The sequence below is a fragment of the Chenopodium album genome, chromosome 20 (genome assembly GCF_948465745.1).
Source record: "Chenopodium album chromosome 20, dcCheAlbu1.1, whole genome shotgun sequence".
In the NCBI taxonomy this organism is placed as follows: domain Eukaryota; kingdom Viridiplantae; phylum Streptophyta; class Magnoliopsida; order Caryophyllales; family Amaranthaceae; genus Chenopodium; species Chenopodium album.
Genome location: NC_137853.1, coordinates 12,387,457 through 12,459,545, shown reverse-complemented (window position 1 = coordinate 12,459,545; position 72,089 = coordinate 12,387,457). Strand labels below are relative to the sequence as shown.

At 34.4% G+C, this 72,089-nt stretch overlaps 6 protein-coding genes across 6 annotated transcripts; 1 reads left to right on the top strand and 5 right to left on the bottom strand.

The window, feature by feature from the left end:
• Window positions 1-17,377: 17,377 nt before the first annotated feature.
• LOC145598520 (arginine-specific demethylase JMJ22-like) lies at window positions 17,378-21,212 on the bottom strand. Its single transcript, XM_081654884.1, has 2 exons — window positions 19,827-21,212; window positions 17,378-17,779 (listed from the first exon to the last, which is right to left on the bottom strand). The coding sequence occupies exons 1-2, from the start codon at window positions 21,125-21,127 to the stop codon at window positions 17,542-17,544; spliced, it is 1,539 nt and encodes a 512-aa protein (XP_081511010.1). The 5' UTR covers window positions 21,128-21,212; the 3' UTR covers window positions 17,378-17,541.
• A 1,909-nt stretch (window positions 21,213-23,121) lies between these two features.
• On the top strand, window positions 23,122-30,628 carry LOC145597467 (calcium-dependent protein kinase 20-like). Its single transcript, XM_081653646.1, has 7 exons — window positions 23,122-23,971; window positions 25,501-25,644; window positions 25,734-25,886; window positions 27,681-27,796; window positions 28,538-28,705; window positions 29,837-30,061; window positions 30,193-30,628. Exons 1-7 carry the CDS (start codon window positions 23,122-23,124, stop codon window positions 30,286-30,288), a joined length of 1,752 nt encoding a protein of 583 aa, XP_081509772.1. The 3' UTR covers window positions 30,289-30,628.
• Window positions 30,629-32,498: 1,870 nt separating this feature from the next.
• Window positions 32,499-33,965, bottom strand: LOC145596814 (F-box/LRR-repeat protein 13-like). The gene has a single exon (XM_081653010.1). The coding sequence runs from the start codon at window positions 33,963-33,965 to the stop codon at window positions 32,499-32,501; it is 1,467 nt and encodes a 488-aa protein (XP_081509136.1).
• An 841-nt stretch (window positions 33,966-34,806) lies between these two features.
• On the bottom strand, window positions 34,807-36,674 carry LOC145596813 (F-box/LRR-repeat protein 13-like). Its single transcript, XM_081653009.1, has 2 exons — window positions 36,184-36,674; window positions 34,807-35,614 (listed from the first exon to the last, which is right to left on the bottom strand). Exons 1-2 carry the CDS (start codon window positions 36,672-36,674, stop codon window positions 34,807-34,809), a joined length of 1,299 nt encoding a protein of 432 aa, XP_081509135.1.
• Window positions 36,675-39,218: 2,544 nt separating this feature from the next.
• Window positions 39,219-41,288, bottom strand: LOC145596812 (F-box/LRR-repeat protein 13-like). Its single transcript, XM_081653008.1, has 4 exons — window positions 39,858-41,288; window positions 39,679-39,774; window positions 39,563-39,616; window positions 39,219-39,398 (listed from the first exon to the last, which is right to left on the bottom strand). The coding sequence occupies exons 1-4, from the start codon at window positions 41,286-41,288 to the stop codon at window positions 39,219-39,221; spliced, it is 1,761 nt and encodes a 586-aa protein (XP_081509134.1).
• A 12,801-nt stretch (window positions 41,289-54,089) lies between these two features.
• Window positions 54,090-55,352, bottom strand: LOC145596811 (F-box/LRR-repeat protein At3g26922-like). The gene has a single exon (XM_081653006.1). It carries the CDS (start codon window positions 55,350-55,352, stop codon window positions 54,090-54,092), a length of 1,263 nt encoding a protein of 420 aa, XP_081509132.1.
• Between the last annotated feature and the right edge of the window lie 16,737 nt (window positions 55,353-72,089).

The following is a 72,089-nucleotide window of genomic DNA, read 5'->3' as shown; positions in this document are numbered from 1 at the left end:
TGGGGGTTTCGGGAGTAGGGCTAGTGGTTTTTTGGGTTTGGCTGGTGGCGTGGGAGTTTCGGGGAGGGGATGGTGGTTTTTCTCGAAGCGACGACTCTAGTGGTGGGGGAGAGACGGCCGGCCAACGAGGGAGGTGGCTGGGCTGGCGGGTTGCTAGATTTTTAGGGTGGTTGGGGTTTTGGTTGGGTTGTTTTTTCTTTTTTAAAATTGTTTTTTTTAATATATTTTTTAACCAATTGATTTTTGACATGTGTCATTTTAACAAAAAAAAAAAAGAAAAAAACCCATTCAACCGATAACCGGTATTTGGGATTGAAGAAAAAGAATATCCCCCAAAGTTCGGAATATTCCAGAATAAATGAAAGTTGGGATCATTCCACCAAAATTGACGAAAGTTGGGATTATTTTTTCTAATTCCTATATTTTATCAATTTAACAATAGATATATACTAGATGAACCCCATGCGATTCATGATTTGTTTGTATTTTTTTAAAACAACTGTATTTGTATGTATGTGATAAAATTTGTTACTCCCTCTGTTTATTTAAATGCATCAGTTTGATCGAGACATTTGACAACACATAACTTTAAACATTAATATCTTTAATTGTCTATCAATAAAAATTGTAACAAAATTATAATATGAAAGTAGACATTGTGAAAAATCTATTGATATATTATAAAACAACATTTATTCATTTGATAATAGCAAAAATTTTAAGTCAAACATGGAATGTGAATTGTGCAAAAGTCAAACTAATGCATTTAAAAAAAACAGAGGGAGTATATTTAAAATGAATTATGAATTTCCTCTTATTTGTTATATAATTAGATTAGATTCCAAATATCAAAAGATATATTTATATTTAATTAATTTAATTTTTAAAATCTCGTTCGCCAATTTTGCTTATGTGGCATTTGAATTATTTAATTTTAATAGAAATTACAAATCTCTTATTTAATTGGTTATAACTAAAAATTATAATCCTACATGAAGCGTTAAGAAATTTTATTCCTACATGGCTCTCTAAAAACTCGGGAAAAAACTCCCCTTTATATATTTACTAGTTTTTGCCCGGTTAATGCCCTGATTTTTGATAAAATTTTAGGATAAACTTTTGGTTTGAATTTTGATTAATACGATCATGTAATCTCTTTTGATAATGCTAGATATTTAGACATATGATATTCTATCGCTTATTTAAAAAATAGTGTATTTTTTGTAGTTTTGTTTGTAAATGGATATCTATGTTATTATTGTCTTAAAATTAATTTTATTGAACTTAAATTATTTTTACCGAACTCAAAGTATTTTTACCAAACCAAAATTAATTTTATTGACTTTCTATTTTTTTAACTTTATATTATACTACGTAGATGGATCTTATTTTAAAGAACTTTTTGAAACGAAATTATGATGTAAATAAAATCGAGTTATACGATATTTATAAAAAATTAAGATTAATTTTGTAAATATGAAATATTAGAGGTATAGTGATAATAAGACTCTATACAACATTTTTATCTAAAAAACTCAATCCAAAAATGGATCATCTGTGTCACAATAAAACATATTTTTCGCTGATGAATAAAAAGTTATACCGCAAGTGCACAGTGTCTATTGTTAGCAGAGTATTAGCAAATACGGGTCAAATCCCACAGAGAGACATGTTCTATTAGTTTTTGCCCAATTATTGTAAACTATTTCAATAAACGAAGAGTAAACTGATGATCAATTAACTAAACTAGGATGAAACTGAAAAAAAGGTTGTTCTCAAACTTGCATACGTTCGGTCCACCATGCTTATACCAATCCAAGAAATGCAAACAAATCATTAATAAATAAACTAGGTCGAATAATTAAATCACTTGTTAATCCTACGGTCGGAAATTAACGCTTACAAATTAACATATGTAGTTCGGCCGCTAACATATTCAAATTCGCCAATTATAATTAAGCCTAAAAAAATATGATCTTTCAATTCTAATTTTTATTAGCTAAATAATCAACTCATGATATTGACCAATTACATGAATCAAACAATAAAGCACAAATCAATTGGAATCATTCAAACCCTTATTCATAAATTTATAATAATTAAGCACAAATAATCAAGGTATAGACATGGCTTCCCTCTCTTAGCCCTAGAAAACGACTACTCACTCATAATTAAAATAAACAAAACAAAAGATATAAATAAACTTGAATTCATAATTAATAAAATAAAGAACAAAAAGGATAAATGAAATACCTCGATGATTGATTGATGGAAAATCATATACTAGGGTTCCACAATGGAGAGAAAACTAAAGAAACGTTTAATCTAGAAACTAAAGCATAACAGGCCAAATAAAATCCTCTCAAGTATTTATATTAAAGCCTAATTCTAAACTAATTAAAATAGAAATAAGTGAATAAATACATAGGCTTAAATATTATTGGACGATAAGTGATGACGTGGAACGTGAGAAATCAAGGCTACTCGTGGCTCATCACCGCTCGACCAAACCCGCGGGCATAGGGCTGGTGGTCGCACCCTAATAGTAATAACATCAGCCTTCGAGTGGCCGCAGGACAGACCCGCACCAGGACCCCGCGGGTGGCTGACCGCATTGCTTGGATTCAAACTCCTATAACTTTTGTTCTAGGAAGCTTCTTGGAGCGTGTGACCTATCATTGGAAAGCTCTTGAAGTCTAGTTTCTAACGCAACTTGAATACCTTTAATTTGATTTATAAAATTCAAGTTATGATCAAAAGAGTGAGCAAAGGTCATTTTTGATACCTTGCAAGCCTTCGTTTTTCTCATTTTCTAACTCAAATTCGTTTCCGAAAGGTCCATAGCGACTCTCGTGGATGCTATTTTCATTTCCCATGCATAAAATCCTATCCAACATCCACAAGCATAAATCCCTTGATCAACGAACTTGTTCCAGTGATTTCCATTCAAATATAATCCGAATCATCTCCAAACACTTCGAAAGCCTCCAAATAACTATGAAATCACCTGAAACATTAAGAAAAATACATACGGAGCATAATGGAGCGACATATGGTAGATTATGCAGACATGGCTCTAAAAACAACTAAGAAGACTAAGAAAAAACTATGAAACTAGCATAAATGTGCCTAAAAAACAAATAAGACAAATTCCCTCAAGCTAAACCGTTGCTTGTCCCTAAGAAATACTAGACTCAAGACGGAGAAACAAGACAAATAAGACTTTCAGGGAATCAAAATAAGACAGACTCGACTCTCGAGCAAACAATCAAACGAAAGTTATCGATCTGAAATCTGGCTCGGATACATATAGAACCACGTAGCATTCATAGTCCTGCAATTAACTCACCAATCTAGAGGCCACAAACAGTCTCTTTCCAACCTAATCTTCAACGATTTCCTGTAAATATGTTGAAGTCGTACACGAGAGGTGAGTTACCAACTTAAGGTTATAACAAACACTCAACCTATACCATGTCGACTCGAAATGCAACAAATACTCTTCAACTTTGACTCAAAACTCAGTCCACTCAATCATAACTTATGCATGAAGATCAAAAAGTCTTTATGAGGGTTGTAATGGGGCTAGGGTGAGAGGTAGGATAAACATTTTGGGAAATGTGGGAGTTGAGCTAGCTGGGAAAGTGGTAATGATAGTCCATAATAAAAACAGACCCAAATGCATGTCGAAGATAACCTCGTTTAGCATTTAGCCTCTCCATACACCATAAAAGCCAAAACAAAAATCATTATACATCAAAGTAATTTGATTTCTTCTCCTCACCTTCTTTCTTCAACTTTTTTTTTTCCCTTTCTTTATATATCTTTTTTTTTCATTCCTTCATTCTATCTCCTTTATATATATATATATATATATATATATATATATATATATATATATATATATATATATATATATATATATATATATATATATATATATATATATATATATATATATATATATATACCCCATTTATTCTACTTTTTCTTTTTTTTTAAAAAAAAAAAATTTTCATCACTTTTTTTTTTTGCATAATAAGTTTGAACTTCCATTCAAAATCTCATTCATTGCACCACAAATTAAATATTTAGCCAAATAAAAATCACAAATCACAAGATAGACCACTCCCCCAAGCTAGGCTATGCTTGGGAATAGTAACCAATTAAGGCTGAAGGCTTGTAATATGGTTAATTTAATGAAGGGTAAAACTCAACATGGGTAGCAATTAGGGAACAAGTGTATAAAAATAACTTATGGAGGCTCAAATTAAGAAAAAGAAAGACCTTTATCATTTCAATCATGCATTCATCACAACTAAATTACGTACTACGAGTCTCAAGGCAAAATCAAGATCAAAATTGCACCAGGAACTATCACACATACAAAAAAATAGACTGTTATAAATGTGGCAGTCAATCAATCAGGTTTCAAAAACTCACATGGCTTGGGGTCTACAAAATCTCAACTAGCTAGACTCTAAAAGAGCAAAACATCTTTCCACAAACCAATTAATCGTAGGCTACATTGCTACGCAATTATCAACGTATAAAGCACATCGATCGAATTTCAAAATCATAACTATGATGAGAACAAGCTCAAGAGATTCTAATCTAATCCGTACACGGTTCGAAGTAAAATATATGTAAGATAGGCACAAGAATGCAAAAATTAGACTAGACCAAACTGAGAAAGCAATACATTTTTTTCGTTGCAAGTAAACTCCCACTCCTAATGAATGGTACAAACCGTACAACAGTCCTAAGAAAGCAATTAAAACTACACTATGAAAGCAATTAAAGATAAGTATCCCCCCCCCAATCTAGAATGAAGCACAGTGTTCTCACTGTGTACAAGCATACAAAGGAGAAAGGAAAGACGTGGCTCACTCAAAGTGACTCGCTACTACCATTAGGTGTGGTTGCAGTGACAACAGTAGAAAGAGTGGCCCTGGGAGCTCCAACATGGCGACACAAATCATGAATATCAGCATATAGATCTTTCACTTGTCCTTCAATGGTAGCGAGTTGTGTGAGAACTGAACCTTGAAAAGAAAGACAAGAATCCATAAAATTTTTCAGTTGCTCATCAGTGGAGCTGTCGTAGTACTAGAGGTTGGGTTGCTAGAAGATGATGGAAGGAAAGAAGGAGAGGTATCGTTAACCACCGGGCTAGATGGTCTAGCGGCCACAATTTGACACTGTGAACAAGTGAAAACACGTTGCACCTCACCGTGTACCTCTATTCGCTCGGCGATATCACGTGGTTTCCAACTTACCTTACTCCACCCATGTGTTCTTGCAAACATTTGATCTATAAAAGGTAAAGGGAAGTGATCTTTCAAGGTGGCAGTATTCAACCTGCGATAATCGATACATATACGCCAGTCTGTGACAACAAGAGTAGAAATTAGTTCATTCTTATCATTTTTAACAACTGTTGTCCCCCCTTCTTAGGAACAACTTGCACCGTGCTCACCCACTTAGAATCTGAGATGGGGTAGATGATGCCCGCCTCAAGAAGGTTCATTACCTCTTTTTTCACCACCTCTTGCATATTAGGATTCAATCAACATTGTAATTGGATGCAAGGGCGATGATTCTCTTCCAAATTAATTCTATTCATACAAAAATTAGGACATATCCTTGTAAGATCATCAATGCTATACCCGATTGCTTTTTTATGCATGTGAAGCACAATCAAAAGCTTAGAAAGTTGGCTATCATCGAGTTTAGCACTTACGATTACAGGGAATTCCTCATTATCATCAAGAAATTTATATTTAAGATGGCCTGGGAAGAAAAAGGTATTAGCTCTACCTTTTTTTACATGTGACTAAGAAGTAGAAAAACATTTTCCTTTACCTCAAACCCCTCAGTGTTAGGGGCATCCAAGTGGTGAATCAAGGAGTCAATCTCTGCATATCCTTCTCCTTTAAAAACCTCTAAGGTGAGAACAAATTCTAATAGCACTAGGTAACTCACGAGGCGTATCATCTCTCACAATCTCATCAAGCACATCAATCTTGCAACAAGTATTCTCAAGCACATGCGAATTCATCGTATTGGTTAGATTAAATGTCATTGTATCATCACCAACAGACAAAGTAAGAGACCCAGACTTGAATTGAGATCAATAACAGCACCTGCAGGTTACGTGAAAGGTCTACCTTATATGATAGGGATAAAACTATCCTCCTCCATATCCAAAACTATAAAGTCAACAAGAATGAAAAATTTCCCTACCTGAACGGGAACTTCCTCCTAAACACCTAAAGGGTATTTTATAGAATGATCCGCCATTTGCAAGGTGATTTGTGTGCATTTTAAACCTCCCATATTCAACCTATTACAAACCGAAAGAGGCATAAAAGACACATTAGCACCTAAGTCCCATAAAGCTTTATCAATGAATAATACACCTACATGACATGGGATGGAAAAAATACCAGGGTTCTTAAGCTTAGATGGGGATTTATTTTACAATATAGCACTACACTTTGCAGCTAGAGCAATTGTTTCTACACCACCAAAGTCTTTCTTCTTGGTAATCATTTCCTTTAAAAACTTTGCATACATTGGAACTTAAGAGACCAAATCGGTAAAAGGGATAGTTACCTCAAGGTTCTTGACCATAGTCAAGAACTTACTAAATTATTGATCTACCTTGGTCCTTTGAATTCGATGTGGGAATGGTAGATTTGGCTCGACGGATGGGGGCTCGAAACCTTTCTTTTACTCTTTCTCAGCATCACTTGCTTTAGCTTTCCCATCTGTCTCTGCAACCTCACTCTTCTCCTTCTCAAGATTTGCATCATCAATAGGCATTTGGGGCCCTTCACAGCTTACACCACTACGAGTAGTGATAGCATTTTTGCGGTCTTCTTAGGGATAGATTATCCCGATAAGTGGCCAGGTTGCCTTTGGATATTAGTATTCGCGACTTGTGCAAGTTGGTTCTCCTAGTGCTTTGCGTGTTTTTTAGCTCCTTGATGCTATCTTCAGTGCTTTGCTTCATGGTTGTCATCATTCTCATAAGGTCAGACATAGTAGGCTCTTGAGTGTTAGCATTGCCATGAGAAGGTTGTTGTTGTTGTTGTTGAGGTGGCCTATTGAAACCTGGAGGAGCATGATGAGAGGCTCCTTGTTAATTGAGTGGAGGCCTTGCAACATATTGCTGAGGTTGAGGGTTCTGAGGTTGTGACCACTGTTGTTGTTGAGGTTGAGGATTTTGAACACTGTTTCTTCTATAAGAAAGGTAAAGATGATTTCTCAAACCTGGATTGTATGTGTTAGAATACGGGTCATTTAGTTGCCTTTGTTGAAGGCATTCACCTGCTCCATCTGATTGGTGTCTTGAGAATTTTAAGCACATTGATATCCAAAGTGATCTTATATACCACACAATTCACAAAAAAGTTAGTTTGTGAAGGTTGAGAAGACATAGCATTAACAGATAAAAGAGAAGATTCTTGAGTGGTCTGTAATTCTTCAATCTTTGCAGTTAATTGAGCCATTTGAGATGTCATGAGTGAATAGGCTTCAACTTCCATCTTCCCTTTCTTTGGTCGCGTTCTTGGAGATGAGAAGTGGTTGGCTACAAGATTTTCAAGAAAATAATACCCTTCCTCGATCGTCTTATCAAGGAACATACCACCTGCAACAGAGTCAACAATACATTTAGTTTCGGATTCTAGTCCATTATAGAAAATACGAACAAGATTGCACTTCTCAAAATTTTGATGCGAGCATGATCGTTGAAGATCTAGGAATATATCCTATGCTTCCCTAAGAGATTCCCCCGACTCTTGAGAAAATGTTGATATTTGGTGTCGGATCTTTACAGTTTTTTCAGGAGGGAAATACTCTTTGAGGTATGCTAGAGAAATCTTGCTCCACTCCGTCTCCTTGACAGTGTTCAACCACTTTTGAGCTCTATCACGAAGGAAAATCCGATCAACATCACCTTCAATTGATCTTTAGTGACTCCTTTGTGATGAACAGTGGAGCATTATTGCTGAAACCGATGCAAGTGATTAATTGGCTCGCTAGTAGGATGGCCGCTAAACTGATTTTGTTGGACCATACTGAGCAATGCAGGTTTGATTTCAAAGTTCTCTGCGTGATTTCTGTCATTTGAAGACCCGTTGGAATGCCATCTTGGGATGGTACCCTGAAAGAATTAAGAGACCTATTATCACCCATCTCTTTTTTTATGCCAGACTTGTTATAGAGCTCTTTTGTGAGTGGGTCTTTTTCTACTTTCCTTTCCCTTTCTTTTTTAGTTTCCTAAGGGTCTTGTCCAAGTCCGGATCCGTAGCGATCAAGTCACCTATTCGTTTTGACTTGGGCATAAAACAAAAAGAAAAGAAAACAATGAGAATGCCCCAATTAGAACTGAAAGTTCCAATAGGACAATGGAAACAGTTTAAACAATCAAACAAAAACTAAAAGAATCTAGCCATCTCCTTGGCAACGGCGCCAAAAACTTGATGAATAAAAAGTTATACCACAAGTGCACGGTGTCTGTTGTTAGCAGAGACTTAGAAAATACGGGTCAAATCCCACGGGGGAAAAGTTCTATTTGTTTTTGCCCTATTATTATAAACTAGTTTAATAAACGAAGAGTTAATTGATGATCAATTAACTAAATTAGGATGAAAAATTAAAATAAGGTTGTTCTCAAATAAATAAAGGTTTAGGGGGCATACGTTCGGTCCACCATGCTTATACCAATCCAAGAAATGCAAACAAATCATTAATAAATAAACTAGGTCGAATAATTAAATCACTTGTTAATCCTACGATCGGAAATTAACGCTTACAAATTAGCATATGTAGTTCGGCCGCTAACATAATCAAATTCGCCAGTTGTAATTAAGCCTCAAAAATATGATCTTTAAATTCTAATTTTTAATAGCTATGAATCAAACAATAAAGCACAAATCAATTGGAATAATTCAAACCCTAATTCATAAATTTATTAATAATTAAGCACAAATAATCAAGGTATAGGCATGGCTTACCTCACTTAGCCCTAGAAAATGACTACTCACTCATAATTAAAATAAACAAAACAAAAGAGATAAATAAAATTGAATTCATAATTAATAAAATAAAGAATGAAAAGGATAAATAAAATACCTCGATGATTTAATTAATGGAGAATCATAAACTAGGGTTCTACAATGGAGAGAAAACTAAAGAAACGTTTAATCTAGAAAATAAAAGCATAAGAGGCCAAATAAAATCCTTTCAAGTATTTATATTAAAGCCTAATTCTAAGAGAAGGTATTGTGTCAGTCCGAACTGACGAAACCCTCCGGACTGACGAAAGGTTTCGTTAGTCCGCACTGACGAAATGCAGATTTTTGATATCCTGAATTGGCGGGATGATATCCTCTATTGGCTGGACGATATCCTCTATAAGTTAAATGATATCCTCTACTAAATAGATGATATCCTTTATTAGTTATATGATATCCATTTATTGGCTGGATGATATCCTCTATTGGCTGGATAATATCTTTTACTATATGGATGATATCCTTTATTATCTATATGATATCCTTTATTAACTGGATGAGATTTCTACTACCTAAATGATATCATCTATTTGCTATGATATTATCCAGATAATAGAGGATATCATCCAGCCAATAAAGGATATCATAGACACTATCATAAATGATATTATATAGCCAATAGAGGATATCATCCAACCATGATATCATGTAGCCAAAAGATGATATCATCCAGCCAATAGAAGATATCATAAAAACAACAAATGATATCATCCATTTTATAGATTATATACATCAACTATCTAGGCAATAGAGGATATAATAGACCCAATAGATGATATCATCTAGCCCATATATGATATCATCTAAATAATGAATGATATCATCTAACTTAAAATTTAAATGATATAACAACCTCACAAATTGATGATTAATAATTCAAAAATTGAAGAATAATAAATCTAATTGATCATTTAATTCAATTACACATTAATCAATGAACATATCCCCTGCTTCTCACACTACCTCGCTATCCACCTGAACCGCCAACAACAACAACGCCAACAACAAACGCCGAACCTCCAACATCAAGAAGCAGATGCAATTAGCAAACCGGCCACCGAACCACCACCGACAACCTAATTTGAATATTAGCCCGCAAAAAGCTCTAGGAGGACGGGTGTTGTTGCGACGGAGTGGAGGATTGGAAATTGTCGTTGTTGATTGTCGTTGCAATTTCCATTGATGCATCAAATTGAGTTCGAACTAATTTATGAGTCTCCTCCATTGTTATGGATTGGAGAAGATTAAAAGAGAGAGAAAATGGAGGAATTTAGAGGAAGTTGAGGAGATAGAAAATGGGAGGTGGTTTAAAGGCGAGGGAGGAGAGAGAAAGTGTAGTAAAAGTGATGAGTGAGAGTGCTGGTCTTCTTCTCTCCGTACAAACAATTGGGTTAGGCTTGCTTGACCCAATAGTTTGTGTAATTCTAAACTAATTAAAATATAAATAAGTAAATAAATACACAAAGCAAAAATATTATTGGATGATAAGCGATGACGTGGAACGTGAGAAATCAAGGCTGCTCGCGGCTCATCACCAATCAACCAACCCCGTGGGTGCAGGGCTGGTGGCCGTGCCCTAACAGTAACAGCAGCAGCCTTCGAGTGGCCGCAACACAGACCCGCAGCAGGATCGCACGGGTGGCTGACTGCATTGCTTGGACTCAAACACCTATAACTTTTGTTCTAGGAAGCTTCTTGGGCCGTGTGACCTATCATAGAAAATCTCTTCAAGTCTAGTTTCCAACGCAACTTGAATCACTTTTATCCAATCTGTATAATTCAAGTTATGATCAAAAGAATGAGTAAAGGTCATTTTTGATACTTTGTAAGCCTTTGTTTTTCTCCGTTTCTAACTCAAATTTGTTTCCGAAAGGTCCATAGCGACTCTCGTGGATGCTATTTTCATATCCCATGCATAAAATCCTTGGAGCCAACATCCATGAGCATAAATCCCTCGATCAATGAACTCGATCAATGGATTTCCATTCAAATATCATCCGAACCATCTCCAAACACTTCGAAAGCGTCCAAATGACTAAGAAATCACCTGAAACATTAAGAAAAATACAAACGGAGCGTAATAGAGCGACATATGGTAGCTTATGCAGATATGACTCCAAAAATGGCTAAGAAGACTAAGAAAAAGCTATAAAACTAGCATAAATGTGCCTAGAAAACCTATATAAATATAATTTATCAGTCGCCTACGTGGCACAATACTTGGCGAAGAATTAAATTGCCAAGTGTCACAGTCTCATGGCCTGGCTGCGAGACCAGCCTTATTTATTAATAATATGTATATTCTTCCTTTGTTTTTTATTATTAGATGAATCACTTTTGTAATTGAGGACTCCAAGACAATTTTTGGAGTAATGAGAGATTGAAAAAAATAAAGAGGGCCCATGTAATAGGAGAGATACAGAGAGAATTTATTAACTAAAAAAAATTATGCATTTAAATTGAAACTTTCATTTGTAGAAAGTGATGTTTCTAATAAAAACGAAGGAAGTATATATTTTTTTTTACTTTTTGACAAAAAGAACTAAAAAACAAAGGGCACACAAAACTAAAAAGACTAGAAAGGGAGATGACATTTACGAGCTTGCACCACTATCCAGTGAGCTGGGGCAATCCAACGCCTTGGAACTTTACAAATCATGCAAGCTGAAAAATCACGCTGAGCTAATCTGAATAACACATGATATCACCAGATTGGGAATGAAAAAGGAGGGACACCAATTAAGCACAGTTAGTGTAATAAGAAGTCGAATTTACTCCCTCTGACTAGCCAGTCGAAGACCCATTAAACAAGGAAGAGCAAACATGATCTTGTCGGGCACATCCACCAGTAGCTGAATCGATGATCCTTCGCAAAATCCAACCAGCCATGCACTACCATCTTGATTACTCCAAGCTCCATCCAAAATGAGGCAGTAATCAATAGAATTATCAGTGGAGCCTCTAAGGCATCCGGAATATGACTGGGTGTGTCAAGAGAATTGTGATGTAGAGTAAACAACCCGACTTGCGTGCTACGAGATATACACTTCTACGAAAGATGGGAGAGAGCACCAAGTGAGCATAAAGCCTGTTTAAAGATGATCTGATTACAAGTTAATGACAGGTTTAAGTCGTACCAACTAATCAAAAATAATTCCTAAATCCTCTAACTAAAGTAAATAGGGAAGTAGGGTCGAATCCACAAGGAAACAATGTCTTTCTATTCCTAAATAATTAACATAATTGTGGGGAATATTTCAAGCATTATAACCCCAAGCTTGAACCCCACTGTGATCATACACTAAAATACGATGACGTCCAAAGGGAAAGAAAATAGAGCAAAATAATCGCCAACAAGTTTTAGGAACTTGTAAACCGTTCACGAGGTGAAGGTACACCCCTTAACGATCCATGAGATCGTCAACTCCATAAGGTCTTGAACCAAATAGGGTTCGGGGATGATGGTACGAATCCAATCTACAAAAGAAAGGACCTGCCCTATAAAATAGGCCTCCACTTTATTCTACTCGTATTCATGTGCGCTTTTTGACTAACATACAAACATTAGATTGACCCTAAACCTGTTTATATATGTTGGTTGAATATTAATACACAAATAAAACTATTATTGGCGATCACTTGAATTAAAATCATATTAGCCTAAACCAAATTATTAATTATCTTATTAAGCGTGACTTCAAGTACAAATTCCCTTTAACATGCATAAAAGGCGTGATCAAGCAATAACATAAATCATCATTATATTTTTTTTGAGGCAACATAAATCATCATAAATAATAATAATCATAATTATAACAATAATCAAAATCATGTTAATAATAAATCTTAAATATAATAGCAAGATCCTAGGCATGATACTAACAAGATTAATAACAAATCCTAGCATGTCACTAAAGATTAAAGATCAAAGCTTTAAACCTAACATGGTACTAACATGATATTAGAACTAATAAGAGGCACCCTAAACATGAAACTAGAAAGCAATAATAACATCCTAACATGATACTAGGAATTAAAACAATATAAGCATGCTTTCTACATTGAAATTAAAATAAATTGTAAGCTAATCTACTTACTTCGAAGCCTCGTACCTCTTTCTAATAACAAAATACACGTGTTAGTAAACTTCAATGAAAATAAAAAATCAAAGAATTAAATTAAATTGAGTTAAATAAAGTTTAGTTTGGATTTGGGACCAAACCCTCAGAAAAGTATAAACCTTTCACGTCTAGGGCGAAGGCAACTTCGAACTAGGCAAGGTGTTTCTAAGTCTTGTGTATGCGGTATTGTGTTTGCAAAAGGGTTGGTTTAGAAAGAGAGAGAGAATATCAAGTAAGCCTTGATGAGAGTTAAAGATTGTAAAATGGAGGTCGAGGACCCTATTTATAAGAAAATAGTCTGGAAAAACATAGAATTTGATAAGGAATAAAACTACACGCTATCACCAGAAATTTACTCTGTCGCGTGGCGACAGACTTGTCGTTTGGCGACAGCCTGGCTTTCACGCGTTTTTCACGCGGAATCCGATCTTTAACCAAATTTGATCTACGGAATCCGTACAGAAGCTAAAATCGTATAATTAAAATAATAAAATAATAATATTTTATTCTAATAAAAATCCATCATAATATAATTATTAATCCTAACATTATTAGGATTTAAAAGAACTTTCTAGAGAATTCTAGAAAATCATAATTAATCCTAATAATTTTAGGAATAACAATTGACATTGGGCCCTCCTCTAGATCATTGGGCCGCATGTAAAGAACAAATCGGGCCCACCTTAGTATTTTAGCCATAACTTACTAAATATTCATCGGAATCGGGCTTATAATATATCGTCGGAAAGGTTTGCGAGCCCCATCCAACTATGCTACTATTGGACCCTTATTACGGACCAAACTAAACTGGATTGGACATTTTTAATAAAATAAGGTTGTTTTCAAAAACAGAGAGAAGAGAATTTTAATAAAAACTAAACCGCAACATTTGACTTTTCACACTTTCACCTCATTCGATTATGGTTCGACGTGAAAGGTATTCATCACTGGGTTTGGTTTTGGGGAGACACAAATAGGTGTTTACAATAATCTAAATTATTAAGTAACCAAATTGATTTTATGAGAATTAAACCAAGGAGAATAAATAAACTAACGCGAATAAAAAAAAAAACAGGAATAACAAATTAATAAAGCCTAGGGTATAGGTTCACCAATAAATAATATTTTGGGGTAATGCAAACAATCAATTATCAATGCATCAATTAATCAGATCATAAAGAGCTATCGCTACATATTACAATCACATAATTAATCTACAGTATTAAATTGTATCTCTCGAATCTTGTGTTTAAACATTTATAAATTAACATGCCTTTTTTTTTTTTTGACAGCTAGTACAAAAGGATTAATCCCCAAGATAAGAACCATTAATAGTTAGACAGTGAAAAGAAGGCAATAGAGATTCAATATTCTGTAACCACATCCTGTGGTTTTGCACCCCCATCTTCCTTCCTTGCATCCATCCTGCAGCTCGTGGGTCTAGACAATACACCTGCAAATGCCAGCTACAGTTGATAAGAGCAGCTTCCATCCCTTTGTAGATTGCATAGAGCATATTAGCAGTTCCATTCCCTTGTTGCACCAATTCTCATATGTTGAATCTAAGCCTAAACATCAATTCTCATATGTTGAATCTCGAATTAATATTGCACAAATCTACAATTAAACTAGGCCTAATCTAATTGCATAGCAGTAAATCATTCAAAAGGAGATCAATTAAAACATTCACATTCAAGAATAATAAATAACCCCTTCATATTATGTATGGTTCCCCACGAACCCTAGAAATAAACTACTCACACATAATGAAATCTAAACTAAGCAAAACAATTAAACAAAACATAATTAATCAAAGCAATTAAAATACTAGAAATAGAAGGGAAGAAAATTGTTACCAAAATAAACAAAAATAATGAATTGCATAAATCAAAGAGTGTTGAGACAACAAAATACTAATGTAAGCCGAAAACTAAAATTTGGAATCATATAACTAATATGTAAAGCTAAACTTTTAACCAGGCGACGAGACAACGACACTTGGCGTTCCAACTTTTCGCCTAGTGTAACACCACGTAGGATAGAGTTTGATAGAATTCAATTTATAGGATAAAAAAGTTAGTTTAAAATTCTATTTTCAATCGAATTTGATTGTTAATTTAAAGTTTTATTTTCAATAAATTACCAATATTTCAAATGTAAAAATTGAATTATTATCTTATTCAAAAAATAATTAGATTATAACTCTCATAAATTATCATATAAATTTATTTTTTGTATCATAATATTTTTTTTGGGCGACGGAATTATTTCAAAATGCACAACATCCATTATCTATAATATATTCTAATCAATCAATTACTGTGTGTAGACTTGTCAATCGGGTCAGGTCACGAGTCATTTTGGACAAGGTCATTATTTCAGGTTACGGGTCAAGAAATGTTTTTCACCGATATTATTATTATTATTATTATTATTATTATTATTATTATTATTATTATTGTTATTGTTATTGTTATTGCTCTTATTATTATTATTATTGTTATTGCTCTTACCTCTTATTATTATTATTATTATTATTATTATTATTATTATTATTATTATTATTATTATTATTATTGTTGTTGTTGTTGTTGTTGTTGTTGTTATTATTATTATTCTTATTGTTATTGTTCTTGTTCTTATTGTTATTATTGTTGTTATTGTTAACTACATAGTTTTGTATCAACGATATGTTTTAAACTTTGACATATAAATTAAAAAATTTATCTTAAAAATCAAAACAACCCGGACATCGCACGAGCACAAAACTAGTTTTTAACTAAAGATAGATGTAATTATCTTGCTTAACAAAAAGCCTATTTATATTAAAGCTAAGAAATCCTACGATAAGATTAATCATCTAATCTTCTTCAATAACATGCACCCGACAGGTGCGCCTTTTGGGTTGCAGTTCTTCCCCTCTCGCCCTGCAAGGCACGCCTTCGAGAAGGAGGTGCCTCTTGCTCTTTCTTCCTCACTCGACCGCGCGCGCATTAGGGCGAGAGGTGCCTCTTCATAGCCCGGTCGGACGAGTCCACTGAGCAACCATTCGGACTCCTTGATTGGGCTAATACTTGGCCCAATTCAAGCTCTTCCACTTTGGGTCTTTATAACTTGGTCCATTGCCTCGGTTTCTTCTTCTTCGCCGAGCCCTTAATTACCGGTTTGATTACTCTGGAATATAGTCATATCAATGTGATCCAGATCCAATGCTCGCAATAGCTCAAATAAGTCCGGAAAATGCTTTAAATCTGCCATTTCCTATAAAAATAATACCAAAGCTACGAAAAAACTAGAATTTACATATAAGCAATAAAAATAGCTCCGTAGAGCAAAAAATACTTCTAAATATGACCAAAGGACGGGGGTAAATCAGTATATAAAATAAACATATCAGTTAATTAAATAGCCCAAAGATAGCAGATAAAAGAAAGCAAACCCTTCCAATTTCTCAAAAGGTGAAATAGACACAGAAGACACATGTAGGATTTTCCAGCAAAAAATCTTCAACTTTGGGAGGAGAGGCAGTGCCCAAAAAGTCTCCACTAGGGATCAAAAGAAAGAAACTCCGGACCAATGAACTAGCAATGCGTATGCTGACTTTATAGATAATTGACAATCACGAGTAAATTTCCAATAAACAAAATCATCCATCGTAGGCAAAGGGCGTTTAGTGAAAAGAATTCGCAACGCCGTAGAATTATCAAAATACTGGTGAACCAAGGAAATATCCCACATGTGTGAACGCAGATTAATGACAATTTTTTATGTTGGATTGAATTTTTCACAAATTCAGCTTTTTCCTTGTGAACAAGAGAGTACAATTCTTTCTATGTAGATATTAACACCCAAATACCACCCTCTAGAAAGAACAATTTTAGGAGCTTATTCAGAATTTTACTATTGCCTACAGAGACACAGAGCCTTTCCTTGAGAGTTGAGATGTGCAAGAGCATGTATGAAATGAAGAAATTTGTTTTACAAACGCATCAGAAGAACTCTTGCGATACAAGATCAAGCAAACCTTGGAATTGTATTAAGAAATTCCTTCCAAAAAATCGATGACAGCCAGGGACAAGTATAATGGAGATATGGAAAGAGACATAATTATACTAAATCAAAATTGACTGAAATATGATCATATTAGATTTTTTTTTTAAGTAAATAATTAATTATAAAAAGGAATCCTGAAAATGAATTGACAGATAATTGGATAAATGAAAACTCAATAACTATGAAATAATCTATAACTTAAATGAAAATACCAGAGTAAGATATCACTATATAAGCTCACCACCAGAATATTGTGTCCAGCAACCCAAAACCTGCATAGTCTAGCCTAAGAAGGAAAACTTGAAAGCTCCAGCATTAGAATCTGAAACAGTTTCCCAAAATGGACGTTTCTTCTTCTTTTCTTCAGCTTTAGTCATTAGCTGGTCTATAGTCCCAGGAAAAGCAACCTCAATAGCTTCTTTGAACTTATTGTGCAGATTGACACGATCCCTTGTTCCTGATACAAGTTCACTCGCATTTGGCTTCTGGAGGAATTCCAATACATTCAGCAAATTTCTCCTGATGAGGCAAGACAAGAAAAATGTCACATGATTCATCACTTAGGAGCAGTGAAGCTCTGCAGTGGCTTTATACAAGTCTTAGTACCAATTACCATATAAGAACAATTCTTGTATTCTTAACCTCTCAAGGCATGCATAGCAAAGTAAACTTGAATAACACAAGCAGACAGCAATCATACTAAAGCCAAATATATAAAGATAACATGTACTTGAAGACTAGCTGGACAGTCTCTTGTAGCAATCCCAGAACAATGTAAGTGATTCAATTTTATAAAATCCGGATGTCTTTATTTATCATTACAATTTTATTTTTTTTCTGTACTTTTCTTTGAACAGCCACACTTGATATTAATTGGACATTATTAGCTTCTGTTCTCCTTGAAAAGAAAATGGTGTTATTGCTCTTGGCTCTTGTATATACTGCGAGTCAAAAAGAAGATTCTCAGACCAAAGGATGACTCGGCAGTAGAAGCCTTAATGCGATAATATGGGCAAATACAAGCACATTTGACCACCTCCCAAGGAATAAAAAGGCTCAAGGCGCACCAAGGTGATAGGGATTTCATCTCATTGAAGTGAGGTACATTCGTGCACAAAGTAAAAAAGGGAAAAAAAATCTGGAGAAAACTGTGTGACATCTGGACTCTGGAGCGTCTAGGCACGGTGCACCTCTGGACACATACCAAAAAAGGCACACTGCCCATGTCACCTTGGGCCTCAGTGCCTAGGCGCTCCTTGTTAATACACTGCCAGCCCCTATCCTGTCCAAGCTAGAAGCCTTGTTAGAGTCAGAAAGAGTGCTGCACCGGTATGACATCTAATTGATTTTGTTCTATACACTCAAATGACTCAACTTTGTTGCCTCCTCCAATAGTCCAATAGGCCAGGACCCAACTTATCATTATAAGAACTTGTAAATTATTGGGTTGCCGACAAATTGCCAAACTAATTACTTTTATTACATAATAAGTTGATTGCATTGCTGCTTAATTGTCTACTATGACTAGAGAGTGATTACACTTTCAAACACATAATGAAAAGTAATGGAATGAGATTAGACAGTGTTCTGGTAGATGACAAGTTTTTGATCAAAAGTTTCCAGGCAAGCAGTTAACTATTGAAGTATGGACCCCCTTACATTAGAGGACCATAATATAAATATCAAACATCATTTATAGGATTATACATAATATAAATATCAAGTAGCAAACTAACAACCTATAGGACTATGAGCACTCGGAATGAGTTATAATCACATAGCAGCAAAACGATAACAATTAAATTGGCACAATGAGAAAAGTGGACATGTCTCAGTTCTAGGAACAACAACTCAGCATATATGGAAGAGTAAAACCTTTTCATCTCAATTTAATTTTTTCCAGCAACCATACACATAATAACACTTTTCCAGCTAGATAGCTAAGAATAATGCAAAGCAAGATTCTCTAATCCTCAATAGAGAAAACATATTGAATTATAATAATGAGGGCAGCCCAAATAAAAAGATATGTCAGCAGGTTATGCTTACAAAAATCTAAATATTGATTTTATAAAGAAATTCTGTACCACCAACTAGGAGGATATGGTTGTTTACAGCAACATGCCATCACTTATTTCTTTTTTTATTGTCTGTACTAATGAGGGGAAACACAAAGGGAAAAAGAATATGGTTCACCACTTCACCAAGCTAAGTGATACTATATTACTATGTGTAGACATATCTGGCAACAGTCTGATACCTATGCATATGATACACTCTTTCACTAGATCCCACTTTACTTCTTGAAAGTGGACACTATTGCAAAATTCTTTAAGAACTATAAATGATAAGAAATTTATCATAATAAATTTACAATCATCAACAATGGTCTTTGATCATTCACCTGAAAACTAAGTCATCACAATTGTTGCATAATAAGGTGAGCTAGAGAAGGCACTCAAACAATTGAGGAAGCAGATTCAGAAAGCCAAAAAGGGTTGACAAGTCTAGCCACAGCAAATTTTGACATTGCATAGTGATTAGCAGATATATTTAGGAGACATACCTGCTAACATAGTTCTGTGTGATAGCAATAGATTCTTCTAAGTTGATAACCAAATGCCACCATCCATTAGGCACAAAGAGAACCTCGCCTGCTTTACAGACACACTCAATGGGTCTCCTCCTCCAATCTTTTGTGGCTCTATAAAAATTCATAAACCACTCAATTATTGAAACTGGACATGCCACTTCAGCACCATCAGGGCTAGGATGGACACCAGGCGGTACAATCTCAGGAGGAAACAAAACCCACTTTTTGGACCCCTTAATCACAGCATTCCAAGCTGATGTTGAATTAGGATCAATATGAAACGAAGAACCCGATCCAGCAGGTCCAATTATTATCCACCTGAAATCAGGCCTCTCTTTACCCAAAACAGAAAACAAATCCTCCCTAAAGTATATAGGAACTTCATACTCTTTACCCAACGTCGGAACTTTCTCTGCAAACTTAGGATCAAACAAATACAAGGGTCTCTCTTCCCTAGTGAGGTCAGAATACCTAAAGTAATCCTCAAGCTTCATTTCAACCGGACCAACTGAAAACTTAACATCACCACAACTTTTAATCAAATAATCCTTATCCCATTTATCCTTTGCAACCCAACTATCCAAGCAACCTTCCAACAACACAGGCTTATTTGGCTCCTCAAAATCTTTTATAAATTCCTCAACTGAAATCCCCTGCCTTCGCGGTATGTTAACCCTCTGTAGCCACTCATGTTTCATCTCAAGATTAGCACATAACCAACTTTGAAACATAAAATCAGAATAAAAATCCCTAATTGCCAACCCACAAGACCCAATTTTTGAATTATCAAAACATGAGTAATGAGCAGCAATATAAGTTTTTCTCCATGACCCATTATACAAAAAACCACCTTTAAGGGTTTCCAATACCAAATCCCTCCAAAGGGGTTCATGGGTACTAAATACATATAAAGATTTACTAACAGTAGCTAAAATCCCTAAATAATTAGCATCCAAAAGCCCTAAAATTTCAAGAACAAGTTCATCAGTAAGAACTTTCAAATTACCTAAGCCAATGTCTCTGGAATTATGAGAATTTGAGCTGAGAAAAAGATTACCCAGTGGTTGAACTCCATGACTATTTGAAGGGGCGGAAGTTCTTAGCCTAAAACCACCTTCTTCTGGTTCGTCTTCTTCAAAACCGTGAGAAGGTTGTTGGGTTTTTGGAAAATTAGAACCATTTTTGTTAGGAGTTGTTCTTGATTTCTTCTTGTTTTGCTTCTTTTTGTTCTTTCGTTTAATGGGTTTTTGCAGGAATCTCTTGCAGCTTAGCATTGTGGAATTTTGATGATCGGAAAATTTGAGGAAGGGATTACATGAAAGCGGCTACTGGCGTTAGCTTGAATAAGCCGAACTGTTTGACACTTATGCAGGGTTCAGGTTTCACTCTTGATTTAGCATTTCTGGTTCGACCCGCGCGTTTAATTTTTGTTGAGCGATCATTTTTGGACTGCCATTAGGGCTGTTCACCTATCTAAAACCAAATTAAGGGTTTGTTCTGATTTCTAATTTACTGAATTGAATTAAACTGATTGGAGTTGAATTGAATTGAAATGAATTGTTTATGAGAAAAATTAGAAACTGAACTGAACAAAATTGAACTGATTGAAGTTGAACTGAACTGAATTGATTGGAGCTGAACTGAACTTAATTGAACGGAACAAAACTGAAATTAAGCTGAAGAGAACAAGCCCAATAAACCCGCACACTTTCAGTGTAGCTAGCTAGCACATACCAAAATCCTAACTGAGCAACTCCTGATCAAGTAGCCCCTTTGGCCCCCTTACCGTTCTAGTAGCCCCTTACCAAGTAACTCCTTACTGACTAAGGGCCTGTTCATATTTACTGAACTGAACTGAACTAAACTGATTGGAGCTGAACTGAACTGAACTGAACTGATTGGAACTGAACTGAACTGAACTGAACTGAACTGAATTAAGCTGAAATGAATATTTTATGTGAGAGGGAAATTAAGAGCTGAACTGAACTAAACTAAACTGAACTGATTGGAACTGAACTGAACTGAACTGAACTGATTGGAGCTGAACTGAAATGAAATTAAGTAAATATGAACAGGCCCTAAGTAACCCCAGCCACGTGGTGTGGCTAGTCACATATGAAACTTTGTGATAGACTAATAATGCATTTCAATATATTAAAGTTTTTATGAAACAAATTACTCACTTACAATATATAGAGTATTAATTAAATAGGCTGGTCTCCATATGCTCCTTGTCGATTATTTGATTCATATCCATCGATTACGGTCATAAGTGTTAAGGACCTCAAGTCCTCAACCATATAGTGATCTTATTAAATTTCTTATACTACTAGAAAAGGCCCAAGCGAATCATCAACCCAAGCACATAGTAAGGAAAAGTAAAAAAAAAAAAAATGTCCTCAGTCTCACACTTTTGTAATTCCCCACCAACATTTAGAGGTGATCAAAATTTGGTTCGATTAGGCCTTAGCATAAGAAATCATACCTAAACCCGCTAAAAAGTACCACTCTTGTTGAGCTAAATCGGAATTTTTCGGTTATTCGTGTTGGGTTTGAATTTTAATTAAAAACATGTTTTTAGACTTGGCAAACTTACTTCGAGCCGGATCGGATTAGACTAGCGGATTGGACCGTTGATTAATTAGCACCTTTACCAACATCTACAACCTTAGAAATTGGCTTACCAACACCATGATCTTGAATGTCAACCTCTTTTTAAGCAATTTCGTCCATAACTTAAAAGAGAGAAATGCGTGCCAACAGAAATTGGTACTAGATTTAGGGTTTGCAAATAATTCCAAGTAACAAATAAAAATTAAAGAATAGATAAACATTAGTTTTTGATAATTTTTAATTTTTTAATTATGATGTACAACATTAAATATATAATTGAAACTGAAATTACCATCCTAAAAAAAAAAAAAGAAAAAGAAAAAATAAAAAAAAAAATGAAAATTACCGTGCATGACAATATGACATACTCCATAGCTAATGAAAATTCAGGCTTAAAAAAACAACGGGACAATTTTTCCTGGCGTTAGAGAGTATTAAATTTATCTACCATCTTCATTTTCAGCTAAAAATCTTTTATTAATTTTTATTTGGACAAAACATAAAAAAATAAAAAGTCAATGTTGAACATTTTCCTCTTTTTGTTCCTAAAAAATCAAAAAATTACCCACATAAAAACATGATTAATTTTCACTTTTTAAAATATTTAACCAATACCCAATTAATTTAATTCTTTAATAAAATAATTATTTTCCTGATGGGGAACACAAGCTCAGGCCCCACAACAACAAATAAATCCAGTTTTTTCGATTCTGTTACCGCCGCCGTGTGGCGTCCCCGTGCGACTGAAAACAACCTTCCTCCTCCCATCACCACCACCGACAAGAACTCCAACACCAACCTTAACACCGACAAAAATTCCGACAATAACAACGTTAACACCGACCAAAACTCCGACAATAACAACGTTAACAATGATCTCATCCAAAATGAAATTACCAATCCACCCTCCCCCAAAACACCCACCACCACCGACAAGAAACCACCACCACAACTACCCCACCACGTGCGGCGGATTTCCAGCATGGGGTTACAACTAGAATCTGTTCTTGGTCGGAAAACCGGCAACCTTAAAGACACCTACATTCTCGGTCGGAAATTAGGTCAGGGTCAATTCGGTACCACCTTCATGTGCGTTGAGAGGAGCACAGGTAAAGAATTTGCCTGTAAATCGATTGCGAAGCGAAAGCTAACATCTATGGAGGACATTGAGGATGTAAGGAGGGAGATTCAGATCATGCATCATTTAGCAGGGAACCCTAATGTGATTAACATTGTTGCGGCGTACGAGGATGCCGTGGCTGTTCATGTGGTAATGGATTTGTGTGCCGGTGGAGAGCTTTTTGATAGGATCATACAAAGGGGACATTATTCGGAACGAAAGGCGGCTGGATTGGCTAGGGTTATTGTTGGGGTTGTTGAGGCTTGTCATTCTTTAGGGGTTTTGCATAGAGATTTGAAGCCTGAGAATTTTTTGTTTGTTAATAATGATGAGGATTCTGCTTTGAAGACTATTGATTTTGGTCTCTCTGTGTTTTTTAAACCAGGTATTTTGATGCAGTGTTGGATTACATTTTGATTGTGTTTGGGGATTGCGTGGATCGGGTCCACAATAACCTTATTGTGCATCGATGCATAAAAATTACCCTCTTGTGTTTTGGTGGAGATTATTTTAGTGTTCAAGTAATTAAGTTAGTTTTGGTATTACAAATTTGCTTAGTGTAAATGTTATAATTTGGGTTTGTTTAATAGTAGTGTCGTGTCATTGTAATAGGGATAGAGTAGTTTATAGTATACTCCATAGCAGTTTGGGGAGTGATTCGAATGATTGGTCTTGACTCTTGTGTGGACAGGGTCTGCAATGAACATCCATGCATAGTAAACCTTTTTAAGTTTGAATGGAGATTTTGTAGTGATCTATGTTGGTTTTGGAATTATAAATTTGCCGAATTTATTGTTATGAATTGGTGTTGTATTGCCATGGTATTGGAATGGAGTATGGGCTATTTAAATGCATGGCATTTGGCAGTGATCCTACATTAAAATGGCTCTTGGATCAATCCAAGTAGTTTATATATAATGTTATAACGAGTTTTTATTGAAGTAATTGGCTTTTGCACTTTCTCATGATATTAAACAGAGTAGGCCTTGCATAAGGCAAGGCTTTGGTGAGATGGGGGTGGCTTTCTGTGGGATACAGGGTGTGACCTTTGTGACTGACTTAATGGGATACACGGTAGCTTTTAATAGAATATAGGGTTATTGGGATCATCATATGTACGAGTCTGTAAATGTAACAACGGGGAAACTAGGAACTAGCTTGATCATCTAGTCTTTTTAAGAGTTTTGTGAACTATGAAGCCACTTATGAAGATCTGGTATATACTTTTGTCACCAAAAGACCTTGTTTACTGATTCTTGGGACCTTGTATAGGAACTACCCATTGTTTCCTATAGTCATCACCTTGACACTAGCACATGAGCTTTTGTTTTTCCATAAATTTACATTTGAGCATATGTCTATTGATGGTTGGTTATAAAGGACATGGATTTGACTCTTCAGTGGTCATAGCAATGTGCCTCACCATCAATGTCATTCTTTCTTCGTCTATGACTATGTTCGATGTTCTGTCTTCCTAAATTATATTATTGCATTATTGGGCTACCATACTCGCAGCAACCTATCAGGCGAAGTTTCCAAACCCCATTCCATCTTGTTGTAGTCTCATGGCCAGCTTTGCTAAGACATGAATGTTGCTTAGTAGAATCAGTGTTCTGTTTTTGCTTATTTAACATGGCGTAAACTCGATGTTTGCTATAATGTGATCTGTATACATTGAAGAATAGGATTTGAGAGGAAGTACTTGTTCTTTTACAAGTTCTTGATAGTTTGGTAGTCAAGATGTCTTTTGTTTGGTGGAATATTGTACACTAAATTGCTTAGTTATGTCCCTTTGAAATGTGCATGTCGGACCCCTTTCCTTGTGTGAGAGCCCCATTAGCTACCATGGGTTAGTGATTCGATGGTCAACTTAGTTTATGATGTGAAATATCTAATGAAAGGTTTATGATGCAGGTGAAACATTTACAGATGTAGTGGGAAGTCCATACTATGTGGCACCTGAAGTTTTGCGGAAATTTTATGGTCAAGAATGTGATGTTTGGAGTGCTGGTGTGATCATCTATATATTGCTTAGTGGTGTGCCCCCATTCTGGGATGGTTGGTATTCAGCTAAACCTACTTCTCGTTCTATATATGCTTACCTGCATATTTGTCTCACTTGGTGCACTACTTTGTATGTGGTTCAGAAACGGAGCAAGGAATATTTGAGCAAGTTATGAAAGGTGATCTTGATTTTATATCTGAACCATGGCCTAGTATCTCCGACAGCGCTAAGGACCTGATGAAAAAAATGCTTGTAAGGGACCCTAAGAAGCGGCTGACAGCTCATCAAGTTCTTTGTGAGTATTATGATTTACAATGCTAAATCCTCTTTTTTGTAATTGGTGCCTATGCTCATGTCAAATTAGAAAATTTACACAAAAAATGTGCTAGTCCTGACTATTCACGAAGCTAAAGATAATTCTTTGCAATAAGCAGTTAATTCACCAACAGTTGAATAGGTACACAGAAAAATTTTGTAGTCTGTATTATGAACTGGACATAAAACCGGAAGTAAAAAAATGTTCAAATTAAACTAAACTAGTGATTTGGTTTGTACCTCACTTAGTTTCATTCGCTAACATAGGCAGACTTTGTTGTTGGTTGTAGTAAGCATTTACTCTCAGCAATAATTAATGAACCTATTGTCAGCTTTTCTCTCAGAAAAATATGGTAGCAGCAGATCCATCGAAATATCTTGGTGGACAGACTACGAGGTGTAATCGAGAATCTGGATTGTGCATCTTCTAGACTTTCTTATATTTTATATGATCTTACCGTTGTCTACTTCACACTACTCTTCTTTTCTTGTTAATAAAATGTTTGTAAATCTTATCTTTATTACTTTCATCTGTCTCTGTTATCCGGTGTGAGAAGATTTTAGAATTTATTGCTCCATCAAATAAACGTGACACATTTCATAGTTTTGCTTCAGTTATGAATAGAATTATGCTTTCAATATAAATGTTTGTGAATCAAATATTTGCTGTTTACATCTTTCTCTGTTATTTGATGGTCATAGTTTGACTTTTAGAAATTCTGGCTGTTGGTTACTTGTTTGTCTCAGGTGTAGGTTTTTCGTCTTACTGGAGAAATTCTTAATTATTTGCTATATGATTTTCCACCCATTGTCTAGATCTTTGTCAAGGTGCATGTCCTTGATGAAAATTTTCATTATCACTATGTGGCCAATAAGATAGCTGCCTTACAAGGCCCTCTTGATTTAAATAACTCATCTGACTGTTATGGTAAATAGTCTGTACACATTTCTAACAACTCCTCTACCTGTTAACCATGGTAATTAGATAGTTGAATTACTCCCAATAATGTCTTAACTCTATTGTCTTGCATCTGTAGATTCAAAGTAATCTTGTACCTATAAGAATCGGATAAATTCCTGCCTAGTGAGTCAGGACTCAGGACTATTTTCGTTGTTTCCTTTGTGTTTAAGCAGTATTTAGAGATTTTTCTACTTTCTAATCCTCATTGCATCTCAGTCTTTTGGATCTGGTGGTTTGGTTAGGACATCATACTTTACTTGTGTATTGTGTTGTTTGTCTCTCTGTATATAATTTTGCTATATTCCAGTGTTTACTCTTTAAACCTTGTTTGTCTTTCCTTATTATTGCTTGAGTCCAGTGATTTTGTCTGTACATGTATCGATGTAGACGTTATTGATCACACTAATCCTGTTAATATCTATCATTAGGTTAATTATATTAAAAAAAAAAAGGGGTATCTTCTTACATTTTACATGCCTCAATATGATGATTCAGAATTGAGAAGCAAGGTTACCAAAGGATGAGTAGAATGTGCAAGTTTCTAATCCATAAAATAAGAACAAAGAGAAAAAAATACTAGTGGAGCAAGATTCACTGCATATAAGATGACTTAGTTTGCTAGTTATCATCTGTACATGTAACCAGCTTGATCACCAGGAGTAATTTATATATATATATTTTGTCTTGTTAAACTGGAGAAAATCTTTTGTAAAAGAATTTAAATTAGTGTAATACGGTGGGTAGTACTGTGGTTGATGGTTTTACAGTTTTACTTATATAGAGAACTATAATCTTCGAGCTTCTTGTGTACAGGCCATCCTTGGGTTCAGGTTGGTGGTGTGGCTCCTGATAAGCCTCTTGACTCTGCTGTTCTTTCTCGTTTGAAACAATTCTCTGCCATGAACAAGCTAAAAAAGATAGCTATAAGGGTATGTTCTGATTTATGATTCCAACAGTTTTGCCTGGCTGATTAAAACTGATGTGTCACAAGCTCAAATGGGATTTAGCTCATGGTAGTGGTACTATGCATAATGTTAATTGAGCATGTCATGAAAGTCAGCTATCTGAATGACTATACAATATTTTCACTGCATTTGTAAGCCACTAAATCTTGATCATAAACTCATCAACATTACCATAATGTCTGAAAATGTTCATATTCTTAGCGAGTTAAGGGAAGGGAGTGGCAGACCTTTGAATTTTTACTTCCAATAACAGCAGAGAGAATGTTTCCATCAAAAATATAAACCGAAATGCAACTGACAGATCCGCAGTGCTTGTAGGGCATGTGCCGCATGTCATTTAAGTAGCTGCATCAACTTCGGCATTAGAACAATATTCAGGCCAATTAGAATATACTCTTCCACAATAAGTTCCTCCTTTCCAAAAGAGTAGAATCTTTTTAAGACTAATGCAGAAGTGGTATTTGGACATCATTAATCTATACATATAGCTAATTCAGAGAAAACATGAAAAATTAACATGAACCTCAACATCTGGTAGTACGTATGACATCATAATAGGGCATAGTCTTACAGAACTACCAAGCCCATTAAGATGAGGTATTGTTGGTATCATATTCATATGTCAATACAAAAAAAATCACATAGGAATATTATGACTGAATTATTCTTCTCCAAGATGGGCTTAATTCATAATCATCTTTGCAGGTTATTGCAGAGAACCTTTCTGAAGACGAGATTGCAGGCCTGAAAGAAATGTTTAAAATGATAGACACTGATAATAGTGGACATATTACCCTTGAGGAGCTGAAAAAAGGATTGGAAAAAGTTGGTGGCAATCTCAAGGATTCTGAAATCGTTGGGTTAATGCAAGCAGTAAGTTGTGCTAAATTCAGATTTACACAATTACACATAAGCAGCTCTTTATTGTCTTTCTTTTCCTTCTCCAATCATTGTTATTGGCTATGTTAAATGAAAACGTCTTCTGTTTACATTTGAATGCCTGCTAACAAACATAGATTATTAGATTCCACTCTATTCATACTGGTTTTGTAACATCATCAAAAAGCTGAAAGCTGAAGTGATTGGCTAATAGGTTATGTGTTAATTAGAGAAAATGCTTAAATCAGCGAAGGATGCAGCATTTAGTAATAGGCAGGGAAAAGCCTGTTTTAACTAAATGAATGTCCATAGAAAGCCTCAGGCAGACCAATCATTACTGCACAGTGCGTATACATAAAACCCTTTGGTGTGACCAAAACCTAGGCTCTGATATTTCCTATTGTGTACACTGTCAACATAATTGTTTTGTAAATGTATTGGCAATCCACTGGGGAGGGTGGGTTAGTTTGGTGCGGCTTGGAGATGAAGATAAGCTTCTAGAACATTGCCAATATCGTGTTGTCAACATGCTTTTGAAATGTTCTTAATCCCTGGTTATTTAGTTTGATGAAAATCCCACATGGCCACATGGGTCTGGGGTTCATACATATGCAATCCTACCTATATAGTTAGGGCCTGTTCACTTCAGCTTAATTTCAGTTTAGTTCAGCTCCTAATTTCCTTCTCTCATAAAATATTCAATTCAATTCAGTTCAGCTCCAATCAGTTCAGTTTAGCTCCAATCAGTTAAGTTCAATTCAGCTCAGTTCGGTAAATGTGAACAGGCCCTTAGTCATCATTGGGCCCACATTTAATAAAAAAATGTTGATTTAGTTACAAAAATACCACTAGATAGACGTTTTTTTGTTTATCATGAAGATAAACTTGTATTTTTCTCAATAAATACATTTTGATTTAAAGAGAACAGAAAATATTACAATACTTAAAATTCCCAGAAAATTGAGAGCATTATGTCATGTTGTTGTCTGAAAATCTTGTAGTTCAAGTTTCATGCTATGCAACTTGACATGGAGCAAATATATGACTACGGTGGTATGTATGACTATGATAAAGATGGCTTACATGCCTATTTCAAAACCAAAATTAATTCTTTTCTTATTGCAGGCGGATGTTGACAACAGCGGCACAATAGATTATGGCGAGTTTCTGGCTGCAATGCTCCATCTAAATAAAGTTCAGAAGGAGGATCACCTTTTTGCAGCATTTTCATACTTTGATAAAGATGGGAGTGGCTATATCACTCCGGATGAGCTCCAGCAGGCTTGTGAGCAGTTCGGTTTGGGAGATGTTCACTTGGATGAGATGATCCGTGAGGTTGATCAGGATAATGTAAAGTCTTAATCATCCCTTTGTATATGTTTATCTCTTCCATTTGGCATTAGAAGGAAAATATCGCGTAGTTATACATATTGTCTTAAAGTCTAAGAGAGATCTGATAATAAATTTCTCATGCATCGCAGGACGGACTCATTGACTACAGTGAATTTGTGGCAATGATGCAAGACACTGGTTTTTCCATTAAGGGAAAGGGATTGGCTCATTTGAAAATTGGCTAGCTCTCAAATCCTGATCCTGGTAAAATAAAAAAGTTGCTATACATATATGTCATGTAGCTTCTTGGAAAATTGTTTTGTTGATTTTCGTAACAGCACTTCTAGTACGGAGTGCGTTTTTGTTGTAAATCTCAGTCCCAAATGTTCATAGAGAGAACAAGGAAGGATGAGCAAGTAATAGTTCTACAATTTTGCTTAGATTCTAATGTAATTATCACAAGCTGACTTAGTTTTTCACATTTTTCGTTCATAGTCTTTGATTCTTTTTTGCCAAGCTAGAAATGTGCTGAAGACTCAGATTCATAACAATTAGTCTTAAATCTTAACATTAAGACCGCTTTGATCTTTCACATGCAAGTTCAGATGTGGGTTAAGACAACAATGTAGTTGTAGAGAACTTTACTTATTACATTTTCTAATTCTGGATTATATGATAAATAAGTGATATTTAGCTCTGTTCTAGTTTTCATTTGTCAATGTGAGGCTCTGATCCCCTTATAGTAGGCCTGTACAAAACTCTCCGAGAATCCGAAAATCCAATCCGCAACCGATCCGAATTTTTGGATATCCGATCCGAGTTTTCATTTCGGATCGGATATCCGATCCGAAAAAGCGGATATCGGATGCGGATTTGGATATTAATTTTCATAATTTCGGATATCCGATATCCGAAAGATATCCGAAATATAAAGCCTAAAATAGTGAAATATATATAAATTTTTTAAATTGTTCATATAAAACTAACCCTGCATTATTAACTTATTGTAATATTCTTAATATATTTGATGATAACATTAATTGCAAAAGGACTACTATTTTTGTTAAAATATTTTGTACAACTTAGCGATAAAAAAACGGTAAAATTAGTGAAATTTAGAAAGTAATCATAACAATTTTACTTAATATTGGATAATGGATATCCGAAGCATCCGATCCGAAAATTTTGGATATCCGAATATCGGATATCCGAATTTTTCAAATCGGATTTGGATATCAATTTTTGATATCCGAGTCTTCGGATATCCGATCCGTGAACAGGCCTACCTTATAGTATGGTTGGAAATACCGACTATCAGCCCCTCGGAATCGTTTTAAGCTGAACCTAAACAAAGGGGAGTGTGGCAAGCTAGATTCAAACTCATAATTATCAACAAAGCAAGTGGCGAATATTAACAAATGCCTCAAACAGCATGGTTATTGCAAATTTGAATATGGTTTAAACTTCAAGATGATATGCTTGTTCCATATCTTTTTCCACCTTCTCAGTAGTTCTGTAGTTGTGAAAATTCTTCCTGCATGCCTACTTCTTAAACTGTGTCTTACTGTCAGAGGATCTGAAGGACACTACCAAATTGTGGCAATATTTTGCTTCTTTGATGACCTTTGTCACTTTTTTCTTGATACTGACATTATCAGTATCCGAAATCAGCTGTACCGAATTTTACTTGTCTGGTGAGCAACTAAGGTAGTTCCCTTGTCAAACTGTTTATAAAATGCTGGTAGTGATGTACTGATGTCTGTTAAGCAAATTGAACGGTCAATCATCATTTTCAACACATAGCTGGCTGAACTTTAATAAGTTTCATACCCCAAATTATTTAGGATAATGAGTTTCAGTTGGAGTTGGGAATTATAATAAGAAGAATTTCATATAGCATTTTAGAATAGGCAAAGTACTGGGTTTAGTGAGACATAAACATTCAGTTCATCAAATCCAAGCATCAAGAATACATCTAAGAATACTGCAGTAAGGACTACAGAAAATGAGAAACTTTACATTTCAGTGTAAATAGATAGAGATCACAAAATGACAATTGAGTAACATCCAAAAAACAAGATACAAAAATGGGCATATTGAAATTCAACCTGACTTCCCATTCATAATTCATTCAGATAATTCGCGTCCAACATAATTCATCTGACTAGGAAGTATTCCATCTTTGAAGTCCTTGCTCGATGCATTACATATATAGGAACCATAAAATAAAACCTCACAAATCGATCTCTGTAACAGAACAAAGTTCTAAATCTGAGATAAATTACAACAGACTAGCTCAAATTTCTTACAATAGGGACATAATCGGGAACACAAAGAACTTCACATTTCATACAAAATATAAAAATACATTGTAGAGCAGATGATAATATCTTATAGAAAAACGACTAGCATTTAGAAATTACAACAATGCTTAACCTTGACATCAATTCAAAATTCATTCAGACAATTGGCGGCCAAAATAATTAACCATACTAGGTCCAACATCTAAATTAGGAGTCGTTGCTTTGATTATATAGTGACCTTCGAACTCGATCTCACAAGCTGATGATCTCATTGAAAGATTAAACAATGTTCTACAGAACATATATTCCCTCCACAGTTGCTCCTTTTCTCCATCATCATCTATGAAATTGTCGAGGTTATCAACCATCACACGAAGTTTCTCCAACACATTTGCATTGTTCGAAATGTACTTAACGAACCTTACATCACTCTCATCCCCTGTAAGTTCCGAAATTTCTATATACTTAAGCTTCCTCAACAAACAAACCGGTATTAGAACACTCTCATTCTCAATCTCCTTTGTATATTTTGTCAAGATGAGGCGCGTCAAATTGTGAAAAACCGGCCTCACTTTAACACTCATATATCGAAAGCAGTTGAATAAAGTAAGATCATCATACAACTCAAGGCAGCTTATACTAGAAATTCCTTGAATAAGGTCTGACAGTACGCTGAGAGAATCGATTTCGCCTTTACTGGTAGAATGCCGAAAGGTGATGTATGCCTTTTGTAATCTACCTGGATGATTTACAAAGCTGTAACAGGCCAAACTACTGCCAATTACAATGTCTTTCAGCCTAGGTGCATCGATCATAAACCTGCTACGCCGCGATGTTCCAGACATACTCGCCTTAAAGTACTTCAAATTAGGAGCACATATATCCATGACAAATTCATCATATGGCCAATTTAATGTCAAAGTTAAATTTTCCAAAATCGGGCAAGATTTAAGCAATGCGATGATTGTTCTTATGAATGTAGTATTCAGAACAGGAAGATAAATCTCAAGCTTCTTCAAATTAGGAAGAGTAATAATTCGATTTTCAGGCAAATTAAAACGAAAATTTCCACTAAATTTGAGTTCAATTAAAGAATGACACTCGAAAATGCAAGTAGGTAGTGGAATTAAAGGGAGCTTAGAATCGAATTCGACTGTCACCTTAATTTCTTTGGGATTTCGGGTGCAAATCTGATGAAGCCAGGACTCCAAAAGCGAGGAGCAGAATTCCTTATCACTATCTTGACAGTAAAATCGAAGTTCGAAGGTGGTGATTTCAAGGGAAGTAACTTGCCGGAGTATGTTATCAATAATAGTTAGGAATTTGTGACGACTATCAGGGTATTGAGATTTGAGTAGTCGTAGGAAATGATAGTGGTTGATGACAAGGCGGGTGACGAATCGGGACCAGAGACTACGCCATCGACGAGATAAGACGGAAGTGGTGGCTGCCAAATAAAGGGGAAGGCGAGAGAGAATGTTGCCCAAAAGGAAGTTTGGGAGAGAGCTTAATCTGTCTACTTCGCCGCTGCCGCGGCTGCTACCGTTGTTAGTGGTATCTTCCTGGTCACATGGATACAATCTTCTCTTCTTATTGCCATTGTTGACGCTGTTTTTCATTTGTAATTTGGATTTTTTGTGAGCTAGACAAGCGAGTGAGAAAAAAAGGAGTGAGGATGAGTGAATGGCAGGAAAATAGTAATAACAATTGATTTTTTTTAAGCGGGAAAATGGTAACAGTTGAGTTTTTTTAGCGGGAAATTGTAATAATTGCGTTGATTTTGGCGGGAAAGTGGTTACTGCTCTGGCTAATAGTGTCATATGTGTCAAGGCTGTCAACTGTTTTCTGTTCATGCCTATTATTTCAACTTGTCAAGGCAACTACTGTCCCCATCATCTCTGTTCAATGTTTACGTAATTACTGTTAATAATTGGTGTCAATGTCAATAAATTAGATTAATTAATTAAGATTTTAAAATGATCTTAAGTGTAAAGTGAAAAGCATATCATGAAACGGAAGGAGTAGAATGTTGTTGTGATAATGTAAGAGATATGTATTACTACTCCATTCATCTCAAAAATAATTGATACGTTTAACTTTTAATTATTTTTTCACCTATAACCTTTGATCTATTGGAAATCAACATTTATACTATGATATTAAACAAGAACTAGCCATTGAGATTTGAGGATATTAATACAGAAAGAGCATTTATAAATTATAATAATAGACAATCCATGAGAGTTACAAGAACAGACAAAAAGCTTACCAACAAAATGGATTACAAGCTCTTTCAGATATATGTAAAATCTCAAGGCAAAAGCTTACATGAGTTACATCATACAAAAGTTGAGCTGAAATATACAATCCTGATGGGCAACTCAATAGTAATAAAACCCCAATTTTAGACTCTTAGTCGACAAGCAATCGATCCATGTCGATAATCATTGCTCGATGAATCTACAAATATACCAGACTACCAGAGAACTTAATCTGACAAATCGAGGATTTCCTTGAAAGCATAAACAATTTCTTACAAAACTCCAATTCCCTCCATGCTTGATCTTGATTAGTTCCTTCAAAGTACTCAACAATGTAGCCAAAAACCAGAATCTCCTCTAAAACTTCTGCCTTGCATAGAATGTACTTGAGTAACCTCAGATCATTTTCAGTACCTTTAAGATCGTATATTTCCATCCACTTAACCTTAGCTAACAAACTAGCAAATATTGAATCATCCGAGTTGACTTGGTGTAGTGAAGCATAGGTCAGGCAAATCCGTGTCAGATTACGAAAGGTTTTCCAAATATTGGCCACTCCATTGTTGAGTGAATTGAACAAAACAAGTCCATTGAGCAAGTGAATGCTCCCAACAGTAGAAATTTCTTGAAGAAGTCTCGCTAATTGGCTACAAAAAACACTTCCAACCTCGAAAGTAGATTGATCAAAACCTAGTGTAGCGTGGAGTAATGTATTTCTATTGTTAACAAAGCGGTAACACGCGAAACAACCGTGTAATAAAACACGTTGCAATTTCGGGGCATCAATCACAAATTCACAAGATTTCGACGATATACTCAAAAACACAATCAAAGACTTCAAATTCTGAGCTGTTATATTTATAACAACTGCATTTTCTACCAATGTCAACTTCAAATCTAGAGACTCTAATGACGGGCAAGATTTAATAAATGTACCCATCAAATCAGGAGTCATGCAAACAGATTGTAACATCAGTTCCTTCAAATTAGGAAGATTAATAGCTGAACTATCAGGGAACTCACAAACAAAAGGTCCAGTTAATTCGAGATTCGAGAGATAAATCAATAACTATATACTAAAATACACACCAGCAATGACACATGTCATCTTCTGGTGTGTCCTTATTATATTTTTTTTTGAAAAAAAAAACAAAAACTTTTGAAAAAAATGATAGAGAATATATGCAAAATATTTTTTTCTAAAATTTAATCGTAAAATAATATATTTACAAACTTAGATATCTAATCATATCTTTCTATTTCTATTTAAGTAATTGCATTTAATGTATATAATTATTTTTTATAGTAAAAAAAATCATGAATATAATCTTTCAACCTAACATAATTAGCGAATGAATTTTTTTTTAAATGTGAAATAAAAAATATAAAAAAAAAAGTTTGAACTAAAAATATAATATGTAGTCATAAAAAATAAAAAAATAATAGTAGTATTTTAAGTTGCTAGATTTAAGCTAAAATAAGAAATTGACTATGGATCATTTTTTTTTTATAAATATAATTTTAATTGATACTCCGTAACGAAGAGTGAAAAACCGTGCATGGCACGGGATCTAACCTAGTACTTTGATAAACACAAATTGGTAAGGGAATGCGAACCTTATCAGTATATCGAAGATCAACCTGAAGAACTTCGGGATTCCGGCCGCAAACCAGAGAAATCCACGATACAATTTTAAAGGACAAGTTTTCGAATTCATCATCGAAATCAGGTGGGGGAGTAAAAAGAATGAAGGTGTTGATTTTAGGGGACGAACATTGGTGGAGAATGTGGTCGACAATGGTGAAGAATTTGGAAAAGTTGAGGGATATTAGCGATTCTAAATCGAAGTAGTCCAAGTGAAGGCGGGTGATTTGGGTCCAGAGGCGGCGCCAACGATGGGATAAGACGGAGGTGGCAACGGCGGAAGGGATTTCAAGAAGTGAGAGAATGTCGGCGAGAATGGAGTCTGGGAGAGAACTTAATCGGTCTTCATTTTCTAAGTCTCCGCCATTGTTGTCGGAGCTCAACTTCAGCTTTTTCGAGCTAATTTCTTGGTGTTCTGCCATTGTTTATTTTTTTTAAGGTTTTTATTTTTTTGGAATGATTTTAGGGTTTTAATTTGGTAAAGGCTTGTATGTGGGCAAATATATACAGGTTTCATTTGATTTAAAATTTGAGTCTAAGAGCAAGATTAAGACTCAGGATGACATTATCATTTTTTGATTTTGTGATCTTAAGACAAGACTTTGTTTTTTTAATGCATTTAAGAAGCTAAGTCTTAACAAAATCTGAAGTGGAGTCTTGAAAATTCAAGACTCAACTTAAGACTCAACTCTATACACTATACACAGTGTTTTCCCTATATATACATCAAAACACGGTGTTTTGATAATAAATATTTTTTTTTAGTTCTTTAAGTACATTATAATTTATGTGCATTTCTTAAAAAAAAAAAAAAAAAATCTATGTACGTTGTTTTTAAAAAAAAAAAAACATGTTTGTACGTTGTTCCAAATTTTTTTTATAGATATGAACGTTGTTTTTAATTTTTTGTATACAATTTTTTTTTTTATAGATATGTACGTTGATTTTAATTTTTTGTATACAAAAATCATGTTCCAAAGTTTTAATGCAATATGTGTAATTTTAAAATTTCATGCCTTTAAATTAATTAAATTCATGTAGTTCCATTATAATTGATTTTTTTTTGCTTGATCTATTTTGCTATTATTTTTCAACTGTGACATCTAAATTGGGTTAGAAATTTGCTACCCCACTGTGAATATTCATATCATATTAAAATTATATATGTATTTCAAAAAAAATATATTGAAACATATGTTAAAAGACAAAAAAAAAAAAAAAATTAATAAATATTTTAAATAAATCTAAAATAAGTCTTAGGATTGAAGAGATAAATCTGATTGAGTCTTAAAGAGTCTTAACATAATTAAAATTAAAAAAATAATTAAATTTAATATAAAATCTGATGTGAAAATTAATTAAAATCTTAAGACCAGACAGGGCTAATCTTGCTCTAATAATCCAAATTTTTAATTCATATTCAAATTTCAAATTTAAATTTTAAACTTTATACAATTACAATATCAATGCAGTTTTAATGATTCTCCTCTTTTCACTTACCTTTATTTTCCTATAATTTTCATATAAAACTCGATTTTTTTATGAGCGAAGTTTTAGGAGAAATAATTAAAAAAAAAACAATACTCCCTCCGTTTTTAAATATTTGCTCCATTTCTTCATGCGCGAAAATTTAGGAGAAATTAGATAAAGTAATACTCCCTCCGTCCCCTAATTTTGGTCACTTTTGCAAAAAAAAAAAAAACACGGGAATTAAGGAAAATTAAACAAAGTACATGGAAACTCAAACTCAATCATTTGTAAAACAAAAAAGAAGAGAGAGAAAATGCTGCATTAAAAAAGGGGCGGATTACAAGAGAAACCAATAGGTTTTTCTGTCTTTATTACACAACCAATGAAACAATTAGATTTCATTACAAATCCATGTGATTATCTGTTAACTAATCACATTAAAAGAAAAAATGTAGCCAGCCAATAAAATTAAAGTACACAGATTGCTGACTATACACATCAATAATCTACAATTATAAAAACCCTTTCCTCTCATTTTTTCAAATCATTTGAGAGAGAATTACACTGTGAATTCTACAGAGTGAACAACAACAAAAAATTTGGAGAAAAAAAAATCGAACCCCTAAAAAACATCATTGCCTCCTAATCAAAATGGCTTCAGACTTCTCTTTCGATTTGAACGGTGATTTGGCACAGGTTGCTGCTGCTTATGATGCTGAAATGACAGATGTTTTTGAGTATGATCTCAACTTTGCTGATGAAGATGAGAGTGAAACACAGAGGGAGTATGAACATCAAACCACTGGTTCAACAGAGGCAGCTCAACAAACAGGCAACCAACATGAGACAGAGGATTTCAACCACACTCAGCAAGCAGCAGGAAATCAGCAACAGCAAGATAACAACAACAACATTGAGCAAGGTCATCATCAGCTAAGGAGGCTCAGTAGTGGGGCCAGACTCAACATATTAATATGGCTTCTGACAAGGTCAAAAGATGGGAAACTTAAACATGGATCCATAAAAGAAGCATCCATTCATTTTAATCTGTGCACAAGAACAATTCTCAGAATCTGGAAGAAGGGAAAACAACAAAGAGAAGCAAATCAGGACTACAACATGTCAACAGGATTTCACAACTGTGGAAGAAAGAGAATCATCTCAATTTCAAATGAAGACATCAGGGCAGTGGCAATGGGGAACAGATCATGCCAAAGGGACTTAGCCACAATGCTTTATGTGAGCAAAAGCACAATCCAAAGAATGATTAAAAGAGGGGAGATCAGACCACACACAAATGCATTCATGGTCATCTTTAATACACACCAGTGGAGCAAGAATATGTTTTATTCATCTTATTTTTACATGTGTTGATTAGATTGCCTGATATGAGTTAATGTTATCCTTACCATAAATGAATTATACGTGTATCAAGAATATATTTGGTATTGGTCATATGATTTTTAATTCTTTAATTCATTGGGGTTTCAAAGGATTTAGATGATGATGTTGATTGAGATTGTTATGTGCCAATTGAAAGGATAATAAATTTGCCACTCTAAAGCTGTTAGTTCTTGTACAACAGAATCAGACTTGGTTGATATATTAAAACAGCTAGACCATGACTTGTTTACTTGAGGTAGTAGTAATGAATTCAGAGTCTTTTCACTATGTAGCTGCACAAGAGCACAACTTAATCAACTAGTCCAGTTCATTATCTCGTGCTCGATCAAATACATGAATTAAGGCATAAATGATTCAGATTAAACCAAGGTATTCAGTCCTAACTACGCTGAAACCCCTGTTTTCCAAAACAGATAGCCTACTGCTACTGAATTACTGATTTCAGATACTGAACAGGGGTTTCATGAAATACAACCTCACAAATCAATCCCTGTAACAGAACAAAGTTCTAAATCTGAGATAAATTACAACATACTAGCTCAAATTTCTTACAATTGGGACATAATCGGGAACACAAAGAACTTCACATTTCATACAGAACATAGAATTACATTGTAGAGCAGATGATAATATCTTATAGAAAAACGACTAGCATTTAGAAATTACAACAATGCTTAACCTTGACATCCATTCAAAATTCATTCAGACAATTGGCGGCCAAAATAATTAACCATACTAGGTCCAACATCTAAATTAGGAGTCGTTGCTTTGATTATATAGTGACCTTCGAACTCGATCTCACAAGCTGATGATCTCATTGAAAGATTAAACAATGTTCTACAGAACATATATTCCCTCCACAGTTGCTCCTTTTCTCCATCATCATCTACAAAATTGTCGAGGTTATCAACCATTACACGTAGTTGCTCCAACACATTTGCATTGCTTGAAATGTACTTGACGAACCTTACATCACTCTCATCCCCTGTAAGTTCCGAAATTTCTATATACTTAAGCTTCCTCAACAAACAAACCGGTATTAGAACACTCTCATTCTCAATCTCCTTTGTATGTTTTGTCAAGATGAGGCGTGTCAGATTGTGAAAAACAGGCCTCACTTTAGCACTCATATACCGAAAGCAGTTGAATATAGTAAGATCATCATACAAGTCAAGGGAGTTTATGCTAGAAATTCCTTGAATAAAGTCTGATAATACAGTCACAGAATCGATTTCGCCTTTACTGGTAGAATGCCGAAAGCAGATGTCAGCCTTTTGCAATCTTCCTGGATGATTCACAAAGCTGTAACAGGCCAAACTACTGCCAATTACAATGTCTTTCAGCCTAGGTGCATCGATCATAAACCTGCTACGCCGCGATGTTCCAGACATATTCGCCTTAAAGTACTTCAAATTAGGAGCACATATATCCATGACAAATTCATCATATGGCCATTTTAATATCAAAGTCAAATTTTCCAAAATCGGGCAAGATTTAAGCAATGTGATGATTGTTCTAATGAATCCAGTATTCAGAACAGGAAGATGAATTTCAAGCTTCTTCAAATTGGGAAGAGTAATAATTCGATCTTCAGGCAAATTAAAACGAAAATTTCCACGAAATTCAAGTTCAATTAAAGAATGACAATCAAATATGCATATGGGCAGTGGGATTAAAGGTAGATTAGAATCAAATTCCACTTTCACCTCAATTTTTTTCGCGTTTCGGGTGCAAATCTGTTGAAGCCAGGACTGCAAAAGCGAGGAGCAGAATTCCCTATCATCATCTTCACAGTACAATTGAAGTTGGAAGGTGGTGATTTCAGGGGAGGTTACTTGCCGGAGAATGTGATCAACAACGGTTAGGAATTTGTGACGACCGCCAGAGTATGGAGTAAAGAATCCCCGTGAGAACTGACAGTAGCGAAGGATGAGGCGGGTGACGAATCGGGACCAGAGACCGCGCCATCGACGAGATAAGACGGAAGTGGTAGCAGCCAAATAAAGGGGAAGGCGAGAGAGAATGTTGCCCAAAAGGAAGTTTGGGAGAGAGCTTAATCTGTCTACTTGGCCGCCGCCGAGGCTGCTGCCGTTGTTAGTGGTATCCTCCTGGTCACATGGATACAATCTTCTCTTCTTGCCATAGTTGACGCTGTTTTCCATTGGTAATTTTTGAGTTTGTGAGAGTTAGGCAAGTGAGTGAGAAAACAAAAACAAAAACAAAAACAAAAACAAAAACAAAAAATAAAAAGAAATGAGGATAAATGACAGATAAAAAGGGTGATGATTAGTATTGACTCAATACAATGTTTTTGGCGGAAAAATGGTAACAGATGATTTTTTTTAGCGGGAAATTGTAACAGATGCGTTGTTTTTGGCGGGGAAATGGTAACTATAAAAAATAGCGGGAAATTGCAACAGTTGTATTGTTTTGGCGGGAAAATGGTTGCTGCTCAAGCTTTATAGTGTAATGTGTAATGTGTTCAACAGTTTTCTTTTCTCAGACATTTGTCATGTTATCTTCAAACATAAAGTCCATGAGTCCATGACTATTACTTCAACTTGTCAGCTGTCCAGCAACTAGTCTCCCTAGTATGTATGTTCAATGTTTTCGTAATTACGTGAATGCCAATTAATTAGATAAATTGACATAAATTTTAAAACGATCTAAAGTGTAAAGTGAAAAGCAATTTCATGAAACAAAAGGCGTAGAATTTTGCCGTGATAATGTAAGAGATATGTATTACTCCCTTCATCTCAAAATAATTGACACATTTAACCTTTTAATATTACTAACCTAGGCTACAAACTTTGATCAATTGGAAATCAACATTTATGGTATGATATTAAACCAGAACTAGTCACTGAGTTTCTTCAAAAAAAAAAAAAAAAAAGAACTAGTCACTGAGAATATTAATACAGAAAGAGCAACGTTTATAATATTAGTCATTTCATGAGAGTTACAATAACAGGCACCCGTAAAAAAAAAAACAATAACAGGCAAAAGATTGCACCAAAAAAAAAAAAAAAAAAAAACATGCAAAAGACTGATAAGGGTTACAAGCTCTTTTGGACATGTGTAAAATTTCAAGGCAAAAGCTTACATGAATTACTTCCTACAAAAGATGAGCTGAAACAAACAATTCTGGTGTACAAATTAAGACCCCCATAGGCTCCATTCAAGCCGACAAGCAATCGATCCATGCCTATAATCATTGCTCGATGAATCTACAAAACTACCAGAGAACTTAATCTCACAGGTTAAGGATTTCCTAGGAAGCTCAAACAATTCCTTACAAAAGTTTAATTCCCACCAGAGTTGATCTTGTTCACTTCCTCCAAGGTATTCAACAGTGGGAACATCAACCAAAATCTCCTCTAAAACTTCTGCATTTGAAAGAATGTAGTTGAGTAACCACATATCATTTTCATCACCCTTAAGATTGTCTAATTTCATCCACTTAACCTTAGCTAACAAACAAGCAGGAATTGGAGCATCCGAGAACATCACTTGGTGTAGTGAAGCATGGATCAAGCAAATCCGTGTCAGAATTATGAAAGGTTTTCCAAACATTGGCCACTACATAGTTGATCGGATTGAACATTCTGAGGCCACCCACTAAGTGAATGCTCCCAACACAAGATATCTCTTGAAGAAGTTTTGCTATGTGAACCGAACTGTATATAAACCGAACCGCTTGCAATTTGAATCGTTTATGAACCGGATCGCTTATAAACGAATCGACTACAAACTGCTTACTATAAAGAGAATATTCAAATCAAGTAAAAAGGTATTTTAAATGAAATTTAATTATGCACACATGTTTACTACCGATCGAGCATTAAAGAACTGAACTAGTTATAAAGTGAACCGAAAAAGAACCTACTAGTTATAAACTAAACCGAAAAAGAACCGAACCAGTTATAAACTGAACCGAAAAAAACCGAACTATTTCTAACCCGAAACCGTTCCCAACCCGAAACTGTTTGAACCGAGATAAAAACCGTTTACACCGAACCATTAACAAACTGCAACCCGTCTGCACCGAACTGTTTACTAACCAAACTGCTTACAACCCAAACCGAATTAAAACCGTTCAAGAATAAACCGAAACCGAATCGAACCGATAACTTTTTAAACTGAACTGAAACTGACCCGCGAAACATTTAAACCGATTTCAAACCGACCCGATTTAATACCGAACGAATTTCAAACCGAACCGAACCCGAACTGTCAAACCGTTTTGACAGTGCTAATTAGGATTGATTAGAAGCTTCTATACGTTTTCCAAAAGATCTTAATTATCCTTTTTTGAAAAGATAAGATCAAAGAGTTTGAATTTGAATAAAAACTTTCCTTTTTTAAGTCCTAATTCTATTCGGATTTAAAGATGTTCAAAGACAGTCAGATTTTATTTTTGTTCCTCATAATCTTTATCAAAATTTTATATGGTTGGATAGATCTTGAAATTATATTTCCAATGATATATTATAATATTAATTCCGAGCTATAACGAAAAAGATATGAAAGGGATACGAAACTCTATCAAAAACTGACACCCTTCCACTATTTCGGCCATATCTTTTTATCTAAAAAGTATTTTAATCTGATTTTAATTGGGTTGGAAAGTATACTTCAATAGCTTTCCAATTACATATTATATGCCTTATTTCGACTTTTGGATCAAAAGATATGATAAAAACAAAATCCGCAAAAAACTGTCTTTCGTCGCTGGATGACAATTTTGTCGCCTGGCGACAAAGCTGGTTGTTGGCGACGAAGTGGAGTTTTATTCCTCTTCAAATACTGACTGTTTTCAATCGGATTCTGGACTATTTTCCTATAAATAGGGTCCCTGGACCTCCGTTTTACATAATCAACTCTCATCTACAATCACCTAATTCTCTCTCTTTACTTTTGAGCAATATAGCTTTCTTTCTCTCTCTCTTTCTAAACTAGCTTTTACAAAACACCATACCGCATTCACAAGATCTAGACACACATAGCCAAGTTCGAAGTTGCCTTCGCTCTAGACGTGAAAGGTTGATACATTATGAGGGTTTGATCCCAAATTCAGTCTAAATTTTTTAACTCTTTTTTTCAATTGTTTAATTTAATTCTTTGATTTATTATTTCATTGAAGTTTACTAACTCGTGTATTTTGTTATTAGAAAGAGGTACGAGGCTTCAAAGTAAGTTATTAGCTTACTTCCTTTTTATTTCAATGTAGAAAGCATGCTTAGATTTGTTTAATTCCTACTATCATATTAGGATGTTTTGATTGCTTTCGAGAATCATGTTTAGGGTGCCTCTTATTCTTTCTAATATCATGTTAGTATCATGTTAGAGGTAAAGCTTTGATCTTTGATGCTGAGTGATATGCTAGGATCTGTAATTAATCTTGTTAGTATCATGCCTAGGATCTTGATATTGTTATCAAGCTTTATTATGCCTTATTAGGATTATGATTATTATGTTATGATGATTATTATTATGTTGTATGATATATATTATTGTTATTGCTTGATCACGCCTTTTATGCATGTTTAAAGGGAATTTGTATCACGCCTAATAAGATAATTAATAATTTGGTTTACGCTAATATGATTTTAATTCAAGTGATCGCCAATAATAGATTTATTTGTGCATTAATATTCAACCAACATAGATTAAATAGGTTTAGGGCTAACCTAATGATTGCATGTTAGTCAGAAAGCGCACATGAATACGAGTAGAATAAAGTAGAGGCCTATTTATAGGGCAGATTCTTTCTATTTTAGATTGGATTCAGACCCTTATCCCCGTACACCAGTCTTGGTTCTAGACCTATTGGAGTTGTTGATCTCATGGATCGTTAAGGGGTGTAACCATCACCCTGTGAACGGTTTACAAGTTACTAAAACTTATTGACGACTCTTTTGCTCTTGTTTCCTTCCCTTTGGACGCCACCATACTTAATGTATGGTCACAGTGGGGTTCAAGCTTGGGGTTAGTCCTTGAAATATTCCCTACAAGTTCTTTTTTTTTTTTTTTTTTTTTTTTTTTTTTTTTTTTTTTTTTGAAGAACATTTTAATTTTAGGGCTTGTTTACATTTACTGAACTGAGCTGAACTGAACTGAACTGAACTGAATTGAGCTTAAATGAATATTTTATGAGAGAGGCAAATTAGGAGCTGAATTGAACTAAACTAAACTGAACTGATTGGAGCTGAACTGAACTGAAATTAAGTAATTAAATGTAAATAGGCCCTTAGTTTTGGTACTCCTTTTTTTAAAAAAAAATTTAATTATAGTATTATTTTAGTGTCTCATTTTGCCTAGTAGTGTGGTATTTTTGTCAATAAATAACTTCAACTTATAAGTAATATCTTTAATTATCGATAAGGCTTAATTATAAAAATTGATATCTAAAAAGTACTTCTCTGTTTTTTAATAGTTACAACACTTCTATTTTCACGTTTTCTAATGCATGTTTTCAATCGTTTATATCTTTAATTACCTGTGTAAAAATTATAAACATTTGATATTAATATTGTATTAATCGATACGAATCTAACAAAATCTCACATGACTATATTTTTAATAAAACATAAATTGTTAAAGCTAGTCAAAGTAAAACAAGTAAATAGTGTAAAAGTCAAACTGGTACAACTATAAAAAAACAGAGGAAGTATACATTGAGACGATTCTAACAAGTTGTCACATAACTACATTAAATCTTATTTATAAATACAAATTCTTAAATGAACCTGGTTCACACTAATTTATTGTGAACCATTAACATTAGAGAAACTATGATTGTTTTATTAATAAAAAAAAAGTCACTTTAATAAATGAAGGTTACCATGTTGAAAATAATAGTCATTTTGGTAATATATAGCCTATAAGAGGTTAATTTTTTTAATGAAATATTTTATAAGGTCAATATTAATAATAAAGGTCACTACATTAAAATTAAGGTCATAACGTCGTACTTCAAGTTCACAATAGTATTAAACGTTATACAACTTTTAATAAAGGTTACTATGTTAAAAATAAGGTTACTATGTTAAAAATAAAGGTCACTATGTTCAATATAATGTCAGTTGCGTGTGTATAAACCTCGGGTCCACAATAATATTATTGTGAACCAGGTCCACGCAAGTATTTTTGTTTTGGTCAGACGATCGATGCATGTGGATAATGTCAAATTAAATTGGGGCAGAGGTATTATTAACTTTCGAGTGAAAAATCTTGGAAGTTGAAAATACACTAGCAAATTTTATATATATAATTGTATTTTTTGTTTTTTGTTTTAAGCATTGATTTAAAAAGATTTAGATCAAGCAAAGATGTTTTGAAGAGTACATATCGACAAAATTTATTGACATGTTTTATCAAGTAAAAAATTAGTTGATAAATGAGACATCTGATATTATTACATTTATACCATATACAAAAAAGAGAAAAATGCAAATTACAAAGAATTCTATAAAACTACATGAGGTTTCTTTTACTCACTTGTTCCCTTGAAAAGATTAACTTGTTCAAGAAATCAAATCGATCATCAAATATGTCACTGAACATGTATACCAGGCCAAGAAGTACACCATTCTTGATATATCAGATGAATTATCGCATAGTTCAGAAATTTTTATACAGTAGGATTGATTTTGATTAGTTTTTGGAAAAAAACCAAAAAAAAACTGAAAGTTCTTAACCTTTTCCTCCCTTCTCTTTTATTCACTTCTAGCACGAAAAATTGAATACCTTTCGATTACTCCCATTGTTAAACTAAACTAAACACTACTTTATGGTTATAGGCTTCCTGTGTAATAGAGTTTCAATTAAATCTCTAATATTACTCTGTTACGATTTTTTTAATCTTTAATGATCTTTTAATGTGGTTTGAAAATGTTATTGACCAATACTTTTATAGGAAAACTTATGAATATGATATGATACTCTTATTCTAGTAGCTGATGTTTTGATGTCAAGAGAGTTTTAATCGTGCTCGGTATCAGGCTGGTGAAATGGCATACGTGCGTCTGTGTTCAGTATCTGAAATCAGTAGCAGTAGGCTATCTGTTTTGGAAACAGGGGTTTCAGCGTAGTTAGGACTAAATACCTTGGTTTCATCTGAATAATTGATGCCTTAATTCATCTCTTTGATAATGAACTAGACTAGTTGATTAAGTTGTGCTCTTGTGCAGCTACAACTTGAAAAGGTTCATAATTCAGTACTACTTCTCAAGTAAACAAGTCTGATTCTGTTGTTCAAGAACTAATAGCTTCAACCAAGTCTGACTCTGTTGTGCAAGAACAAAAATGTATATTTAATAAAAATTGGAATCATCAATTGGCACATAACAATCTCAATCAACATCATCATCTAAAATTCTAAAGCCTTTGAAACCCCAATGAAGTAAAGAATTAAAAATCATTTGACCAATACCAAATACAAACTCTGATTTGATACACATATAATTTTCACTCACTGTTAGGATAACGTTAACTCATATCAGGCATGAATGCATTCACAAGCAAAATTAAAATGTTATCTAATACAGTTATTGTTACACTAATAAGCAATAAAACAGAAATAACTTATCTCTTGATGCGTGAACCAAACTGACAATAGCCGCGTCGTGGAGAACCACTGACCTAAAAGACGATTCCGCGCTACCTCCCGGTGCAGTAGACAATTGCGGTCGCCCTCCAGGATAAGCACGGCGCCGGAGTTTATGTGCACTCACAAACCCGACTGGAACTCAGAATACTTGCCCAGAAAACAGAACAGAAAGAACATGTGTTTAGATAAGTTTAGAGAAGAGAGAAGACTGATTGTGTTGTGTATTTTGGCTAAGAAAACCACCGAATATTTATAGGGTGAAGAGGAAAAACGGAAAGCATGAAAGGTGGGAAGAATCTGGCCAAGAAAATGACCAGATTAATCTAGTCAGTCAACAAACGAGGCAAGAAACAAGGGAGTGAATTAATCAGCTAAAATCAAGGGATTAATGGCTGATTAATTCCCACAACAGTCAGAAAATCCCAACAGTCAAAAAACGGATACTTGGGAATATTCTGTTAACAAGAAAAAGGAAATAAAATTTCTCCAAAAAGATAACAAAGACCCACGCCCGCGCATCGCATTCCCCAAGACCCCAAGTCCCAAGTCCCGAGGCCCGAGCCCGACCCGGCTCGGCTCGGCGCGCGCGCGTGTGTGTGTGTGGAGTAACACACACCTCCAACTCACTCAACTGAGTAGTGCTAAAGCACTACATTATAAAAACAAGGAAAAACCTTCCTCCCCAATCAATGTGGGACTTTTCCCCTTTCATTTATTTTTCTCTCTCTCTCTCTTATTTTTCCCAACACTCTTGTTTTATATCAAGAACTTCCAACAATCCCCCACAGGTTCGAAGATATGAAAAAGAATGAAAAAATGAATTCTGGGCAAAACAAAACAATTGCATAAGTGTCAATGTCTCGCGACTTGAATTAACACATAGTGGACATCAAGCTATGATCCCTCACCTACCAAGTGACCTTCGTCTTGAACTCAATAGGGAGTTAGGGACCCGTCACTTTGAGCCACACAATTGAACATGTATAATATTCTGAAATTCCGCGAATAAAGGTGACGCATTATACTGGCCATACGTCCAGCCTGGATGCTCATAGGTGCTCTAGAGTATAAGCCCACGAAATACTCATAGGAAGCGGCCACACTTCCACACCTAAGTAGGTGAACTCCATCAAGTGTGAGCTACAACACACCTCCAAAAATATGGATATGGGTTCATTAAGAGCCGTATGCTCAACCTCCTTCTCATATGTAGCTAAGCACAAAACAAACATCTAGAGATGGACAAAAATAAAAATGTGCTTCCGAATTATTACATAACGTTCCCCTTTGAACTCATAGTGAGTAGGAGTTCATTATTTCACAATTCATACAACGGGCTTTAGCCCCATCTCTTCCGATGTTTCCAAAACTAGTTTTTTACATAGGCCTTTAGTTAACGGATCCGCAATGTTCTTTTCGGACTTAACATAGTCCAGTGATATCACCCCTTCAGACAACAAATTTCTGACGGCTTTATGCCTCAGACGGATGTGTCTCTTCTTCCCATTATAGGCATGGTTGTGTGCAACAGCAATAGCAGCTTGCGAATCACAATGAAGTGCAACTGAAGGAGCTGGCTTCCCCCACAGTGGAATATCTGCAAGCATGTTCCTCAACCATTCTGCCTCATGACCTGCCAATTCAAGAGCAATAAACTCAGATTCCATAGTAGACATAGCAGTACAAGATTGCTTACAAGATTTCCAAGATACGGCTCCACCCCCAAGGGTGAAGACATAGCCACTAGTGGAGTTAACTTCATCATTATCGGATACCCAGTTGGCATCACAAAAACCCTCCAAAACTCCAGGAAATTTGGAGTAATGCAAACCCCAATCCATAGTACCCTTAAGGTACCTAAGCAACCTCCTTAGAGCAATCCAATGATCACTGCTTGGATTATGAGTGTACCTGCTCAACCTACTAACAGAATAAGCAATGTCAGGTCTAGTGTAGTTCATAAGAAACATAACACTACCAATAATTCTAGCATATTCAGACTGATTAACTGGATTACCATTATTTTTCTTTAAGTGGAAACTTGGGTCATAGGGAGTCTTAACTGGATCGACATTAAATGATTCAAACTTTTTAAGAAGTTTTTCAACATAGTGTGACTGATTAAGACAGATGCCATTTGGAGTCCTCTTGATTTTTACTCCCAAAATCACATCTGCCTCACCCATGTCTTTCATTTCAAAATTCGAACTCAAAAACTGTTTTGTCTCATTTACACGATCCAAGTTAGTTCCAAAAATCAACATATCATCCACATAAAGACAAATAATTACACAACCATGACTATCATGCTTAAAATAAACACAAGAGTCACCTTCATTAACATGAAAACCATTACCAGTCATAGTCTTATCGAATTTGTCATGCCATTGCTTTGGAGCTTGTTTAAGCCCATACAATGACTTGACTAACTTACAAACCTTCTCCTCTTGTCCTGGAACAACGAACCCTTCAGGTTGGACCATGTAAATCTCCTCATCCAAGTCACCATTCAAAAAAGCAGTTTTGACATCCATTTGATGAACAACAAGACCAAAAATGCAAGCAAGAGCAATTAAAGTCCTAATGGTTGCAATTTTAGTAACGGGGGAGTAAGTATCAAAATAATCAATGCCAAACTTTTGAGTAAAACCCCTTACCACTATCCTTGCCTTATACTTGTCTATGGATCCATCGGCCTTTAATTTTTTCCGAAAGATCCATTTACAAGTAATGGGCTTACAACCTCTAGGAAGTTCAACCAATTCCCAAGTGTTATTATTGAGAATTGATTGTAATTCACTATCAATCGCTTCTTTCCAAAAAACAGCATCAACTGACCCCATTGCCTCATCATAGGTTCTTGGATCATCTTCCAAAACAAAAATATGCACAAAATCATCATCAATTAAGGAAGATTCAGATAAATAAGAAGTAATAAAATCAGGACCAAAACTATTTTCCTTTCTTGCCCTTTTGCTTCTCCTTGGCTCCAAAACAGAATCATCGTTAGTAATAGGAGCATTAGCAATAGGTAAACTAACAGAACTACTAGCATGCAATTCACTATCATTAGAAGGAGACATTTTCAAAGGGAAAATGTTCTCAAAGAACTCAGCATCTCTTGCTTCAATGATATGACCACCTGCATAAGAATTGTTAGCACCTTTAACAAAGAAACGATAAGCTGCACTTTGATAAGCATAGCCAATAAAAATAGCATCAACAGTTTTGGGACCAATCTTATCCCTCTTGAAGCTAGGTATGCCTACTTTTGCTAGACACCCCCACACTTTCAAGTATTTTAGGTTTGGCGCTCGACCTTTCCATATTTCGTATGGAGTCTTGTCAAGCTTCTTGTGAGGAACCCTGTTCAAAACATGACAAGCAGAAAGAATAGCTTCCCCCCACATGTTATTAGGAAGCCCAGAACTAATAAGCATAGAATTCATCATATTCTTTAAAGTTCTATTTTTCCTTTCAGCTATACCGTTTTGTTCAGGTGAATAGGGAGCCGTCGTCTCATGAACAATGCCAAGTTGCTCACAAAATGCCTTAAGAGTGTCAGGGCTGTACTCACCACCCCTGTCACTCCTAACCCTCTTGATCTTTTTGTCTAACTGGTTTTCTACCTCAGCTTTATATTTGAGGAACATTTCCTCAGCTTCGTCCTTAGACCTGAGAAGATAAACCATGCAAAAACGTGAACAATCATCAACAAAAGTAATATAATACTTTTTACCCCCTCTACTTTCGTGATTATTAAAATCACCTAAGTCACTATGAACAAGTTCTAGTACTTCAGTCTGTCTATCTACTGATTTAAATGGCTTCTTAGTAAATTTGGCTTCAACACAAACTTGACATTTCGAAAAATCAGTTTTAGAAAAACTTGGAATCAAATTTAAGTGTTTAAGCCTTTTAACAGAATCAAAATTAACGTGACCTAATCTAGCATGCCATAAATCAATAGACTCAGCAATATAAGCAGAAGAAGTACTAGCATTCTTATTCATAGTGTCAATTTTAACATCAAGAGTAAAAAGCCCCCCATTACAAAAGCCCTTCCCCACAAATTCCCCATTGCGAGTAAGAACTAATCTATCAGAATCAAAGGAGAGCTTCAGTCCAGCTTTCATGAGCAAACTGCCAGAAATTAAATTCCTGCGCATTTCTGGAACATGCAAAACATTAGTGAGAGTAAGCAATTTTCCAGAAGTGAGAGCGAGAACGATCTTCCCTTTGCCTTGGATAGAAGTAGAAGCTGAGTTGCCCATGAAGACATTTTCACCTTCAACCTTGTCATAGGTAGTGAACATGTCCTTGTTGGCGCAGATGTGCCTGGTAGCTCCAGTGTCAACAATCCACTCAGCAGCATTACCTGTAAAGTTAGCTTCTAAAACAACAGCAACAATAACGTCAGAATCCTCAATAAGGTTTGCTTGACTTTGCCCATTCTTCTTCTTGACCCTGCAATCTCTAGCCCTGTGACCAGTCAAACCACACTCATAACAGATTCCCTTAAACTTGTACTTCTGAATTTTCCCATTAGGCTTAAGGTTACTGTTTTTGGCTTTGGACTGGTTGTTTGATTTGGGTTCAACAAGGTTGGCTTTGGCAGAAGAAGAGGAAGGAAAAACAGAAGGGGTTTTGTCTTTGATACGGTTTTCCTCCTCAATTTTGAGGTGGGCAGCAAGTTCCTCTAAGGTTAGGTCTTTCTTTTTGTGCATGAGTTGGTTACGAAAATCCTTCCAAGAGGGAGGGAGTTTCTCAATAAGAACAATAGCAAGGGTAGTATCACAAATAGACAGACCTTCAGCAGCCATATTAATACAAATACTCTCATAAGCATGAATCTGATCAATAATAGGCTTATCATCAACAACTTGAAAACTTAACCACTTACTAACACAATAACGTTTAGTACCAGCATCATCAGCTCCATATTTTTTCTCTAAAGCATCCCAAATATCCTTAGCATGATAAAAACCCATATAAATATCCAACAGACTATTCGACATATAATGCAACAACATGCCCTTACAAGTTCTATCATCCTTAGAAAACTTAATCTCAGATTCAGACAAATCATCTTTATCAACAGGTTGAACAATATCATCAAGAACATATGCAACATCAATCTGCTCCAAATAAAAATGCATCCTAACAGCCCAACGTTTATAATTCTTTCCATCAAGAGGTTCTAGTTTAGACATATCAGGAACAAGGAATTTGGAAGCCATAATCGTCTTTTAGATTGTTACACTAATAAGCAATAAAACAGAAATAACTTATCTCTTGATGCGTGAACCAAACTGACAATAGCCGCGTCGTGGAGAACCACTGACCTAAAAGACGATTCCGCGCTACCTCCCGGTGCAGTAGACAATTGCGGTCGCCCTCCAGGATAAGCACGGCGCCGGAGTTTATGTGCACTCACAAACCCGACTGGAACTCAGAATACTTGCCCAGAAAACAGAACAGAAAGAACATGTGTTTAGATAAGTTTAGAGAAGAGAGAAGACTGATTGTGTTGTGTATTTTGGCTAAGAAAACCACCGAATATTTATAGGGTGAAGAGGAAAAACGGAAAGCATGAAAGGTGGGAAGAATCTGGCCAAGAAAATGACCAGATTAATCTAGTCAGTCAACAAACGAGGCAAGAAACAAGGGAGTGAATTAATCAGCTAAAATCAAGGGATTAATGGCTGATTAATTCCCACAACAGTCAGAAAATCCCAACAGTCAAAAAACGGATACTTGGGAATATTCTGTTAACAAGAAAAAGGAAATAAAATTTCTCCAAAAAGATAACAAAGACCCACGCCCGCGATTCGCATCGCATTCCCCAAGACCCCAAGTCCCGAGCCCGACCCGGCTCGGCGCGCGCGCGTGTGTGTGTGTGGAGTAACACACACCTCCAACTCACTCAACTGAGTAGTGCTAAAGCACTACATTATAAAAACAAGGAAAAACCTTCCTCCCCAATCAATGTGGGACTTTTCCCCTTTCATTTATTTTTCTCTCTCTCTCTTATTTTTCCCAACACTCTTGTTTTATATCAAGAACTTCCAACAATTATCAGCTAAGAATCCGCGACATTACGCAAAAAAATTGTTTATGCACCATCAAGACTGATGCTTGATTAATTAGGAGACGAAGTAAAACCAAGAAATTTCTCACTTCACACTCTCATAGCAAACAGAGGAGACGGAAATCAACCACTCCGAGGTTAATCATTATGTCAATAAACTACTACATTGTAAACGATAATACTAATATAATTTAACACATGAAGCAAAAGAGCATGCTATACTTTATTTACCAAGATCATCAATTAACTAGAAGTAATAAACTACTTGTGCTTAGCCAAGCGAATGCTCCGACGACGAGGAATGAAGTTCTTATTTGAAACTTTGACATATTTACCAGAATATATAATCTCAATACCTGAAGAATTCTGAAGACCAAACAGTTTCTCACACAAATCATATTCTTTCGACTTGACATTTTCTTTGGTACCACCTCCACAATACTCTACCGATAGCAATTCTACCTCCTCTGGGCAATTTAAAATACGTTCGACATTCTTTGATAATTTAATATCAAAAGTTAACCATTCTATCACTAATTGTAAGACCTTTAAACAGGGACACCATCTTAGAAAAGGCACCACATTATCAAATATATTTTTGATTCTTAGTTCGGACAGCTTATCAAATTTAGCAACACCTTCGCGCTGTAAACTACGAATAATAGGCTTCAAAGCTCTGCAATTTAGGCTAAGAGATTTTACACCAAGAATCAGCTTTAGGAGTCCTACTGCATCGTCTTCCTTCCAAAAATATTGTAAACAAATGTCTGCTTTTATTAGCGCACCAGTATCCCCAATAACACGAACAAAAGGCACCCTAACAACATCTAATGTAAAATCTTCCAGCTTTGACACATTGATTACAAGGTCTGCTTGTAGTTCGTCTGGATTATACTCTTCCTTAACAACCAATCTTTTGAGATTATGAGCCGATAAATCCAAAATTTGCGGAATGTTAGATTCAATTTCCACATTTAAATCTTCCAACAGTGGACAACACCTTAAAATTAAAGCCAACAAATTACAATTGTCCAATAGTTGTAGTTTCTTCAATTTGGGAAGAGTCACAACAAATCCTTCATCGGGACATGTGATAATGATATCTCCGATTAGTGTAAGTTCAACCAGAGATTGACATTGAAGAATACAATCAGGTAAAATAATTGTCTTAGTGAAATAGCCCCGCGTTTCCACTACAATTTGTTCTGGATTTCGGGTGCACATACCACGAATACATAATTCAATATCGGAATACTCTTTGCATTTCTTCCGGAGAATGAGATAGAAACTGTGAATTTTAGTCGAGGTGAGCCGCGGAAGGATGTGGTTGACAGCCGCATAGAAATCATGAGTTCGAGAAGGAAAACAAGTTCGGGTGAAGACGATGTTGGTGATGTGAGTCCAGAGGTAATGCCATTGGTGCGATAAGACGGAGGTGAATACGGCGGATTTGATTGGAAGGAGGGACAGAATTTGTATAAGAATGGGGTCTGGGAGAAAGCTTAATCGATCAATCTCCTCCATGCTTTGGATCGCTTAATGGCACCCATACTAACAAGGGTTTTTGCAGCACTAAAGCTTAAATATAAGATATTTTAGGTTTATTCAATATTTTAGGTAAAATGTTTGGTGATTCTAAGGGTAAAATGAGTATTAGAGTGTTCGGGACTTTTTTAGGTAAACTTAGATTTTCTTTTTTTTTTTTTTTAATTTTTTTGTGGTGGAAAATAAACTTATATTTTGTTTGGAATATACTAAATTTACCAAGAATCAATGAATTCATTTGCGGAAAAGATGTAATATATATAATTTTTTATTTATTTCTATCTTTTTTTGCTTCTCTAGTTACATAAATTTTGTAATTAGGAAACTAGGCAAACTAATAGAATGAGTTGTGATTGATTTCTACTCATACTGTTTTACGCCTCGTTCTCTTCACCTTAATTTTGGTTAACTGAATTATTTTTACTGAACTTAAATTATTTTTGCTAAACTTAAATTATTTTTTACTACACTTAAATTAATTTTACTAAATTGAAATTATTTTTGCTGAACTGAAATTATTTTTACTAATTTTCTATTATTATTCTTCTTTAAGAAAACTAAATTTTACTTAACTGAACTTATTTTTACTAACATGAAATTATTTTACTGAACTGAAATTAATTTTACTGAACTGAACTTATTTTTACTAAACTGAAATTATTTTTACTAAATATTTTTTTTTTTTTTTTGAGGTGAAGAGAATAGGGCCTTATACTATTATTAAAATATCATTATAATTATTATTTTTATTTTTTTTGTGAAAAGAAATCAAAAAAATATAATTGACAAATTTTGATCAAAATAAAGGATTACGATAGATATGTTTGATATAAAATGATGTAGAAATTTTTCAAAATTATGTTAAGAAATTCTTTTAGTGGTATATAAATATTTGTGTTAAGGATATGTCAAATCATTTTTATTTTAAACAATCATATAAATAATATATAAAGCTAATTTTTTAGCCAGGTCACCAAACAATGATACTTGACATTTTAACTTTTCATCAAGTGTCGTGCCACGTAGGCAATACTTAAATGTTAGTATAACACGTGGGATTTATTGGAATGCATTGTGGTTGAATAAAATAGATGGACTTTTCATTAAGATAAAAAACTGGATTGATTTGGATAGCTTTTGTAGGATAAAAGAGTTATTTTATAATTCTATTTTTAATTATATTTATATAACTTTATTGGATAAAAATGTTAGTTCATAGTTTTATTTTCGATAAAATAGAAATATTCTATAGGTACAAATTAATTTATAACTTTATTTAAAAAAACTATTAAATTATAACTTTCAATAATTATCTTATAAATTTATAATTTTTATATCATAATATTCGTGGTAAGGAATACTTCAAAATATTTTTTATTAATGATATATTTTAATAAGAAACTTAAAAATATTTCAGTAATTACTTAATATTTTCTAAATTGAGCTGATCTGAACTAAACTGAACTAATTAGAGCTGAACTGAACTATTGATTGGAGCTAAACTAAACTAAACTGAATTGAATAGAGCTGAAATGAATATTTTATGAGAGAAGGAAATTAGGAGCTGAACTGAACTGATTGGAGTTGAACTGAACTAAATTAAGCTGAAGTAAACATATCGAGACATCTACTTTTGGCCTCCTGTCCTGACATGAAGTGCAATGACGATAAATAAAACCATCTTCGTGTTAGATCGAAGTGAAGAATACTTATGGATAACTGGTAAAGCCCCAAAACACAAAAAGACTAGGCCAAATTAAAGAAAAAGGCCAAAGCAAGGTCCAATTAACTAAACTCGATCATAATTAGGTTTAATCCCGTGCTTAAAACCAAATAATGACGGATTTAGGAGCGGCTAGATTAAATTCTAGTGCTGCCGCTGAAAAAGCCGCGCGCATCTCAACCAGTCGCGCTGGGCTAACGCGCGCAACTAATTCAGTTGCGCACGACACCTAGCGCAACCTCCAGGGTTGTGCTGCGGAAGATTCAGAATTATACGAAGATATAAAATCGAATCTTACCATAATGCCGCGCGCAGGAACAATAATTGTGCTGCCCATAGAAGCGCAACCCATTCACTTGCGTTGGGGTGCCGTGCATAACTCATTCAGTTGCGCGCAACCCCTGCTGCGACAGAACGTTCTTAACCCTAAACCTAATCATTCAGTATAAATAAGAGCTTAAACTGAGGCTTAAACAGACAGAAAATAACCTAAAATTCTGGCAGAATACTTGTGAACTTGTGCAACCTAGCCCCTCTTGTCCTAAACACTCACCCCCTTTGATATTTTGTTACTACGGTGGAGGTTCCCTAACAAGAAGGAGTTCATAAGTGTTCTAAACGGAGATCTAGCAAAGAGAAGTGGTAAATTCCCGAGCACTTAGTTAAATCACATTTATTTTCTTGTTTAAAAGAACCTTAATTAATCAATTAGTGTTGTTTGATCACCTTTAAATAATTAATTAATCAATTCCACATAGAATCTTGCATTAAATAAAGATTAGATTGAATTAAATAATTGTTGGTTGATCACCTAAATCAAGGCGAATCTTGTTTATTTATTTTCTTGTCCTTTTCACGTATTTGATTAAAAAAGAATAACGACATCCCGATGTAATTCCTACGTGAATTGGTATGCGTAAATAAAATCAACTAACATATATAGTTTGAGCATGGATAAACTATATGTAATCCCGATGTACCCTCGCTCCCGAACTCATTTCTGGTTTATAGACTAATTTGAGCATGGATAAACTTATGATTCATGCTAAATATCCCTTGAACTCTACTTGGGAGAAAGGCATGAACAAGGTTTATGGGTTTTCTTAAAACTCATTGGCGACTCTTACTTGTTCCTTACAAAAAAGCGTGTATGATAGAATCAATTCTAATTCAAGGTCCCCAAATAGTCAGGAATTCAAATCCTAATACACCCTAACAAGTGTAAAGTCTTAGGCATCTAAAGGGCCATGGGCATTTAAGGAGAGGACCTCCTTAGACGGGAACACCCTCCTTACACATACCCTTAGAGTTTTATTTTTCGATAAAAGTCCAATAATTTATATGTATGAATTAAATTATAAGTATTAATAAATATCTTATAACTTTGTTACTTTTACATAAGTAATGTATTTTAAAAGAAAATTTTCTCATCAATTTTATAAATATTGCACTATTTTCCCAAAAAGTTTTCGCATATGTAGCAAAAGTGTTGCAAATTTTTTTTGGAGTGAAGGAAGTTGTTTAAAGTTTAAGTTAAAATTTAATAAACAACTCATGCATCGCACGAGCACAAAACTAGTTATATTATATAAGGTTAGGGAATTATTTTTGTATATAAGAGTTGTTTCTCTAATAGAATTTTATTTTGCAAAAAAATAAAAAAAAAAAACCTAAAGACACACCACAAGACAATTTTTTGTTGATCAAGAAGATCAACCTGTATTTCCTCGTCATTATTTAAGGTTCGCTTTTGTATATTTTATATATGTGTGATTCTTTTCTTAGAAAGGTTCTCAAAGCCAAAAATTACCCTCGTTCTTCGGTTTTAGAGGCTGCTTTAGGCCCGAACTCAAGCTTTTCATGGAGAAGTATATGGGGTTCTAAGGCCCTTGTGAAGAAGAGGGATGTATGTGGAGGGTTGGTAATGGGATAAAATTTGGTGTGGGGAATCACCCTTGGCTTAAGGATGAGTTGGGTACTTTTGCTAATACTAATCAGCAAGGCCTGGATGGTTTAAAAGCGAGTGATCTCTGTTAAAATGTAATCTAGAAAAATCTAGGAGTAACAGAAATATCTTGTAATAAATATCTAATAAGAAAAATCTAGAAAACTAAACAAAAGCAAACTACCTAGATTAATCTAGAAAGAAGAAGAAAAAAGAAGAAACAAATTGAAGGAGCAAAGTCGGTGGAAGTAACCGACATTAGTTAGTATAAATAGGAGCTTGCATGTACTCTACTCAACTCATGCAATAATACTCAACTTATCAACCCACTACGTGCCTACTTCCACTCCTCCATTTCTAACATTTGGTATCAAGAGCCACAAATACCCATAGCCTTCCTAAAATATCATACACATATTAGCCCAAACACAATATAATATATAATGGCCAATAACAATGTAAGTTTTCCCATTCTAACTTTTGGGGGAGAAAATTATGATTTTTGGAAAATCAAGATGAAGACGATGCTAAGGTCATATGGATTATGGAGCTATGCCGACAAAGGCTATAATGAACCTGAAGATGAAAGCAGCCTAAGTGATGCTCAAAGGAAGAGACTTGAGGAGGAAAGGATGAAGGATGCAAAGGCATTATATCTCATACAAAATGCAGTAAAAGATACCATTTTCCCAAGAATTATGAGGGCTAATACATCAAAGGATCGGAGGCATGGGAGATTTTACAACAAGAGTTCCAGGGAGATAGCAAGGTGAGAAGTATTAAACTTCAATCTTTAAGAAGAGATTTTGAAAATTTAAGGATGAAAGATAATGAGTTGGTTAAAGATTATTTTTCAAAAATTATTGAGATTGTTAATCAAATGAAATCATATGGAGAAGATATGTCGGATGAAAAAATTGTGAAGAAAATTTTAGTATCATTAAATGACAAATTTGATAATATAGTTACAATAATTGAAGAAACAAAAGATTTATCCAACATAACTGTTGAACAACTTATGGGATCTCTGGAATCCCATGAACAAAGAAAAAATCGTCAAAGTAATGATGAAGATATGATGGAGACCGCGCTTGCAGCAAAATTTTCTCTTAAACCAAAAGAAATTAAGAAAAATGGGTCCATGAAGAAGGCCGAGGGTGAAGATGAAGAAGATTCACCAAAATACAAAGGTATGGAGAATAAATTATTTTGTAAAATTTGTAAGAGAACTAACCACGATAGTGCAGATTGTTACTTCAAAGGGAAAGCACAATGTTGGATATGCAAAAAATTCGGCCATGTTGGAAAGAATTGCAGGTTCAAGAAAGCTGATGTGGAAATTGCCAATTTTGGCAAAGAAGATAATGAAGAAAGTTTGTTTTGAAGAACAAAATAGGAGGTTGCTAATGACAAGTGCATTAGCAGATTATTGGTGACATGAGCACCAAAATTAGAAGAAAAAAGGAGAAGAAAATTTTAGGAGATATCTGGTGACACGAGCATCAGATTAGTAAGAAAGATGGTAACACGAGTACCAAAATTGAACAATAAAATTAAGGTTGGTAACATGAGTACCAACACAAAGACAAGAAGAAAAGTCAGGATTAAAAGTTATCGGCGACAAGAAGAAGAAACAACATCAGAGGCCGTTGGTGACAAGAGCATCAACAAAACCGGAAAGAATGTTTGAGAAGACGTACAGTTTGGAGTACAAGATTTTTCAGATTAAGGGGGAGTGTTAAAATGTAATCTAGAAAAATCTAGGAGTAATAGAAATATCTTGTAATAAATATCTAATAAGAAAAATCTAGAAAACTAAACAAAAGCAAACTACCTAGATTAATCTAGAAAGAAGAAGAAAAAAGAAGAAACAAATTGAAGGAGCAAAGTCGGTGGAAGTAACCGACATTAGTTAGTATAAATAGGAGCTTGCATGTACTCTACTCAACTCATGCAATAATACTCAACTTATCAACCCACTACGTGCCTACTTCCACTCCTCCATTTCTAACATTTGGTATCAAGAGCCACAAATACCCATAGCCTTCCTAAAATATCATACACATATTAGCCCAAACACAATATAATATATAATGGCCAATAACAATGTAAGTTTTCCCATTCTAACTTTTGGGGGAGAAAATTATGATTTTTGGAAAATCAAGATGAAGACGATGCTAAGGTCATATGGATTATGGAGCTATGCCGACAAAGGCTATAATGAACCTGAAGATGAAAGCAGCCTAAGTGATGCTCAAAGGAAGAGACTTGAGGAGGAAAGGATGAAGGATGCAAAGGCATTATATCTCATACAAAATGCAGTAAAAGATACCATTTTCCCAAGAATTATGAGGGCTAATACATCAAAGGATCGGAGGCATGGGAGATTTTACAACAAGAGTTCCAGGGAGATAGCAAGGTGAGAAGTATTAAACTTCAATCTTTAAGAAGAGATTTTGAAAATTTAAGGATGAAAGATAATGAGTTGGTTAAAGATTATTTTTCAAAAATTATTGAGATTGTTAATCAAATGAAATCATATGGAGAAGATATGTCGGATGAAAAAATTGTGAAGAAAATTTTAGTATCATTAAATGACAAATTTGATAATATAGTTACAATAATTGAAGAAACAAAAGATTTATCCAACATAACTGTTGAACAACTTATGGGATCTCTGGAATCCCATGAACAAAGAAAAAATCGTCAAAGTAATGATGAAGATATGATGGAGACCGCGCTTGCAGCAAAATTTTCTCTTAAACCAAAAGAAATTAAGAAAAATGGGTCCATGAAGAAGGCCGAGGGTGAAGATGAAGAAGATTCACCAAAATACAAAGGTATGGAGAATAAATTATTTTGTAAAATTTGTAAGAGAACTAACCACGATAGTGCAGATTGTTACTTCAAAGGGAAAGCACAATGTTGGATATGCAAAAAATTCGGCCATGTTGGAAAGAATTGCAGGTTCAAGAAAGCTGATGTGGAAATTGCCAATTTTGGCAAAGAAGATAATGAAGAAAGTTTGTTTTGAAGAACAAAATAGGAGGTTGCTAATGACAAGTGCATTAGCAGATTATTGGTGACATGAGCACCAAAATTAGAAGAAAAAAGGAGAAGAAAATTTTAGGAGATATCTGGTGACACGAGCATCAGATTAGTAAGAAAGATGGTAACACGAGTACCAAAATTGAACAATAAAATTAAGGTTGGTAACATGAGTACCAACACAAAGACAAGAAGAAAAGTCAGGATTAAAAGTTATCGGCGACAAGAAGAAGAAACAACATCAGAGGCCGTTGGTGACAAGAGCATCAACAAAACCGGAAAGAATGTTTGAGAAGACGTACAGTTTGGAGTACAAGATTTTTCAGATTAAGGGGGAGTGTTAAAATGTAATCTAGAAAAATCTAGGAGTAATAGAAATATCTTGTAATAAATATCTAATAAGAAAAATCTAGAAAACTAAACAAAAGCAAACTACCTAGATTAATCTAGAAAGAAGAAGAAAAAAGAAGAAACAAATTGAAGGAGCAAAGTCGGTGGAAGTAACCGACATTAGTTAGTATAAATAGGAGCTTGCATGTACTCTACTCAACTCATGCAATAATACTCAACTTATCAACCCACTACGTGCCTACTTCCACTCCTCCATTTCTAACATTTGGTATCAAGAGCCACAAATACCCATAGCCTTCCTAAAATATCATACACATATTAGCCCAAACACAATATAATATATAATGGCCAATAACAATGTAAGTTTTCCCATTCTAACTTTTGGGGGAGAAAATTATGATTTTTGGAAAATCAAGATGAAGACGATGCTAAGGTCATATGGATTATGGAGCTATGCCGACAAAGGCTATAATGAACCTGAAGATGAAAGCAGCCTAAGTGATGCTCAAAGGAAGAGACTTGAGGAGGAAAGGATGAAGGATGCAAAGGCATTATATCTCATACAAAATGCAGTAAAAGATACCATTTTCCCAAGAATTATGAGGGCTAATACATCAAAGGATCGGAGGCATGGGAGATTTTACAACAAGAGTTCCAGGGAGATAGCAAGGTGAGAAGTATTAAACTTCAATCTTTAAGAAGAGATTTTGAAAATTTAAGGATGAAAGATAATGAGTTGGTTAAAGATTATTTTTCAAAAATTATTGAGATTGTTAATCAAATGAAATCATATGGAGAAGATATGTCGGATGAAAAAATTGTGAAGAAAATTTTAGTATCATTAAATGACAAATTTGATAATATAGTTACAATAATTGAAGAAACAAAAGATTTATCCAACATAACTGTTGAACAACTTATGGGATCTCTGGAATCCCATGAACAAAGAAAAAATCGTCAAAGTAATGATGAAGATATGATGGAGACCGCGCTTGCAGCAAAATTTTCTCTTAAACCAAAAGAAATTAAGAAAAATGGGTCCATGAAGAAGGCCGAGGGTGAAGATGAAGAAGATTCACCAAAATACAAAGGTATGGAGAATAAATTATTTTGTAAAATTTGTAAGAGAACTAACCACGATAGTGCAGATTGTTACTTCAAAGGGAAAGCACAATGTTGGATATGCAAAAAATTCGGCCATGTTGGAAAGAATTGCAGGTTCAAGAAAGCTGATGTGGAAATTGCCAATTTTGGCAAAGAAGATAATGAAGAAAGTTTGTTTTGAAGAACAAAATAGGAGGTTGCTAATGACAAGTGCATTAGCAGATTATTGGTGACATGAGCACCAAAATTAGAAGAAAAAAGGAGAAGAAAATTTTAGGAGATATCTGGTGACACGAGCATCAGATTAGTAAGAAAGATGGTAACACGAGTACCAAAATTGAACAATAAAATTAAGGTTGGTAACATGAGTACCAACACAAAGACAAGAAGAAAAGTCAGGATTAAAAGTTATCGGCGACAAGAAGAAGAAACAACATCAGAGGCCGTTGGTGACAAGAGCATCAACAAAACCGGAAAGAATGTTTGAGAAGACGTACAGTTTGGAGTACAAGATTTTTCAGATTAAGGGGGAGTGTTAAAATGTAATCTAGAAAAATCTAGGAGTAATAGAAATATCTTGTAATAAATATCTAATAAGAAAAATCTAGAAAACTAAACAAAAGCAAACTACCTAGATTAATCTAGAAAGAAGAAGAAAAAAGAAGAAACAAATTGAAGGAGCAAAGTCGGTGGAAGTAACCGACATTAGTTAGTATAAATAGGAGCTTGCATGTACTCTACTCAACTCATGCAATAATACTCAACTTATCAACCCACTACGTGCCTACTTCCACTCCTCCATTTCTAACAATCTCATCATGGATGATGAGGTAAACTAGAATTATGATAAGCTGGACCAGATCTTTAATGAACGATACAAAAAGCTGATCCTTACTCTTCCTTTTCATCACTCGGGCGTGGTCAAAAGATGGAGATAATGAGGTGAGTTCAACCTATATTTTGGGAATGTCTTTTAACCTGGAGAACTTTGAGCATTGTTGGGCTCACATTTGGAAAGCATAAAGGTTACACCCAAAGTTCGACATTTTCTATGGAAATGTTGTTCGAACTCTCTGTCAACTAGAGGTGTTTTGGTTGCGTGTCACTTAGGAGATGATCTTGCCTGCCCTTGTTATGGTCTAGAACCTAGCTGAGACGATAATTCATGCTCTATATTTTTGTCCTGGGGTTTGTGGATTAAGAGTGGTTTTAAAGCTTCTTGCCTGGTAAATGGTGATGACTCTTTTGGGAAAATATTGATATGATGAGAAGAAAGATTCAATGCTTAATTAAGGCAACGTTGCTAATTTATTGCCTGGTATAGTTGGTCACGCCGTAGCAAATGGGTTTTTGATAGAGCAGCAGAGCCTGATGTTGTTATTCTTGATCGACATCGTAGGATGGTGGCTGATTTTGGGATGTACTCTGAAAAGATTTATGGTGCTCAGGCTTCTCTTTCTCCTTCTCTCAGTCATGGTGTATGGATCCCCTCCATAGGTATTGTCAAACTTAACGTAGATGCTTCCCTTGCTATTGATGGCTGGGTTGGTATGGGAGCAATAGCGCGCGAAACTGTAAGGGTGTGGTTAATTTTGATGTTGTTCAACGTGTCAGAGCTTACTGGGATCCCCTTGTTGCAGAATGCAGATCTGCACTTTTTGTCCTTAAGAAAGCAAAAGAATTTGGTATGGCAGAGGTACTTCTTGAATCAGATTCGCTCACAATGGTGACTAAGTCGCATAAGAAGCTCTCTGAGTCTTTCCCTTGCTGATGTTGTTGTGCATGATATTGTGTGTCTTAGTAGTTGCTTTAATTTCATTAGTTGGTCTCATGTCAAGAGAGATGGTTATTTTGTTGCCCATCATCTCGCAAAGTTAGTGCCGTTTGATGTTGAATAATGTTGGGAACGTCATGCTCCGGATGAGATTTCCCCTATGTACTTTTAGACAATATTTCTTCTTAGTTAATTAATGCACTAGCTTTCTTCAGTAAGTGTATATATATATATATATATATATATATATATATATATATATATATATATATATATATATATATATATATATATATATATATATATATATATATATATATATATATATATATATATATATAGGGGAAGGCTCATGTAAGAACCCTCCTCTATATAAGAACCCAATCTTATATAAGAACCAATCCTAGCCATTCATTGGATTTGATCTAACCATCTAAAACACTCCTTTAGTAATGGCATTTATGTAATTCTTTACCTTTTCTCTTTTTACACTTTTAACAAAATACCCTAAATCTTAAGGTTATTCTTTTCACTTTCTCTCTCCTCAGCACATCACTTTCTCTCTCCTCAGCACATCACTTTCTCTCTCCTTAGCATCTATACATCAACAAATTGGGTAAGTTTATTACTTGTTAAAGATTTTTTTTTTTACCGATTTTATTGTTTTTTTTGTTTGCGATTTTGTTGTTATATAATGTGTTATGATTACATTTGTTTGTTTAAATTTTCTTTTTTTTTCCAAAATTTTTTTCGATTTTTTCCTGGTTTTCTTTTCGATCAGATTTTTTCCAGATTTTTTTTTCGATTTTTTTTTCGATTTTTTTATTTTTCGAGTTTTTCGATTTTTTTTTCGAGTTTTTAGATTTTTTTTCGAGTTTTTCGTTTTTTCTTTTTTGAGTTTTTAGATTTGTTTTTCTAGTTTTTCGATTTTTTTTTTCGATTTTTTCCAGTTTTTTTATTTTTCGATTTTTTTATTTTTCCAGATTTTTTCCAGTTTTTTTATTTTTTCGATTTTTTCTAGTTTTTTTATTTTATTTTTTTAAAATTTTTCCTAATCATCTTTTTCCAGTTTTTTTTTTATTGTTTTTATTTTCAATTTTTTTATTTTTCGATTTTTTTTTTGCTTGAGTTTTTCTATTTGCTTGAATTTTATTGGATTTTAATTTCAGATTGTTTTTTTTGCTTCAATTTGTGTTTTTGATGATTAGGTTTTTGCATATTCATGGATTTTGATGATGTTGAACATAATTCTCCCTCCTCTGTTACTCATTCAGGTAATTTTAATTGTTTTAATACTTTAATTTTAATTTACGTATATGTTCTAAATTTTACTTACTTGCATGTTCTAAAGTAATTTTGTGAATTTATTGATTATGTTCAAAAGTTGTTTTAATGTTCTAAATTATTTCTGGTTATGTTCTAAAGTAATCTATTATGTTCCAAAATTTTCCACTCTATGTCCGTGATTTGTTATGTTCTAAAGTATTCAGCTAAGTTTAATTGTTTTAATGCTTTAATTTCAATTTACGTACATGTCCTAAACTTTACTTACATGTTCTAAACTTTACTTGCTTACATGTTTTAAAGTCATTTTGTGAATATGTTGATTATGTTCAAAAGTTGTTTTAATGTTCTAAATTTTTCCTGGTTATGTTCTAAACTAATTCATTATGTTCTAAATTTTTTCACTTTATTATGTTCTAAATTTTATTATGTATGTTATAAAGTAATTTACTATGTTCTAAAGTTTATCCTTAATGTTCTAAATTATTTTGTATGTTCTAAAGTTTTCTACGTATCTTTCTCTTTATGTTTTAAAGTTTATTATTATGTTATAATATTTTCTTCATATTGTATGACTTTTATTGTATGTTCTAAAGTTTACCTTCTAGTTTTAAATTTTACCTTTTATGTTCTATTGCAGTTGGTGCTATTTATCGTACTCCTGAGGTTGTTGGATCATTTAGCCCTGGTGGTACCACTAAGGAATGGATTCCAAGTGTTCCCGAGGAGTTAAAACCTCGTTTGGGGATGATATTCAAAGATCCTGAAGAGGGTCTTAGTTTTTACAAAGCATATGCAAATGCCGCTGGGTTTACTTCTAGGAAATCTACGACTACAAGGAAGAAGAATAACAAAGATATAATTGCTTTTCAATATGGAGTTTGCAATAAGGAAGGTTTCAGGGCAACAAAAAAACCTATTGCTCAACAAACCGTTGATGAGGAAGGAAAAGTTCGTATTACTAGGAAACGTTTAGTCACTCGTGTAGAATGCAATGCTCACATATGTATGAGATATGATGCTGGAAAGTATGTTGTTAGTCATTTCAAAGAAGAACATAATCATTGTTTATATACTCCAAGTTGTGCAAAATTTCAAAAGGATAATAGGAATATGCATATTATGCATAAAAAAATTGATTGTTGATAATTCAAAGGTAATTTATTTTTATGTGTCAAATATTGTTTTAATTGTTATGATTTACTATGTTCTAAAGTTGATCCTTAATCATAGTATTTTTTTTTTTTTTTTTTTTTTTGTACACAGGTAAATGTTGGTCCCGTAAGGTCTTATACTATGATGAAAGAATTAGCTGGATCATATGATAATGTTGGTGCATCTAAACAAGATTTCAAAAACTTTTATAGAGATTTGAAGGCTTATATTGCTGGATCAGATGCCCAAATGTTTGTGGATAACTTTCAAAATAAGAAATTGCTTTGGAGTGCATTTTTTTTACTATGATGTTGATGAAGAAGATAGACTTTGTAGAGCTTTATGGGCTGATCCTATTTGTCGAAAAAATTATGCACTTTTTGGCGATATGGTTTCCTTTGATACCACATTCCAAACAAACAGGTGATGCTCTAAATGTAGAATTTTTTTATATTCTTATATTACTATCTATCATGTTTTGATGTTCTAAACATATATTCCTTATGTTCTAAATATAGATTGCTGATGTTCTAACATATATACTGATGTTCTGAACATATATGCCTTATGTTCTACAATATATATATCATGCTTTTATGTATTAAACATTATGCTTTTGTGTTTTACACTTTATGCCTTGTTTTCGAAACTAATATCCATCATGTTCTAATGTTCTAAACATTATGTCTATAGTTTATTGTTTAAGTTTTAGATAATTCATTATGTTTTTAAACAAGTATAATGTTGACAAGTTTAATAGTTAAAATAAATTACCGTACTCTATGTTTATTTTTAATGTTCTAAAGTATACCTTTATGTTCCACAATTTACCTCTATGTTCTAAAATTTATCCTTGTGTTCTAATATTTTCTGCATATATAATTTGTGTATGTAATAGATATAATATGATCTTTGGTCCATTTACTGGAGTTGATCATCATAAGAAATGTGTTACTTTTGCGGCTTCTTTTGTAGCTCATGAAGATATATCATCTTTTGAATGGGTTTTCAAAACTTTTCTTAAAGCAATGGGAAATAATGAGTCTGTGTGTTTGATTACCGATCAAGATCCTGCAATGAAAGTTGATGTTCGTAATGTTTTTCAAACTACAGAACATAGGTTTTGTATGTGGCATATTATGAAAAAGGTGCCTGAAAAAGTAGGTCGGGCAATTACCCAAGAAACTGATTTTTTGAAAAAACTTTGTGCATGTGTTTGGCATTTAGAGATTGAGCCGGCAGAATTTGAAGAAAAGTGGAACAAAGTTATTTCAGAATTCAATTTGAACAATCAATATGGATGGTTGGCAAACATGTACGACATACGTGATATGTGGATTCCAGCGTATTTCAGAGATTTATTTTTAAGTGGCATCATGAGGACCACATCTAGATCAGAAAGTGAAAATAATTTTTTTACTATGTTCACAAATCCCCATCTCACTTTGATTGAGTTCTACATGAGGTAATATGTAAATGTCTAAATATGTTCTAAAGTTAATCTTTATGTTCAAAAGTTTTTCTTCAATGCTCTAAAGTTTTCTGTTTATGTTTTATAGTTTTATTTTTATTTTATAACTATATTTTATGTTCTAAATTTTGTCTTACATGTTGAAAATTTTTAGTTTAATGTTTTAATAGTATTTAGATCATAATAATTATTTCATGTGTATTATTTTAATATGTTCTAATGTAATTCACTTTATGTATTATTTTATAATTAGGAACGTGTCTTGGCCCCTTGAAGAGGGAGAATTCAGAAAATGCATGGCCGTGCTCAAATGGATTACATAGTAACCATTTGTTTTGTAATTCTAACTCAGATTTCAAGAAAGATTTGTAGATTAATATGATCACGACATAAGATGCAATCATATTATCAAATCGACACACATTGACTTAAGGAATTTGAATATTGCGCACTTGTCTCAGACAAGTGGGAGATTGAAGGAATTATGTCTTCGATAAGTGCAATTACTAGATATATCAAGGATCACTATTATGGAGATAATAAGTTCATTCTATTGGGGCGTCATCCTCTGTTGCTAGACTATGAGAGATGATCTTTGGGCTAGTCAAATAGCCCAAAGCCCTTTAGAATGGATCCTATATTGGTCACACAACAAGGGTATTGGGTTAAGCAAGTAAGAGGCCCATTAATGGGCCTCATGAGCAATTAACTAATCATGAATTGGATTGGGCTAGCATAGTTAGATTGGAATTAGGTTTTGGGCTTTTGACATGGGCTCTTATTTAGAGATGAGATCTATAAATAAGATCCATGCCTAGGGTTTGTCAAGAAGTAGTCATAATTCACACACTGTGAATTTTGACATCAATGCAACCAATCCCAAAACCCTAATCCTCTCTCCAACTCACGGCCCTCATCCTCCCCTCACGTCCGTACGGCCGGCCACCCCTTGGTGGCGCGTGTGGTGGTTATCGTGGTGGTTCTTGGTTAGTATGTCTCTCCTCTCCGTTGAAGGTTGATTGAAGCGTTCAGTCACGACTAACTAGCATTAGTGGAGGTCTTAATTTGTGCCCGTGGACCAAGTAGAGGAATCACGCTTGGGGTTCTTTATCTCCCTTTGTTCTTACTCGATCGCACGTGGAATCACGCTTCAAAGGTACGATTATTTGTGTTTTATGTGTTATGCATTAGATCCTTGGATTAGGTACTGTATGAATATGATTCATGTTATTTCCGCTGCGTAGTACCTATAAACTCCTACAGTGGTATCAGTTAGCCTATTGCATTTACGCATATTGCCAATAATTCTTTGATAATCCACAATTTTAATTCAATTAAGAGGGAGAATATTTAATTATGGTTCAATTGTTATATTTAATGGGATTAAACTTTTGGAATAGATTAAATGTGATTTAATAATGCTCAAATAGCCATAAAGAGGACCGAATTTATGCCCTAATATGTTCGAAATTTTCGAACCCCCTAACCCTATTTTTCGAATAATTTCGAATTTCTAGCCTTAAAATATGTTTTTTGTGCTTGATTTTGATTTAATTCGATTTGTTTTATGTTTCATAATTTTAATTGGTTTGATTTATACATAAAAATGTTTTATGTATGATCAAAGATTTAATTTTAAAAGTTAGAATTAAATTGAGATTAATTTTATGATAAACCCTAATTTTAAAGTTGAATGTGATTTAATTTTAATTTTATGGACTGATTTAATTTAATTACGATAAATGTTATTTTAATTAAATAAAACACAAAAAAAAAAAAAAATTCGTGGCCGGCAACCGCGGCTGGGTGGCGCAGCCACGGCGGCTGCCGACCAGGTGGCGGTCCAAGAGGGAGGGGAGGGAGGGCGGTGGTCCATGGTGGCTGTGGGCAGCAGCGTGCAACCGTTGCACGGCTGCTGCCGCAGCTGCCAGAGCTGGCGCTGCTGCTGCCTTGCGCGGCAGTGGCTGCTGCAAAGCAGCCAGCCACCGTGGCTAGCCTCGGCTGGCCACGCACGGTGGCCTGCAGCCCAGCAGAAGCAGCCCCACGCTGCTGCCCTTTGCGGCAGTGGCTGCTGTCACGGCAGCCAGCCACCGTGGCTAGCTTCGGCTAGCCAACCACGGTGGCCGGCGTTGGTGGTTGCGGTATTTTCAAAAAAAAAAAAAAAAAAAATCAGTTTTTGAAAATTTATTTCAAGATAATTATGAATTATTTTGGGATAAAATCAGTTTTATTTTGGATAAGTTAAAATATTTTGAAAATATGATCTTTTATTTTAAAAGATAAAATTGGTTTTATTCGGATAAAATCTTTTATTTTAGGATAAAATCAAATATTCAAAAGTTGTTATATTTGATATTATCCATATTTAAGTTATTAAACTAGTAATTATCCATAATTAAAGTGGTTAATTTTGGATAAGATTTGTTAGGATATTCTGAGCATATTCCAAAAGGATAATAATTGATTTAAATAATGTGATTATCCCATAATTATTTTTGGATATAATTGATTTAAAATATTGTGATTGGCTAGTAATTAGGATAGAATTTCCTAACTTTGTTAGGATAATCTTTGAGGATAAATATGATTTATCTTTTAGGATTAAAATAAGATTTGATTCTATCTCATGACTAATTTAGAATATATGATATTTTATTGATGATCATGAATAATATATGATATTATCTAATTACATTAATTAAAATATGAGATATTTAGATGCCATGTTTCCTTAATTGTGAACATTCGATGTTGTAGTTTAGGAAAGCATGATGAGTGATTTATTATGTGGCAATTTTATAATATATGATGTTGTTTTATTGCTATATAGTGACTAGTATGGCCCAGTAGATTGCTAAATA

Coding starts and splice junctions, on each gene's coding strand:
- LOC145598520 (XM_081654884.1), bottom strand. CDS start 21,127: ATGCTAAGCTGCAAGAGATTCCTGCAAAAACCCATTAAACGAAAGAAC. Junction 17,780..19,826: donor ACACAGAACTATGTTAGCAG/GTATGTCTCCTA, acceptor TTGCCTCATCAG/GAGAAATTTGCTGAATGTAT.
- LOC145597467 (XM_081653646.1), top strand. CDS start 23,122: ATGGGGAACACAAGCTCAGGCCCCACAACAACAAATAAATCCAGTTTT. Junction 27,797..28,537: donor TAAAAAAGATAGCTATAAGG/GTATGTTCTGAT, acceptor TCATCTTTGCAG/GTTATTGCAGAGAACCTTTC. Junction 28,706..29,836: donor TCGTTGGGTTAATGCAAGCA/GTAAGTTGTGCT, acceptor TTCTTATTGCAG/GCGGATGTTGACAACAGCGG.
- LOC145596814 (XM_081653010.1), bottom strand. CDS start 33,965: ATGAAAAACAGCGTCAACAATGGCAATAAGAAGAGAAGATTGTATCCA.
- LOC145596813 (XM_081653009.1), bottom strand. CDS start 36,674: ATGGCAGAACACCAAGAAATTAGCTCGAAAAAGCTGAAGTTGAGCTCC. Junction 35,615..36,183: donor TGTGTTTATCAAAGTACTAG/GTTAGATCCCGT, acceptor GTTCCCTGATAG/TTCAGCTATTAATCTTCCTA.
- LOC145596812 (XM_081653008.1), bottom strand. CDS start 41,288: ATGGAAAACAGCGTCAACTATGGCAAGAAGAGAAGATTGTATCCATGT. Junction 39,617..39,678: donor TTCCCGATTATGTCCCAATT/GTAAGAAATTTG, acceptor GTTCTGTTACAG/GGATTGATTTGTGAGGTTGT. Junction 39,399..39,562: donor CTGTTCAGTATCTGAAATCA/GTAATTCAGTAG, acceptor GCTCTTGTGCAG/CTACATAGTGAAAAGACTCT.
- LOC145596811 (XM_081653006.1), bottom strand. CDS start 55,352: ATGGAGGAGATTGATCGATTAAGCTTTCTCCCAGACCCCATTCTTATA.